The following is a 60,948-nucleotide window of genomic DNA, read 5'->3' as shown; positions in this document are numbered from 1 at the left end:
TTGTAATTGCATGTGATAAAATCAATCATTTCCTTCAGCCTGTGCACTTTGAATGTTGCTCTTGAGTTGAGAGATGCTGTGAGCTTGCTGCCATCTTTAAACATCACTTCATGATGCTGGTTTAGATGCTTTATAAGACTTTGTTACGTTTCTTAAACAGTGATGAAAATAATAAAGAGGAAATATGAGAGAAGTGATTTTCAGTGAACGTTGAAAAAAATACCACAATAACAAAAATTATGGCAACATTGCTGCACTTTGCTTTCTTAGCTTGCATATTGTACATTTTCACAGTTGTTTCTAATTGGCTCCATCTTCTCTCGCTGTCACAGCTGTTGCTCAACTTTCAGCACTCATTAAATTAAAAAAACAACAAACAAAACAACCAAGCTGCTGCTGGTAAGGTTGGCATTCTTGCAAGACTCAGTAACACAAAACAAATAAAAAAATGCACATCCCATGTTTATCCCATGTTATTCCAGGCTGAGTTTATGCATTTATGCTTATTTGTTTATAAAATATTATAAGCTGGTCTGAGGTCATTTGTTACTAAAGAAAAACAAACAAACACTGTGTCATTATTTAATCCACTAAAACTAAGACACAATGCAGAAGCAGTGTGTGAAAACTAAGTGCACCTTCACTGGTGTAGCATCTGCCTTAGAAATAATGAACTCAAATGAAACTGTTGAATCATCTCTATGTGCTAAAGGCTCATTTTAATGCAGCATTAATCACGTTGCTTTAACAGTGCTGCATTTTAATAATGTTTATCACGTTCTTTGTAGATTTTAATTATCACCATCGTCGCTGTGATAACATGTCTGGTTGGAGCAGGCGGCACTCAGGGATCATGTTGTGTGGAAGAAGAGTCATGTGATTATTTTTTTAAAGATTTTTTTATATGAGTGCACAGAGTGTGAAACAGAAAGATAGGATCGACAGAGAAAGCTGATCATGTCTGTTGTGACACCTGCAATCTCTGACTAGAGTTTTAGGTTTTGTCAGGCAGCTAACACAAAGAAAGCCTGGCTTCATTGTACAAATACAACTTACATATACAACACATGACATATTACACAGAGTCATTATTTATTCAACAAAAACTAAGCCAGATGCAGTTTTTGGATTTTATTTCAAAATGTTCTTATTCTGATTGTTTACTTAATATATTTAGACACATTTGGTTTATTTCTATAAAAATGATATTTTACACAAAACTTCAAACAGCTGCCTGCAAACATGGCTCTTTATTGTAAAGCCAGGTATGAACAACAACCTGCAGCTGCATGCTGTTGTGCTCATTGGTGTCACATTAGGTTCTGAACCACAAACAGAGAAGTTTCTTAGAACTGCTGGGCTAGTGATGTTGATGCAAATGATGGCTTAGGGTGGTGCTACGACAGTGTATAAAAACTGAAGCTCCCAGAGCCAAGTGTTATTTGTTCTTCCGTAACTGAGGTGAACTATAACCTGCTCAGGTAGAATTTAATAACAGCGTGTCTGAACTGCTCGTCTCCAGGCTTCACGTCTCATTCTGTAAGAACTTGTTGTTTGTTTATTAACTTTTTAGAAACAACAGACTTTTGTATACTTCCAAGAAAGAGGGAGAACTTACTCTTCTGCCACACTCACGTTCATCTTTATCTGTCATCAGTTCAGATAAAAGCATCACTGATTATTCTGAACACTGTTTTAAAGCTTCTGCGTCACTCTGATTTCTTCTTAAAGTTGGCAGACAGGATTGTGAAGAAGGACATAGTGGATCCCCCCTTTTAATGAGCATATTATCTGTGAACACTGAATACAAACAACCTAAATGCTCATTAAAGAAGCAGGTTGGCTCATAAAGTGCTCTGTACTTATTTTATGCAAGTGCTGTTTCTGGAAACAACCACCATCTGTAATCAACACAGGACTTATTGAACTGTCAGGTGTGCAGACAACATGGCACATTTTGGGAACACCTATAGTTGATGTCTTAATTATGAAAATAGCTACTATGTAGTTGATGCTTCCTGTTCTGCCGGAGCAGGTGCAGCCTTTGTGGAAGTGGGTTCCACTGGACCAGCGTCTGTGAACGATCCATTGTGGGTGATTTTTTTTTTTTTGACCTTACATCTGTGTGTAAGGACCAACCACAACCATCTAAAATCTTTGCATGTTATTTTATCTTCTGTGTAAGAATATACACAGCATACCCTGATGATCAGCTTCAAGGGTTCTCAGTGTAGGATGCATACAGTATGTCATGCTGAAATATAGAGCACTTACAATAGAACCCACTAGAAACCAATTATTTTAGCCTGGTTCCTTAAATCTATGGCATTTTTCCCATGCTGACTGATATGCTGCTCAGTGTCTTTTGCTGTCTGTCATGATCCTGGGCCATGTTGGCCCAGCATTCTTAGTTTTCATATGTTTTGTGTGTTGTTCTTTATTTATGCCATGGCTTCTGTTAAGATGTTCCTTATTTGATTACCTCCTGTGTGCCCCTCTGTTTATCTGTGAGCCCTCGTTTCCCCTCCTTGAGTTTTATTCCATGTTTTCCCAGCCCGTTATGTCCGTGCTCTCCCCGTGCTGTCTCTCCTCCTCTCTGAACCTCCGTGTACTTCCTGTTTTACTTTGACAGTCTCCCGTCAGTGTTGCGTTCACTCCTGCCGTGTCTTGTTATGATTATCAGTGTCACCTGTGTTCCCCGTGTGCTCCCACTTCCCTCGTTAACCCTCTGTGTATTTATGTCTGCGTCTCCCTCAGTTCTGTGTCGCGTTCTCCCTCATTCATGGCCGTGTGTTTCTCTGTGTATTACGTTATAGTTTCCTCGTTTAGGTTGTATGGTTTTTCTCTCCAGCAATAAAGCTGTGTTTTGAGTTCATTCCTGCCTCCGTGAGCTTGCGTTTGGGTCCTCATCCTGCCTGCACACAGCCGCAACCATGACAGTCTGCTTTTAAATCAGATGTCACTGTGAACATAAACACAAGCCACAGCAGCCCAGCTGTCTTAGCTGAGTACAAGGATACATTTACTCTCTTTGTGTAAAATATTGTGATGATTTTACATTATATTAGGCAGGCAGCTGCCCAAATTAAACCGTGACTATTAGCAGTTTGGTTATTTTGAACGCCTCGGCTGGAAAAAATTCAAAATGGTTTGTAAGGTTGGCCACAGCTTTGTATGTAAAGGGGAGTTAGAAGATTGCTTCATATTTTAAGATTGATTAAGATTAATTAATATTTTTAATTGTTTTATTTTACATCTCACCTTTTACACTGCATTGAGTTGCTGCCATGTGATTGGCTGAGTGTACATCGTTCTTTGTTTCAAAATGGACTTAATGCTTGGTTGAACAGTTGTGATGTTTATCTCCTTTAGATTTATTTTTTATTGTCATGATGAAAAATGGTTTGTTGGTTCATACCTATGAAGTTACAGTGTTTCTGAAAAGCCTAAAAAGATGAATTGTTACCATAGTAAACTTCAAAACAGACTTTATTATATGATATAGTTATAAAATTGGATAAAAACTGACTTCAGCATAATATAAAATAATGTGTTGTCACTATGTATGCATTGGTCAACTTTCAGATTTATGAAGTTCAGCTCCCCCAGCTGTGTCTCCCTTCTGTGGCCCATTCCCTCATTACTACCATGTGTATTTAAGCCCTGTGTTTTCCCACGCTTGGTGTCGGGTCGTACCCTCAGACCCTGCCTGTGTTTTCCTGCTTGGTTTCATGGTTTGGTTTCTGTTTTTGTTTCATGCGAGTAATAAAAGCTGATGTTTTAGTTACATTTCGTCTCGGAGTCCTGCATTTGGATCCACATTTCCACCTGCCCGCACTCAGAGCCCTGACATCAGCATAATATAAAATAATGTGTTTTCCCGATACCTGATTTTTAGCACTATGTATGCATTGGTCAACTTTCAGATCTATGAAGTTCAGCTCAGTTATCTATGTTTTCATTTTTAGTTTCCATTTGCATTTAGATGCACGGCCGATTCTCTGATGTGTGATCTGTTTCTACCTGTGCTGATGCTAGCAGGACTAAAGCTGATCAAGCAGCAGTAAATATGTGAAGCAAGGCTGAAGGATACACTCATAAAATGAACAGAATCATAAGAATATAACAGCACGAGCACTGCAAATGCAACTAAAACATGTTGACATCAAATGGTATGTTATTTGAAATCTATATGAAATAATGACACATCTATGTTTTCCAATTTTTTTTATTTATTAATTTAATTTTTTCCACAGTTGTGTAAATCAGTCTGTCTGTGGACTGCCAGCCATCCACAACACCAACAACTCAGACAGCACAAAGCCTTTTAAGTTGGCGAGGCGTGATAGCATATGCAGCGCAGGTACATCCATCTCACCTGCAGCAGCATCGCAGACCACGCCCCCCCTCCACACCACTCTTTCCTCATAGTTGCTCGCCATCGTTGCACTCAGAGGGCAGAAGGTCCCGATCGAAGTGCACAGGTAACTTCCCTTCACATTTCACGACAATGATCCTGTTAGTGAGAAGCCTGCCTTCATACTGGCAGCTGGGTTTCCTGGCTCCCTGATGCTTTAGCTTACATTTAATTATGCGAAACGTTGCGGTACTATACGTCATGCCGCTATTTTCATCGTACCTCCCATCACCTCTACAAATGGATTTGACCTTTGCTGGAATGCTGAGGATGAATGTGTTGGTTTCCTTACAACTGTTGTCAATTTTGTAGATATTCCTATTTGATATTTCTGTGTTACACAGCTTTTCAGTCATCTTAGCATCTACATGCTGTCTTCTAAACTTTTCATAAGGTGTTTCTTCAGGTCGGTGCTCGCTTGGTTGAAAATTGTTCACTTTGGAAAATCCGGAAGCAAAGAGCAGCACGAGCATCGTGCAGACAAACAGCGTCTTCATCGTCTCCTGGAGAAGAAAACACATGGACATTTTTCCACATTAAGAATTTGGCAGATACATCCTTTTGGATCCTGAAGCTCAGTAAGTCGTCTTTGTGAGCTGCAAACACACACGACAAGAGGACTGATAGACCTTTTTCTTTAAATGAAAGAAGTAGTTTTATTTATAGTTTTCTTTTTTATTTATTTCTAATCATATATATTACTTTGTTCTCTGTTTATTTTTTATTTTTCAACTGTTAGGACGATTTCTAAATATCCTGAACAAGCCTGATCTGGACAGCTCCTGGAAGCAGATTCAGGCGTGATGATGTCATTTTCAACTGGAAAAAGAAGCTTTGAAAAGCTGAAGTAGTTGTCTTTAAATGTTTACATATTTAACCTTGTTGTATTACTTTATATTTTATATTCATCGTATTAAGACATCAAGATATTTGTTTTTGCCTTAAAATTTTGTGTTTTAATTTATACTTTTTATTATTTTTTTTAATTTTGTCATTTTGCCTTTTTTACTTGATGTGATTTGGATAATTATATATTTATATCTACAGATATATTGAGAGAGTTTTTCTCTGGGTTTCACAAGCCCATTTTATAGATAAAAGTCCAGGTCATAATAGATCCGGTTCATTAAGAACAAAGTTTAAATCCTATTTAATATAAATGCCTTTCTGCACTCAGTTATTCTTTCCTGTCATATGTTTCAGTGTGCTCTGTAGTAACAATGACACACTGCAAAATAAAAATCAAACAGAACTCAAGACACTATGGATTTTCCTCCAATTCGTATCTGTTTGTGTAATTTATAGGATTTTTTATTTCAAGCTTTTCCAAATTAAGACACTCACCTTTTTTTTCCTTTACTAATGATGATGATTAACCTGCAGTGGTTCAGGTATAAGTTGGTTGTCTGGAACAGCAGGTGATGAAGATGTCGTGAAGGGTCTGTGGTTAATGTATATAGTGGGTTCATTACATAACTGGATAGGCAACATCTGACAGTCAGTTTAAATAAGATCTTGTTGTATTTGAACACAAATCAGCAAAAACAGGTCTCTCACCGTGCAAATAAACAGCTTACGTAAGTTTAGTGTGCTCACCGAATGCAGTGTTTAGTGTAGCAGCAGAATTATGACAGTTTATGGAGATGTTCAACGTGAGCCTGCTGCCCAGCTTTAAAAGGAAAATCATTTTAAATGATACATAATAAGTTCTTACCAAAAGAGGAATGCAGACGGAGATGAGCAGAGATCTCTTCTGCAGTTCAGATGCTGCTGTGAGTTCTAGTTCACTTCTGTCACAGAGGAACAAAGTGTGTTTGGATCTGGACACTTTGATTTTTATACTTCTGATCAGCACCACCTCAAATAATCCTTTGCATCCACACCTACATCACTGGCCCACCACTTCTAGGAAACTTTAACACTTCCCTGCTTGTGACTCAGAAAGATAATGCAAATATGATGACCACTGACCACAAGAACCTGCATGTAGATGCAGCCTGTTTTTCCACATCTGGCTTTAGAAAAAAAATGAATGCACAAACAAATAGATTTAAAATAAAAAGATGTGTTGGTATATTTTGACCTTTCAAATAAACTATTAACACTTCTTTTTTCCCCTTTTTAAGTATAATTTTTGGCAAATAAAGTGAGTGTTTTGACCATTTGCAGTTAAAATGTTGAACAATCTTTTTATTTTTGTTTTACTACCAGTTGGTTGTAATAATTTCATATGAGGATTTAAATGGATGTATAACAAAAGAAAGGATAAAAGTGTATATATAAAAGTATATTTAATGAAGCTGATCGAACAACAGTGCAATATGGCATGATGACAGTGTTTACAATTTTGGCAGGAGAACAAAAGATAAATATTATAAAATACAAGACATGAAAATCTCAGAGGTCAGGGGTCGGGGGCCCAGGAAGTCTGACCCGCAGATTCCAGGTCTGACTTCGAGTACATAAAATATCATCTTTCTTGTGGGGAAGGAGCCTGAGTTAGAGCAGGAAGTTACACCATATTGATATTGTTGGGGTAGCCTCAATGCCAGTGTTGGACTCTCCAGTTTCCTTGAAGGAGGTTTGACTTTGTGCCATCGTTGGCTGGACTCTGTGCTCATTGATATCCCAGTATCAGTGAGTTAAGACACCATGCATTTATTTTCTGTGTGGCACACAACAAGAAAACAAGCCAAGAGAGAACACATCAGCCTCCAATGACAGTTTATTAAAAGGTTTATTGGAGGTTATTTGTTGTGTTATTGAACCTGTGTGCTAATGAAAGAGTGTCCTTAATAAACGTACTCCATAAGGAAGTGTGTTCACAAGTGCACAGAACACATTAGGGCACAGGTCAATGATCGATTTTACAATTGTATTGTCAGATCGATGGACACTTTCGGATACTTGGATATTCAGGTGATTAGAGGAGCAGAGATGATCAGCTGATCAGGATTTGGTGGTGTGTTGGATCAGGTGGTGGAGAGATACAGGACAGGCCTGACATACACAAACGTATAGTGAAGGTGCAGAGGCTCAGATCTGTGACATCGTCCCAGCTCAGTGTCCATATTTAGATGTAACAGTGCTATAGACTTTACCTGACAACTTGTATGAGTAATGTTTTCATCTCAGGCATGTCAATTTCATTTGTGAATATATTTTTAATACTTGTACAACAGATTTTTTTGAGTGTTAAATAGAAATTATATGCTGAAACTGAAGTGATGGGTCGCACTCTTTAGTTCACCCCTGCTCTCGAAACAATGTAGGTGGTCCAGTTAACACATTTACATTTTTTCATTTGCTTTTGCTGTTTCACTTGCAAAATATTTCCAGTGTGACATTTGATCAGGTCTTGTAAACCTTGTCGTTAACCAAGCAGTCACTCCCAGGCTGCTGTGCTGATCACCGGATCTTAACTTAATTGTCACAGTGCACTCAGAACAAAACAGCCATGCAGAGATATGAGTCACAGTGACATTAAAACTGATGAAGACCGTCGTCGTTAGAACCAGCAAACTGAATGAACTAAAAAAGATCATCTAAATTCAACTGGTCTAAACTATCAGGATCTCAGTGTTAAGTCCATATTTTTGAAGTAGAAGCTAGAGCAGGGCGATATGGCCAAAAATAGTTATCACGATATATATTTGAAAATTTGCGATAACGATATAACCGACGATATAATTGATGCGAGACAAAATACAACTCCACAACATTACTAGTGCAAAAAGACAACCTTCCATTTATTTTCACTTAAACAAGAAGCTGGTTTTTATGTACATTAAAGTTTTATAAAAATGTAACAGTGCAAATGCAAATTCCTTGCTGAAAGTTTAACCAAAAGGCATTTCCAGTAGAAATGGGCTGACATATCCTGAGCATAACCATGTATAATATCCACTGAAGTTAAAAAGAGGTGCTTTGCAACATTAAACTGCAGTGTGCAGTACGCATTTTTCGGACCATAAGGTGCACGGGATTATAAGGCACATTAAGCGAAACAAAGCAGTCAGATAAATCAAACTTTATTCAAGCTTCCTCCACTTCTGTACCATTGATTCATTAATGTTGAATTCTCTGGCAGCTGCTCTATTCCCATGTTGTTGCAGTATATTATTAACTAACCTCGTATTGTGGATGGATTATCTCAGTTGTTCTCCTGACTGAAGTTTGGTCCATTTACAGCATCCTGCCATGCGATTGCATTTGTCTCTAACCATGAAGAACCTTTACGTTAACTTTTATAAGTGGAAAAGTGTTAGTGTTCGTCCTCCAGCTTCACTGTTTATGTTATGCTAACATAGCTGTGTCGCTAGCGATCACGTAGCACATCATTATATACCAGCTAGCCCAACTTCAGTAACCCTACAAACGTCACTGCTGTTTAGTTTCCTGTCTTCATTTATGTTGGAAGTGATAGCAGAGCTGTACGTTTGATTTTTTTCAGAAATCTCTCCGTCAGAACATGCTATATCATGCTTGGGTAACTAGCGAAACTAGCGAGCTAACTTCCGCTAGCTTCCTGCTAACTTCTAACTCCGTTAAATGTAATAACTTTTGTTTTCATGGATGCCTGGAAGTTAAACTTTATAGTTACACCTGGTAAAGCAGCAATGCTGATCGTTTTATTAAAGATGAAAGAATTTAGACAGTTTTTAACGCTCAGTGAGTTTAGGACCCAGATTACTCCCAGATTTAAGAGCATCTTAGTCCGACAAATACGACAATAACGACGGCCGCTTGCATGTTCTGCAAAAAAATGTGCTTTGTTGTGTATCTGACGGACAAACACCAAACCAGTTCCACATCACTGAAGTTGCACCATTTTTACAAACCAATTCTGGTTCATTTGTTTCACTCAACAATCGGCCATGTGCGTATGAAAACAAAGGCACTGCGCATGCGCGTTTTACTCCCATTCTATCGCGATATTTCATTTTCCTATCGTTGCCTAACATTATACCGGTATTACCGTGAACGGTATAATATGGCCCAGCCCTAGTAGAAGCTTTTACTGGTTTTACTTAAGAAAAAGAAATAATAAGGAATTGTTTTGGAATTTGTCCAGGTTAACAGATGAAATCATGTTCAGTGCTTTGTCCTGTCAGTAAACACAGATTCTTTATTTGCACTGAATGGGACAGCATATCATTTCACTGCTTTTGGCGTAATGACAATAAAAGATAGTTTCAAAGTCTGACCTGCAAAGCCCGTCCACCCAGTGTCCTCCTCAGTCATGCTGGTTGCATGATTGCTGTAGAAGTGCTAAACTACTGTGACCTGATTAATTGAACTGAGCTCACACTGCAATAACTAATCAGTGAGGTGGTAGTTTAAGTACTTCATTACCAAAATGTATAAATGAAGTACATCAGAAGATGTTGGGGAAGAAGGACTTCACCGGGTGGGCCTGGACCCCCGAGGCCTGTCCCTGTGCCGACCTCGTCTGAGTCTAATAGATTTATAAGATAGAGCTCATCAAAAGACTAAGATATGAATATAAACATGATATTTGTCAGTTTAATTTAATGTTAAGTTGAACTGGAGTTAACCAGAATCCTTTACTCTTCCAACTCCTCTACTTTGTCTAACAGTTAGCTTAGCTTAGCCTAGCCAAGTTTTCTTTGCAAAATTGCTAATTGCATGGTTTCAAATTGCAGTTTTGATTTTAAGTGGACTAATTGTTCAGACCTGCTCTGGGGCCTGTCTGAAGGATTAAATTGACATATATTTGTCTCAACACCTACGCAGGAGAACTTTTTTGTAAGTGTGAAATGGAAAATAGAAGAAGAAGTAGAGATGTGGGTGTTCCTATTTACATATTTTTATTTTCTGTTTCTTTAGCCAAACATGTTATTTGATCAGAGCACCTGCCTGTACACCTGCTGTTAACCAAGCAGTTATTTTCAAGCTGCTACACTGATCACAAAGTCATGACATATGAATGACAGGAAGTGTCCAGTGTCACGTAGCGATATTAATGACAACAATGATGGGTCAAAGCAACATATGATGAACATTTATTACGATATCCTGATAAATGTAATGCAGCGGGATAACTTCTACAGTTATTATGTTAGTGATGATGCCTCTTTGCTTTTATTCACAGCTTTGTGGCGTACGATGGAGTGTCAGGGCCACATTAAGATGATAACCTGCCACGGCTGCAGTACCCTCTACAACACGGCTTGTGTCGATGATTTAGTGAAGCAAACTGATCAGCTGTCTCATTGTGTCTTTTGTGTGTTTGGTTTTGTGTTTTCAATGAACTGAAAGCCCTCTTTAATGCACGAGGGTGTGACCGTCCACATTCTCTCATCTGTCCAGTGTCAGCCATTCATTTTGTGCAAATGGTCAAGTCTTCCAAGTGTGCGTGCTTTTCCTTCTGACCAGATGCAGCTTTTTGCACCATAACTTTATTGTCCTGATACTGATCATCACACTGTGTATGTGCACTAAAACAGCAATCATTTCACTGCTCAGGTTACAAAATGTCATAAGATGCTGCATGGCCGTACAAGATAGACTTTGGTTAGCAACAACTCTCTGAGGCCTCAACTGTGAAGCAGAACGCTGTCTTATCCGGCTAACTTCAAGAGCCAAGTTATCCTTTGAACCTAATCTGCTCCAAAGCAATTTATGTTCCAAATGTGAGATCACCAGGTACAAAATCACCACCTACTAACCAGTAAGACCAAAAAAAGAACAAAATAAATAAAATCCCCGATCCTGGAAGGTCCCTCAGACCGCTGTGTGCAGAGAGTAGGAGGGTGTAAAATTTTTCAGCAGAGTCTGACGTCTTTGTCTTTCCATGATTAGCAACGATAATGAACATAGATTCTCTACAACTTTACTGTTTTGGAAGTATTAATTTATGATCCTAAAGCAGGACACCTGCACTGTAATTAATGACCTCACATCACATGTTTAAATTATGCTTTTACATTTAACCTTTTAATCAGACCAACAACAAGCTCATACTCAATTTTAGCAGCAGTCATTGTGACACTGATGATAAAACTTGTGTAAAATTGCAAAACTGTAAAAAGAAATTTAAAAAAAAAAGCATTTTTGTAGCTCAATGTTGAAATTACAGTTAACTTCACTGGTTGGCTGTTTCACCTGTAACACTTCAAAATAACATGCTAAGGTTTAATAGGTTATAAGGAATATACTCTGAGCCCTGAGCAGTGTTGTGCTAATAAGAGACGTTTTGTGTGTGCAGTGAACCAGTAAGTTTTGTATTTCATAATTTATTGAGTTTCTATGATCCTTTCTGACCTGCGTTAATGAAGCAGTCATTAGAGCACCATGTCCGCTAGAATAGTTCTGTAGTTTGATGCTTGAGTCGTTGCAGACTTGTTGAAACTCCCTCACCCGTCAAAGCAGCGTCTTTGTTATTCGAGTCCAGCAGATGGCAGTGTTTCACTGTCTGACGGCTGTCTGAAGCTTCAGCTGGATTATCCGTTTGCTATGTTTGCCATGTTACAGTGGGGAGGAAAAACTCCCTTTTAACAGGAATATCTAGACATGAGTGATTACTGCAGTGGGGCACTATCTGTGCTATCTATAAGAAATGTTAGCAACAATAAAACTCTGAGGATCAGGGCTCCATTTCACTCCAGTGTTCAGTGGCATTTTAAAAGAGTGAATACTGACGCTGAATGTCTTTGTAAAGCAAAAGCACTTTGTTAGCCTTTACAGAGCAAAGCTATGGATCAATGTGCAGTGAAGAAAAATCGAGGTGGCCAGTCTGTCCTTTCCTAACCAATCACAGAGCTCCTTACATTGCACCATGTGGCTAATTTGCGTTTTACTGATATTGCTGGGCTGCTGTCAATCATTTTGTCTTTATATTACAACAGAGCATTGACCTTTAACCAGGGGTAACTGGAAATAAGGTGTTGTAGGTTGGCTTCCACAGTGTAAAGAGATGCTTCTCCCTCATGCTCTAACAGCTGGTAAATCAATTTAGAAGCAGAGTCGATAACGGCCTCCTGAGGCTCCCTAGGTGGGGTGACTGCCGCTGGATCCATGTCTGGCTGGTCCGTACTGTCACGGCGGGTGAGGAGAGCCGTGTGAAAATAATAAATGAGGATCCAATCGCAGGCAGTAGTGGAGAAGTGAAGGTGGTTTATTGAACACAAAAATAAATATGGACAAACAGCAAATGGAGCACGAACTAAACTAGACTGGAAACAACTAAACTACAGAGCACAAACCTGGACAAGAACGAGCAGAGGAGATGGACAGCAGGGAGAACACACGGGTGAGACATGGTGGATACACAGACGGACCAGCAACTACAATGACAGAGGACACAACTTAAATACACAGAGAAACACAGGGGAATTACACACAGGTGGTGGACACAGCTGGGAATAATCAACAAGACGAGACAGAGGTCAAACTGAACACACTCACATGAGACGCAGACCTTCACAATAAAACAGGAACAAGAAACCATCACACTAAGACGCAGACTCGACATAGAGAGAGAGACAGAAAATGACACATGGAACTAAACTAAACCTGCAAAAACATGACAACTCAAAATACTGGGTCAAACTGACCCAGAACCGTGACAGACTTTCTATAATGTTTTGCTTGAGCATGTCCTGCTTTTCTGTAATGTTATTTCTACAGTTTTAGCAGTTCTTCTCGAGGGAAAGAGAAAGATGTAAAAATCTTATACGTTATATATGTTAAATAATATGTGTAGTGCTCACATGTAATGCAGATGTTAGCTTTGATCTAACCAATAAATCCTGATTGGATGTTGTTAGCGTTAGCACTTGTGTTTGCTTCCCTGCTGTACAACAGCATTACCAAAATACAACTGAAGAAACAAACTCAGTTATGAAAAGTTTGTGTTCAGTTTGCACTCGGTGAAAATAATTACACCTTTGGGAATGACATGGAAATGCTCCCACACTAAAGATTGGGTTTTGTTTTGGGGATTTTCCATCTTAATTTATCTGTCTTATTTGGCTACATCTACGACACTGCTATGCTCTCTCTTGCCTATGTTTTCGTGGCTGCTGCTATCTGTATTTTAATATATATATATATGCAATGAAAATTCCCGTCTCGCCCCTCCCGGCAGTCTGTATAAGCTCGGGTAGTTTTTACACAGGATACGGGAGAATTATTGAGAAGAACCTAAGCAAACACGTGACAAGTTTTCAACAGGAATGAATGACAGTAAAAATGTTACCTCACAGATCGTTTTCATGCCATCAGTAATGAGCTGGTTTCAGCTGGACTGGACACACTCAAATGGCAAAGAAGGTTGTGTAGCCTTTGCAGAGAAGATGAAATGCATCCATGTAAATCAAAATGCATCTTTTAATTGAGGTAAAGGTTTGTCAGAGATATTATTCTCATAATGTACCTTTGTCCCAGCTGATTACCTTCATTAAACAGCAGGTTGCAAAAACCTCTTGTGTACCTCTTTTCAACCACTGGGAGGCGCTACAGCTTCATTCCTTTCACACTAAGGCAGCGGTAGGGAACTCCAGGCAACAATATTCACATAAAGTGTAAAATACAGAGTTAACTGTTTAATAGGTAAAGTTTAGGTCTTGCAGTCGAACAATGATCCCAAACACAGCAGCAAATCTACAGCAGAATAGCTGAAAAGCAAAGTCCAGACCTCAACCTGGGACATTCAGAGAGCTGTGCTTAAATAAATGCCCACAAAGCTCAAAGAACTGAAGCAACGTTGTAATGAAGAGTGGGCCAACATTCCTCCACAACAATATGACAGACTGATAAAGTCAAGCAGAAAACAATTAGCTCACATTTGTGCTGCTAGAAGTGTTTCTAGTTATTCACAGGACTGTAGTTTGAATTTAAAGAAATGTGAAAGTGCACTGAAATTAACATAAAGTTATTGCAATTTTAAAAAAAAATCAAGAAATCTAAGAGGAAGAAACAATGTAAACCACACAATTTTTTCCTTATATTCTCCACACGGCAATGCACATAACAGACATAAAATATTTGCATTTATCAATAGAAAATATACAATTTTTCCATAGTCATAGCCAGGCCCGATTACTGCCAAACCTGTGCTGAATCAATCACTTAAACAGGACCTGTCTGACAAAGTAGAGTAGACCAAAAGATCCTCAAAAACTACACATCATGGCGCAATCCAAGGAAATTCAGAAGCAAATAAGAAACAAAGTAATTGAGATCTCTCAGTCTGGAGATGCAACGTCAAGATGAACAGAATCCAGTTTCTGGGATCCTGAAGGAGAATGTCTGGCCATCTGTTCACGACCACAAGCTGAAGTGCACTTGATCCAAAGCACACCAACAAGTCCACCTCTAAGCAGCTTAAGTAAAACAAAATAAAGACTTTGGAATGGCTTAGCCAAAGTTCATACGTGAATCTGATTGAGGTGCTGTGACCTTGGAAAGGTGGTTCATACTCAAAAACCCTCCAGTGTGGCTGAATTACAACAATTTTGCAAAGATGAGTGGGCAGAAATTCTTCCACCACCTCGTAAAGGACTCATTGCCAGTTATCCCAAACGCTTTATTGCAGATGTTTCTACTCAGGGTGGCCCAACCAGTTATTAGGTTTAGGGGGCAATCACTTTTTCCACACAGGGCCATAATAATGGCCGCCTTAATAATAAATGCCTTGATTTAGGAACTACTTTTAATGTTTACTTGTGCTATTTTGCAAAAAATAAAATCTCTGCAAAAACATCAAAACTGCTGACCATCTGACCTCAATATGAAATTATTAATCTTTTGACCAAAAACATTTAGATTTGTAAAAATAAAGAAACCATAGAGGAACAAACAATGTTGTTTGCTACGTTCTAACATGGCAATCTAAATAACAGTAATGCAAACATATATATTTATCAATAAAAACAGATCGCCTTTTCACTGTTACAAAAGTCAAGTACATCAATGTTTGTTCAGCTTTCATAAATGTAAGTTTATAAGTACATAGTACATTTTTTGGTAAAGTCCAACTTCTTTTAATACATGCAACACATTTCAGAACATTTGGGACAGAGACAACAAAAGACTGGAAATACTTCGTAAAAATCTGGTGAAACACTTTAAAGCCAGTGGGATTAAATGGGAAACATAAAATGTAATACTAGACAGAGACCGATTGAATCATGAAGCAAAGAATTAATAACTAAATCACAAGTAGAAAATGTTATGCAGATATTATTGGATAGATTTTGGTGTAGAAAAAAATGACAAGAAATCAAAAATGAAAGTTATCTCGTCTTTTTCTTTAAAGAGTAGCCTACTGCAGAGCAGCAACACTGACAAAGACCATCATCACCAATACTGCAGCTAATACAATGATCCAGGAGGAAACTTGAAAAAGCAGGAAAAATGTGACACTGATCAAAATGAATACATCAATTATTGATCAAAGAGAAAATGCATACTACCACAATGCATTGTTATTGCATCTCAGTTTCTCACCATCACTGATAATCTGACGTCTGCTGGACCTCAGGAATCGTCTCCATCACCTCTCTGTGAGGAGCAGAGAGCACTCGTGCTGCACATCCCACCTGTGTGCTGTGTTTACGTGAACCTGAGAGCACAGCTGTAGTGGTGACAGTGAATGTAGCGTTGGTGTTGGACACACTGACAGTGTTGTACTGTGAGAAGCTGAGGTCTTGTTGTGAGACACTGAGTGTTACAGTGGGAGCAGGTCGACCAGTGGCTGAACAGGAAACAACCCACTCTTCAGCAGAGTTTGACTCTCTGACATCAACAACAGGTTCATGCAGCTCTGTGAAGGATCAGGAGATATAAAATAAGGAGTATATTGTTAAAGATAATTGTTAATTATTTGTTCATTATTCATAACTATATACTTAATTTTTTAAAAATTAAGTGTTTTTGGTCAAATGGAATTTCTTTTTGGGTCATTTTAGCCCCTTTTAGCCCTCTGCCAAAATGTTTTAACCTTTGTGTATCTAACAGTAAAACATCGTTCCTTTATCTTCTGTGTCTGGTGTGTTGGTCAGGATTAGCTAGCTTGGCAAAAAGTTCACATTAAACAATTAAAGTGTGTTACTGTGAGGTGTGTGTTCGTACTATGAGTCACAGCTCGAGTTTTCTTGCGGGTGAAGGTTTTTCACCTCGCTGTCATTCTTGCATAAAAGTGTTTGACCCCTTCAGAAAAAAAAACGAAATTTGGGATTATTTTTTGTTTTGTTCATTGTGTGTATTTGTTTCTACTTTTTACTTTTTCTTTTACTGTGTACAGCACTTTGGTCAACCTGTGTTGTTTTTAGACATGGTTATTGATTGATTGATTGATTGATTGATATGTCTTTGATTAAAATACAGCCTACTCCACATCCTCCAAGTTACAGAGAAGAGGAACCATCTGGGGTGAACTTGTGCACTTGGTATTGGCTGTCATGGTCCCTGTGCCTCTCCGGCTCGCTCATGTTGGCCACAGCTTTGTTTTGTTTTCTCTCCTGCTTCCCTGGGTGGAGCTCATTGTGGGCTCTCACCCTTGGCCCACTTATCTGCGGTGATTTCTACACCTGTTGCTGATCAGGTGGCGTCCCCCTTGCCTATTTAACGCTGCGGCACGGAGTATTCGGCACTGGAATGTTGAACCTCCCATGTTCGTGCTCTCAGCTCTCCTAAGACAAACTCTCTCAGTGTTGTGTGGCGTATTGATCTAATTGGACTCTTTGTGTTTAGATCTCCCCGGAACTGGTGGCGGACCCTGACCTGTGATCCCTGTGTGTGTCAACATAAGTGGAAATTGGAGCGAGAGTGGCTGTGGAGAAGCGAGTGTGCGTAAGAAGAGGAGTGGCGGAGTTTGGGCCGAGTGGAGAGCGAGTGTGGATTCCTTCCCCTGGAGCCCTGAAGCCCTGCCCCATTCACTGTATATACGCATCACTGTGGTTTCCCTTCTGTGTTAATAAATTGTCAACCCTTTGCTTGCCAGAACGCTGCCTGCGTCTGAATCCATCTGTTAGCCCTGACATTGGATACCTGGAAATCAGTGAAGGGACCATTAATGCTTAAACTTGTACACAGGTTTGAGAGCAACCACCCAAAAGCTTCTGCTAATAAACACTAGTCTGTGTTTGTGATGCAAATGTTTCTGGCTGTGTTCACAAACATTTAGTAAGGTGAGTGAGGAATATTAATACTTATTATTAGATCATTAGCAGACTGTAGAACTTGACTGCACGCCAAGGTGGCAGTTCAGCCATTTGATTCATGTTGCAGCAGCTCATGAGTGAATGAACATCGTGCAATAAAAGTACTTGTAGAAGTACATTTTTGCAAAAACGGACATTGTGGAGGAATGTAGGGAAGACACGAGGGAGCCCAATATTTTACTCAAACGTTAATCGCTGCATCACACAACTGAACATTCAAAGCGCCAAAACCTAACCCTCTCACTTCCCGTTACACTGGGTACGAGTGGAGCTACCTGGTGGTATGTACTTACATTTATTTAAATTTACTTGAGTAGGGTAGAGTCATGCTAATGACCTAATAATTTTATTCAGGTGTGTTGCAGCAGAGATACATTTCAAAGCTTCAGGACGCTGGCTCTCAAGGCCTGGAGTTTGACACCCCTGCTTTACACAAAGATGGGTTAAATCACAGTGCAAAGAATGAATGAATAAATGAAATATAAAAAATAAATAATTATTAAATAGTCTTACACATCAATGTCATTGGTTGACTTTTGAAGTATTTGAATCCTTATTGGGTTCCCTGAGTGACAGAAGGATTAAAACACTTTAAAATCAGTACTGAAAATATGTGCAGACATTACTAGATAGATTTAGGGTTAGAATCAATAAATCACTATCATGTTAATAAGATAAGACACATTACAAAACGACATACTAGAAAGTGAAAAGGTAACTTTTCTTCAAGCAGCATAGTGGAGCAACAGAAAAAGACAAACCCTAACACCAGCACTGCTGCAGCTATTACAGTGATTGAGGGAAAATCTGTAAAAAAACAGAAAAACGTGACGCTGACCAACAATAATACATCACTCATGAAGTACTGAAGTCATTGTTATTAGATCCCAGTCAAATTTACCCAAGTATCATCCGTCTCTAGTCTAGTCTGTGGTATACAGAAAGAGTTTCTCACCACCAACAGATGTTTTTTGGACCTCAGGAATCGTCTCCATCACCTCTCTGTGAGGAGCAGAGAGCACTCGTGCTGCACATCCCACCTGTGTGCTGTGTTTACGTGAACCTGAGAGCACAGCTGTAGTGGTGACAGTGAATGTAGCGTTGGTGTTGGACACACTGACAGTGTTGTACTGTGAGAAGTTGAGGTCTTGTTGTGAGAGTGTTACAGTGGGAGCAGGTCGACCAGTGGCTGAACAGGAAACAACCCACTCTTCAGCAGAGTTTGACTCTCTGACATCAACAGCAGGTTCATGCAGCTCTGTGAAGGATCAGGAGATATTGCAAGGAATATGTTTTTGAAAGGAAATCAGTTTCTAGCACATTTAAACACATTAATGCAAAAGTTCTTACCATAGACTTGGAAGCAGGTTCTACCAGTGAAGGAGCCTTCAGGATAAGTGTTAAACACACAGTGATAGCATCCTTCATCCTGCTCCGTCACATTCCTGATGACTATGGAGCAGTTCTGTAGTCCAGTGTATTTAAACTTGACTTTATTGTTAAAGCCATCATTCACTCTCTGACCATAGTACTTGCTGTAGGTGGCAACATTTGTCTCCACATCACGTGAGATTTTCTGCCATGTGACCTGAAGGACGTCTTTAGTGTCCAAGAGCTGACAGCTGAATTCAGCATCTTCTCCCACTGCTGCCAGCACAGTCTGCTGTGTTTGGACCACTGCTGTTAGAGCTGCATGGAGAATAACACGAGTTAGAGATGTGGAACTGAGAGGTATTGATGGGAAGGATTAAACAATAATTCGGGTCATGGAGTAGTCTGTGTTTTAGGCTCAAACAAATTGACATATGGGTACCACTTAAATGTGATGTAGACTATAAATATAAACCTGACACTCATTGTTTCATACTGTATGTTTCAGGGACATTTTCTTTCATCTATAAAAAAAAAGTAAGACAATTCAGTTAGCTACCAACTAAACAAAGAAAGTCAGATAGATGTACAGATCGAGTCTATATTGGTTCTGTTGGTCCATGACCAATTCTGGAGGTCTGTACTGCATTTGAACTTTTTCAACAATTTGGAGGTCCAACCATGATTTAAGCTGGACATCAATATGGCGTTCAACATTAGAACCTTGGACTTGATGTATATTTGTTGGACATCATGTAGATATCTATGACAAGTGCAGGGAATTTAAAGGTTTAATTGAGGTCATATTTTTTATTTACAAAATATCAATATTGGGGTTACAAAACAATCCCTTCAGTGGACCAAAAATGAATTATAAAACCCATCACTTCAACATAACCAATACCAGGACTGGTATTGACTGGTAACTCGTGCTACTGTAGAAATTCCCATTGATTTTCTACATTTTCCCAGAGGCCTCCCCTTCTGTGGATTACTAGTATGTTATTTATTAATTTGTGCCTCAATTATTTCAGATCAGTTATTTCACTGGGGAAGCCCTATATTGCCCACTTCCTAATTTCAGCACAGTTTGATCTTTCTCTTTAGCATGTATGTAACTTTGGTTTGTTGAGATTTTGGCATTACTTCTGTCATAAACATTCTCTCTCAGACATAACTGACTAAGATTTCTGTGGTTACCCAGAACATTTTAATAGACTTTTTGTAATCAATCAGGTCTTCAACCCCTTCTTTTTAAAATAGTGTATAAACCGTATGTATGTGTGAAAGACTGTTAATGTTTTGATAAATTGTTTATTTTAGAACAATTGGTGAGTGTGTTTAGCCACTTCACACTACTACACTTTGCTCTAAACTACATTCCTTCTCTGAACAGTATATATGTGAATGGACTGACGGATCTTTTAATTTCAAATGTTAAATAATTGTCAGTAAACTACTTATGACCTGAACTCCGTCTCTGTCTAATGGAAATGAGTGCCTTCTTGTTTTTAACTACATTGGGGTTGTGAAACGTCTTTTACATTGTAGGCCACATACAACCCAATTTTTGTTAATTTACCAACCATACATACATAACACACAAACATGTGGTTTATCTATTGCTTTCATCGTAATATGAATAGGCATGGGGCAACCTTTAACAAAACAGTCTAAAGCTGTTTTCACACAGCTCTCAAAACAGTCTCATTAATCTGAATGATGAACAACTCATGACACAGAAAGTTGATTTTATTCTTTTTTATTAGGCTGAGTGTTCAGTGGGAGAAACGTTTTGTCACTCATTCAAACAAAATCTAAACTCTTCAGTAATTGTATCTCCCTCTAATTCTGTCTAAAGACAATCTCTTTGTCACTTCAGAGAAAAGTTCTCACATTTTAGGATCAATTTTTAATTATTACGAGTGAAGGTTCTTGTTTTCTTTTTTTTTCTCTTGTCACAATAAATAACTTTAAAAAACAAAAACAACAATACGGAATAAAACTTACCTTTTGAAAAGGCCATAAAAAGAAAAAACAAACACAGAATCCCACAGTCTGACATGGTGCACGTCTCTGTGTCCCCACTGGCTATTGTACCACGTATTGAAACAACGTCGTACAATAGCCAAATTATTGAAAACTCAAATGTCCCCGAAGGAAGAATCTCCCTTCCTTGTGGGACATTCCAAGGCATGTTAGAATGATCAACTGTACCAAGTAAAGTACAAAAACTTCCCAGTGCAGTAGAGTTTCATCAGTGTTTTAATCAGCAAACTCAATCATTTTTTTCTGCATTTTGAAAATTCAGTAAAGCTGTAGGTGTCAACATTTGTCTCCACATCTTGTAAGATTTTCTGTCATGTGACCTGAAGGATGTATTTAGTCTCCGAGAGCTGACAGCTGAATTCAGCATCTTCTCCCACTGCAGCCAGCACAGTCTGCTGTGCTTGTATCACTGTTGTTAGAGCTGCACAAACAAAATAAGAGGCTTTCATAGTCCGTGTTTTATGTTTCATTTAAAAAAACAACAACAACTACATAACAGAATTCACTGAGGTACATACTGAACTTACAGGACAGAAACAAAGTACCAATCCTATTGCAGTAGTATATCTCCAGTAACAATACCAGCATTGGTATCAATACTATTGATAACTGCATCAATCTGCCCACATCTAACTCGCGCTATTGTAGAAATTCCCTGTGAACTTATACATTTTCTCAGAAGCCTTCCCTCCGCGCATTACTGGTATGGTATTTATTATTTTGTGCTCCAAGTTCAGTTATTTCACTGGGGAAGCCCCGTAATGCCCACTTCTTCATTTCAGTACTGTTTGATCTTTCCCTTTAACATGTATGTAACTTTGGCTTGTTGAGATTTTAGCATTACTTCTGTCACCAACATTTTAATGCTATCTTTACTCTGTTATAATCATCTTTCTATCTCAGGCATAACTGACTGAGATTTCTTTGGAAAAGTTCTCACATTTATGACCTTTTTAGGAGCTTCTTGTTTTGTTTTGTTTTCCTGTCACAATAAATAACTTAAAAAACCAAAAATGACAATATGGAATAAAACTTACCTTTTGAAGAGGCCATTAGAAAAACTAACAAATGTATAATCCCACAGTCTGACATGTTGCACCATTTGCCATGTCTGTCCCCTCACTGGCTATTATACAATGCATAGTGTTAGATTATAATATTATTTTATGCCATGTTAGACCCCTAATTAAAGATTGTGAATTATTAGGTAGTTTTAGTTTGCATTATTCTCCTGAATTAGAAGAAGCTGAAAACTATTGCATTAGTTAAACTGATTTGCATTACATTAGACTGCTGATTTATTGTGGATGAATGATATTGTTTTATGATGTTATAAGAAATACTGTTTGCAGAAAGTCATCGCCTTATTTGTCTGATTAGAAGAGAACAGAACATGCTGGAGTTTTCTGCCCCATCTCAGCAGGAGCAGATAAACAGGGAGCCAAGGTCGTAGCTTAGGCGCTGTGTGAGAGAAAAGCATGTGAATGTTTAGGCTTTTATGATTAGGTGGGGGCACCAGAGGCTATAAGAGTTTGATCAATGCTCCACCATTTTGAGATCTGAGGTTGTCTGCATACAGTGTCCATCTCCCACGCGTGTGATCATTAAAATCATCGTTTGACTCAACCCGGCCGGACCAGTGTTGTTATTGTGGTTTTTTCTCTTGTCTCCATCCCCAATTTTGAACTCGTAACACTCTGTAACTGTTAGCTAGGCAATTTCACATTTGTGTCTTTTTGTGGAATCAGTGTGTTTGAACAACACAAATTCTGCCTTTTCTCATTTTGAAAGACTGAACATGATATAAACAAAATAAATCTGATCTGTTCCTCTATAAATCTGGACAAATCTCAGATTCTGAAGTTCTCAGCGCTTACATTTTGTCCTCTCTACACTTCTGCTGACAACTGACATGTGATGTGTTTGTACAGCTTCCTCTGTCGGTTTTTAACAAACTAACAAATTATCCAACAGAAGAGTATACCTTTGAGACAATGGTGTAGGTCTACTTTCCAAACTGAGAGGATGGATGAGATGATGGTGCAGGTTTCCAGTCTTAATTCAGTCTTGTTGCCACATTGTGGTCACCTGTCACCTTACTTTTGCTGTGGGAATTATGAAATGATACCTAGACTTTAGCTTGCCTGTAGTGGCATTAAATGATCCTTTAGAAAATAGTTATAAATGTATTAGTTCCCAACATTGTACATTGCTGAATCATTATTTTTACTGAAAGTCTGTTCAGTTTCCAAACTAAAAATAAAATTGAGTGTGACTCGCCGGCACATTACAGTGAGACTCTCCAGTTTGATCAGCAGAGAAAAAAGATATCTCAAACAAAATATGACGGAATTTCAAAAACCTTAGTGGATCCCAAAGAGCTTACTAAAATTTAATGTTTGCTTTGATTCCTGCTTTGCTCACTCTTGGCATTCTCTCCATGAGCTTCATGAGGTCATCACCTGAAATGGTTTCCAACAGTCTTGAAGGAGTTCCCAGAGATGCTGAGCACTTGTTGGTCCTTTGCCTTCACTCTGCGCTCCATCTCATCCCAAGCCATCTCCACTGGGTTTTGGTCAGGTGACTGTGGAGGCCAGACCATCTGGTCAGCACTCCATCACGCTCCTTCTTGGTCAAACAGCCCTCACACAGCCTGGAGGTGTGTTTGGTGTCATTGTCCTGCACCAGGAGGAGCAACCACTGCACCAGCGTAGAGTTTGGTAATCAGTCCAGATGTCCAGAAACTTCATCCTGATGCCTAATTGCAGTCAGGGTGATGCTGGCAGCCCATAGATGTCTGTGCCTCCCTCCACTGATATGGTTCTTGGGTCATTACTGGCCCACTATCAAACTGGCCACGCAAAACGATGTTACAACTTCTCTGGACCCTTTCATATCTGTCATATGTGTTCAGGGTGAAAAACACAGTCTGCCAGTGGCGGCCTGATAGTTCTGGTATTCTATGGCAAATGTCAATCATGCATGGTTCCAGTCAGTGAGTACAGGGCATGCTAGAGGACATCAGGCCCTCAGGCCACCCTTATAAAATCTGTTTCTGATTGTTTTGTCAGATACAAGTACAGGTTACTGGTCTCTTCTCATACCAGTAGTGACATTGGTATGAGGAGGAAAAATATCAGTGTCCTCCACCTGTAAAACCATCCCATAATGACTGTAAAGAGTCTGTATGATCGGGTCATGAAACAATCACAAATTAATATTTTTTAGAATAATTTCCAGAGTCATAACACACAGCCAGCAAAACATGGGAAGTAAATTCCAGGAAAAAAATGAAACCTTGCATAAAATGCCAGTTAAAGTCCAAAAGTCTGTGGCCTGACCCCAGCCACGGTGTGGGCTGTGGACTATGTGGAGGTTGAAGTGTGGACCCAGAAGCAGACGCGTGGAAACAAAAGTTTAACCAAAAGCAAACCGTCTATTCAAGGCTGGTGAGCAAAACAAAACAAAAGGCAGGAGCAAACTAAAGGAAAACTAACCAAGACTAAAGTGGGGAAACTAAACACTGGGAACATGGAAAACATAACTGTCATGATGGGGTACACCGGTGTTATGATGAAGTGGACCCAAGTGCAGACAGGGAAGGAGGCAGAACTAAGTTTTGAAAAAAAAGGCAAGCTGTTTATTTAGGCTATAAACGTGAATACAAAATGAAAGCATCATGAGCAGTGAACTAAATCATGAACTAAACTGAAACCAAACTAGGAAAACTAACTGACTGTGACAAAATTGTGATAACTTTGAATCAACTGTGATAAGACCTGAAGGGAGGCAACGCAGACGACCTGACACTGAATAAAGAAAGACAGAGGACTTAAATACAGACAGGAGGTGATCAGGGGAAGTGGAAACACACGGGGGAACAGCTGACTGAAATGAACATAATGATGCCATGGCTAAAGTGAAACTAAACAATGTAGGGACAATGAACAAAAGGAAAGTCACACAATATATACACAGAGGGATGATAAGGGAAGTGGAAACCATGAGGACACAGCAGGGACAAATTAGATGTGATGAGACAGGAGAAAGCAAAACTGAACACACTGAACACAGGACACGAGACTGTCCAAATAAAACAGGATACAAACTAAGAGACACGGCTCGACACACAGGGACCGACATGGGAACACTGAATGAATCACAAGGAGGGGAAACATCAACAAAACACAATGATGTGACTATGGCGACTATGGAGGAAGACCAAATACAGACGGGAAATTATTTTTGATAAAAGTAATATTAATTAGACTAATGGACAGGCAGTGATAAACAGCAAACAAACTGCTTAGCTTTACAGTCTTTGTTTTATCATCTGCAACTCCTGCAGTGTAAAACAGTCTTGGTATGTCAAACATAAAAACATTTTAGATACCGCTTCATCAGGTTACATATATATACCGTATTTCTTCATTGGAGAATCTATAATGTATTAAACTAAAAGTGTATACCTGGTTTAAAGAGTATTAACTAAATAAGAACGTGACAACTTTCAGTCATTAAAGTAGCAGAGACAGAGTCTGACTAAAGGGACATCACAGTGAGACCTGTTTGATCTGCAGACACAGTCTCTCTCTACTAAGAGTGTGTTTGACTTTAACTTTCACTCAAAATGATTCAGCTCCTCTAAACCCTCCAACAAACATTTACAAATGCTTAGAAACATTTTGTGTTTCTAATTACTAATGTTCCCCAGCCCCAGCATTCCCACAAATCTGTCTGTTTCCTTTTTTTAAGTTTCACTGTCTGTCTTCTAAACTTCGCTGATGCAGCTGGTCGTCTTTGTGAATCTGCGTGTGAAGGTAATCGAATCAGTATGTATTTTTTTCTCATAATATCAGCTGTGTGCAGCTTCGCTCCAGCACAAACCATAGCATTGTTCATGATGACAGATATGAACGAGGTTGACTTGTAACACCGCAGTTATGTGAGCCGTCGTTTGTAAGCCTCTTAAACTTTCTTGCACTTTTACACAAAGTTTTATGGTAGTGCTTCTTCTTCTTTGGGGATTTTTGTTCAACAGACTGAAAAAAGCTGTAATATATTTTTGAAATATATTTAAATCGGTATTTAAAGGACTATAGCATATTCTAATTAGATTTATGATACTGTGTTAAGACAGTAAAATTGTGCATGTGTGTGTTTGTGTGTCTGTCTGAATTTTGCTGGGACTGCACTGATTGATGATCGTTGATGATCCACCTGACTAGTATAAATTACAGTTTTATATAACAGAACAAATTTGATATCTGTAAAAATATTTTTTAAATTCTTGCTTACTAGCTGACACTAAATTTTTAACTGATTTCTCTTCTGGGACACCCACACTGTGTGCAGTTTCATCTCAGCCCACTGTGTGATTGCACATTAAAGGACATTTCTCCCCAAATTCAATAAGCTCAGTGGATTATTATAACAGCGTATCAACAATTCATTTAAGAAATCCTTCTTAGTTATTGTCATGAAAATCTCAGTGGATTCTTGACTTTGCTTGTCTGCTCTACAGCCTGGATAGTTTCATTTCAAACTGCTGCCGTGTTTCTGCCAAATTAAAAAAAAGTTCTACTCAAATTCAACAAGGTTCAGTTAATAAACAATGATTAACAAAAGATTTTGTTCATATTTCATTATATAATTCTGATCCATCAAAAATATTCCTTCTTAGAATAATCCTTTCTCTTATTGAAGATCGATTTATTTTTCTCATTTTGGTCATTCCTATTAACTCAGTCATTTCCTTAATCAATCCCACACCAAAACCTTGGGAACACAGAGCAAGGAAAGCACAAAGTACACAAGAAGACGGGGACAATAAATACACACTGGATAATGAGACGAGACGCAACAGGTGGGAGACATGATGCAGGAGAAAACTACAATAGTCACAGGAAGCAACAGTTAAAACAATAAAACAGGAAAACATGGAGAACAAGGCTTAAATTACATAGAGGAGAACAGACTGGACAGGGGAACATGAGATAGATAAATGCAGACGAGACTGAAACACTGATGGGAACAAATCATTAACCAAATGGGGGAAGTAAAACTCAAAGCTAAGTTCACAAGACATGAGACGATAAAAAAAGAGGAAATGATACACAGAGACATACGCAGACATGTAGAAAACAGAAAGGAAAATATAAGTGAATGGGAAACATGACAGATGGGGAAATCAGACAATGACAGACAAACAGAGAGACAAGACAGACAAAGGGACATAACTGAAGTACAGAAAGGGATCACAAAAGCAGATATTTAGTGTTACAAAACCAAGAAGACAAACTACAATATGAAAACAGGGTACATGGGATATAGTAAATCCTAAAGCAAACTATTAACCATCCTTATATACAAAGAGCCAAACTAAAACACAAAAGACTCTCAAGAACTCGCACATTCACACCTTGGGGAAGCCAAGGTTCGAGCCACCAACCTTCCAATCAGCAGCTGATCTGCTCTACCACCTGAGCCACAGCCACCCACCCATCACAAGTGGGTGAGGCTGGTTCTGATAGGTGCTTTTCTACTCTGAGCATTCAAAGTGCTTCATACAAATGACTCATTCAAGGACTTTTCCTGTGCAGAAGAGTTTTCTATCTTGGGGTTAGTATCTCGTATCAAACAACCAACCTTCCAGTTACTTCGTGACCTGCTCTAACACCTGAGCTACAGACAGAAGAGGAGTTTGTTAAGAATTTTATGACAACTGTCAAAGTTTTTTTTCTATTGTTTATTAAATTAATCTTATTAAATTTGAGTAGAACATTCCTTTTATTTCTCTGAAACCTTGCAGCTTTTGGTGGTTAAACTGCAAATATATAGAGAAGGTAACCCAGAGGAAGAATGCACAGAGACTTTAAGGTCAGCTATCAAGGATCATTTTTATGCATTTTGATGCAATGTTATGATATTTGATGATGAAATTGATTAGAAATGACTAATTTCATTTCTACAGAATTAAGCAGTGTGGGTGTCCAAGAAGATGAATTCAGAATTTCATGTCAACTATCATATATGATTTAATACAGAACCTTCATACACCTACCTGAAACCATTTAAATGACATTATTGAGTTCCTTCAAAGTTTCTCCATTTGAACAGAGTTGTTCTTTAATTTCTCGTGTCTCAAGCAGCAGTTTGAGGTGAAACTATGGATGCATGAAAGAGCAGCTGAGCCAAATGAGAACTGAATTTCAACTATAAAAGATGATTTTCAGAAATATTTTACATTTGTTGAAGTTATTTTAGATTTGAATGAATCATGAATGAAGAAGCATTACCAGAAAAATTAAGAAGAAAAGACAACTTGAGTGAAAAACAAATGACACTGTGGCTTTATTTCTGTTAACTTCCTGAAAATCATGTGTGTTGTTATGTGTGTGATCAGCAAAAAGGGATAAGAAGCAGCACTACCGTAAAACTTAGCGTTGAAGCTCAAGTTTGGCAGATAACGGGTGGCAGGCATGGCTCACACTTGACCACGGTGTTGGAGAAACTCTGAGCTCCGGGTCTTTATAATCACTCTGCGGAGCTCACAGAGACTGCAGGGAGGACAGGAGGACAGAGCAGACTTTGTGAATTATTTTTTATCTTAGATGTAATATAAATTCAACACAGGCCTCTGAGGAAAAGGATCGTGCTACAAACTTTTGTGTCTCTTCCAACAGAAAGCAGATTTATATTCCAGTTGGAGCGTATCTCTTACCAAGGTCTGCACTACGTATCAGGATTTGATCTTATTCAGGTAATATCAGGGTTCTTATAGGGGTTTGTTCACAATAGTAACTCATGCAGCCATTTTTCAGTCTCACTGACCAAACTTTTTACAACATGCTGCATTTTTAATAGTAAACTTCTGTTCAGTGCTTTTCCTGTCACACACTCATACATGTGTTTTGTCTGCAGCAGCAGCTGTGTTGTTGTTGTTAGATTGTATTATCTGTTTAATCTCTTCAACATGGTTTTAGCTTTCTTTGTAAAGTCAGCAGTTCTGTGACTTTTCTCTGACACCTCTTCTGCTCGACACTCAGCTGACACTCAGTTTCATTTCCACATTCATGAAGTTGTTGTCCAAGCGAATCATAGGCTCCATGATTGGTCAGCAGACTGTGTCCAGGCAGACAGGTTGGATAAGAATAACAGATTTATGTTTGATTACGCCCGTTTCCAATTCAGTTCCAGTCATTCCTGGCCCCAGGAGGTTGATGGGGGTCAGTGGGTTGTAAGCACAATGTAGATGAGTGGAGGCTTAATGTACTTAAACTTCCAGTCACAGTGAATCAGTGTGTGTCAGTGAATGCATCATGTGTGCTTCATGGCTCCATCTAGTGGACTGATAGTAGAAGTAGAGCAGCTGATGGCAGCTTCCTGTGCCTCACACTGCTGTCTGACTGCATTCAGCTGATATTTGGACAGCACACATGATGGAAAGGAGGATTTTGGTTTATGTGCACATGAATGATTTGTGTTTCCTCTGCAGGTGAAGGTAGAAAGTGTGTGTGAGCTGATGTGAATTGAGCAGCATGGATCAGTGTGAGGACAGAGAGGAGGGAGTCCCTCCCTCTAAAAGCACTCTGTGTGGGGAACATGAGAGCCAGACCAAAGCTCAGAGGTGAGATGACCATCTCTAACTGTCCATGACTCTTCTCCATGTCACAGCTCAGCACTCACATCACTGCTCCATCATTATTCACACTCATACCTCTGTGTGTGTTGTTTTAAAGCCCAGAGCTGTGGGGCGTACCAGGCTCAGCTGGACATAACCCTGAAACTAATCCAGAACCTGGACCTGAACCCAGCTGTGTTTCCTTGAAGAGCAACATGTCGAAGGAAATTGGTGTAGACTTTAACAAAAGACTGTTATGTGACAAAGAGTAAGTACATTATTTTTATGAGATTGTTCATCATGTCTTTAATTGAATATTTCCAGTTTTTCCTTCCTGTCTCTTGAAGCTGTTACATTTATTGTTTTTCTTTTAGGATCAATAAGAGGCCAGAATCTCCTGGACCTGAACCCAGCTGTGTTTCCTTAAAGAGCAACATGTCGAAGGGTTTTGATATAAACTTTAAAGGATGTTCTTCTGCTGCTGAGAGGTAATGTGTGTCTAGATGTTGTTCCTGACTCTGTATTTTTGAATAAATCCTCATGTTTAATATCAGCTCAGCTCTTTTTCACACACATTTCTATGTTGGTATGTGAAGCGGTGTGTGTTGGAGTGTTTCCACAAACACAGCAGTCAGAGTGGAAAGAGTGGATGTTGTAGGAGGTGTTTGTGTAGTGAAGAGGCTGAGTGTCTGTAGGACTCCAGCTGCTCCAGCAGGTGTCTCCTTTGTGCTTTGCTTCAAACACAGTGTAGGGAGGAGCTTCCACTCAGGTGTTTCAGGTGTTGCTGGATGGAGGAGGACAAATAGTTTTTCCCTTCAGTGACACTTCAGCAGCTCAATGTTCTGGGAGATGCTTGTCTTTATGGGCGATCGTGGCTCAAGAGTTGGGAGTTCTCCTTGTAATCGGAAGGTTGCCGGTTCGAGCCCCGGCTTGGACAGTCTCGGTCGTTTTGTCCTTGGGCAAGACACTTCACCCGTTGCCTACTGGTGGTGGTCAGAGGGCCCGGTGGCGCCAGTGTCCGGCAGCCTCACCTCTGTCAGTGCGCCCCAGGGTGGCTGTGGCTACAATGTAGCTTGCCATCACCAGTGTGTGAATGTGTGTGTGAATGGGTGGATGACTGGATATGTAAAGCGCTTTGGGGTCCTTAGGGACTAGTAAAGCGCTATATAAATACAGGCCATTTACCATTTACCATTTATGAAGGTTTATGGATTCTTGTTCTTACTTTGGTTAAACTGAGCAATACATTTTCCATCTAACATTTAAAGTAAATTTCCAGGTGAATAAAAGATCTGCAGCTGCAGCCTCTGTGATGTTTCACAGTCTGAAAGTCACAAATTCAACCAGAGTTCAAACAAAGGCTTAATATACGTGTGTGTTTGATATAATGCCAACAAGTACAAATAGGTGTTCTTACAGGTCTTAATCACAGAGGTCTGATAAGTCTGGTGACTTTCACACTCAGCAGTTTTGCTGCCTTTTATTTTATATTGGCCTTTTTAAAGCCCTTCAAAGTCTCCCACATTCATACAGAGCTTTTAACACCAAACTCCTTTACAGTCCTTCTCCTCTCACACACGATCACACGACTGATTTGTCTGCAGCAGCTGTGTTACTGCTAGTATTTTATTATGTGTGTAATCTCCTCATATTGTTCCTGTGGTTTAGTTTGACTTTCTTCTGCAAACTCAGCTGCTCTGTTGCTGATACACGTCTCCATGAATATGATTGATCAGATGCTGCCAACACCATGTGTTTCATGTGAGCGCTCAGCTGAAACCCTGGGTTGACTTATCGAGCTAATAACAAGCTTCACGTGACTGTGAATGCTAAAGTGAATCCAGATAAAGGAAAGAGACCCTGCTAATGTTGGACTCACTTCTTAGTGTAGATCCCAGGTGTTTTAGTAGATCTCGGGTTTATAATAGCAGCACCATTAACGAGACTGGGACAGCTCTGTCTTAACGTGGCGACTGTGTTTATTGCCAAGCCGCAACAACAAATACACACGGCACAACCACCAGAGGGTGCTGCATGAACCATTCAATTAGTCCTTACCATAACATCCCCCCTTCTGAGTACATTATAAACTATAATGTTTTCTGTATTAATCCACTTTTATGTCAATACTGAAATCACTGCAACTTAACTTGTAGCTGGATACTCCAAGGCTGTTACATTAACTCAAATCTGTAACAAACATTTATTGCCTTTATTTATAACTATTACTTTATTTAACTGTGTGAACTTATTCTAACTATGAAGGTGGGGTAGACAACCGAGTCCTTCAACTGAGTGAGGGGATTATTCTGCCCCGGGCTGGTCACTCAGGTGCTCAAGAGTACCTTCTACCTAAATCAAAGTCCTTAAGGTACCTCGGTGGGTTCCTGTCTCTTGTAGGATATCTTCTTTCAGTAGTCTGGTTACTTGGTGGTATAAGACACTGCTGAACCTGGTTTGAAACAGGGCTGCTGCTGTTATCTGGCAGGACAGGGATTTGTTGTTCAGTTGGTTCAGTCTTGGTCCCTTTTAGTGTGATGAGATGGCTCCTGTTTCAACGTAGAAGCCCCCTCGGGGTCTCAACAAGGAAAGACCGTGGCGTATCTGCTCTGCCTGATATAGTCCCATTTGTTTTCATGTCTGTGATCCAAACTTGATCTCCTGGGTGTAGTCCAGTGAAGTCTTGTGCTCTGTGTCTGTTGTTGAACCATTTCCACTGTTTTTCTCTCTCCTTCCCTTCTCTCTCTCTCAGTTTAGTGATGTTTGTCCAGCCTGGGTTGAGGCAGGATGGAAGTATGGGAACTGTGGTACGAAGTTTCCTCCCCATCAGAAGCTCTGCAGGGCTATGTCCATTGGCAAGTGGTGTGGCGCGATATGCCATGAGAGCGAGACATGGGTCTCCTTCTTTCTGTAGAAGGCTCTTTACTGTTCTCACTGCTCTTTCAGCCTCACCATTGCTCTGAGGGAATCTCGGACTGGAAGCGGTGTGGGCAAAGCCCCACTCTGAAGCAAACTTTTGGAAGTGTTCTGAGGAGAATTGTGGACCATTATCTGACCTTAACTCTGTTGGAATGCCGTGGCGTGCGAATATGGACTTTAAGTGGTCAATCACTGCTGCTGATGTGGTAGAGGACAGCTTAGCTATTTCTATGTATCGTGAGAAATAGTCCACTGCAACCAAATACTGGCTGTTACTCCACTCAAAAAGATCAGCACCAACTAACTCGCACGGCCGTGTAGGAAACTCTGTTGGCATGAGTGTTTCTCTGGGTTGCTGTCTCACCTTTGCACACGGCTCACATTCTGCTACCAGCTGTTGTAGTTGAGAGCTCAGGCCTGGCCACCATACCGACTGCTTGGCTCGTTCCCTGGACTTTACAATGCCCTGGTGACCTGTGTGCAGTCGTGTCAAAACATCTTTTTGTAATATCTTTGGAATAACTATACGCACACCTTTTAGGAGAAGTTGATTTTCAACAGTCAGGTCCCCTGCATGCTGGTGGTATGGGAAACATGGACCTGGTATTTTGAGTTTGTCCGGCCAGCCATTCTTGCAGTAGAGTTTGATTTGTTTTAGTGTTTCATCTTTGTCTTGCTGCTCTCTTATTTGTTGTTCAGGAAGACCTGAAATCACCTGATGTGCATGCAGGTTCATTTCGTCTCTTAATGTCTCGTTACAAAAAGGTTTTTCTGGTGCTCTGGACAGCACGTCTGCAGTTGCGATGTGTTTGCCTGGGACATGTGAGATGGTAAAAGAGTACCGCATTAATCTAATTCTCAGTCTTTGTACTCGTGGTGGCAGTTCGTCTAAGTTCTTGGAGCCCAAAAGTGGTACTAAAGGCTTGTGATCCGTCTCAACATGGAACTCAATGCCTATAAGTGTCACGATCTGCGGAGGCAGACCGTGCGGTGGTGTGTGTGGTGGACCCAGGTGCGAACACACGAGAGTAGACTGGAGTAAACTTAACTGAAACCGAGCCTTTATTGTGGCTGGTGACAAGTAGTGCAGACAAGGCAGAAACGCAGTGACAAACTAAACTATGACTAAACTGGGAAAGTAAAACTAGGAAAAACTATGAAGACACAGGAAACCATAACTATGAATACTAAGACTGGCTGTGACAACATGGAGGGTGGGAACACAAACGACGCGACACAGACTGCATGAAACACAGAGACTAAATACACATGAGGGATGATCAGGGGAAGTGGCCACACATGGGAGCACAGCTGACACACATGAACCTAACGACAGGACAGGAGAAGTGAAACTGAATACGCTGACAATGAATACAGACTTTCAAAGTAAAATGGGAAACATGGAGATTAGACATGACATGAACTAAACATAACCACGCAGACATGACACATGAACCAGGGAGACTTAGTACAGGGGGAGATGACATAAACAACTAAGGAACAAAACTAAACTGCAATCTAGAAATTAACTAGGTGAACTAAGCTAGGTGCAAATGAATACAAAAGATACATGAAACTCAAATACTGGGTCGCTTGACCCAGGACCATGACACCACCCCCCCTCCAAGGGCTGGCCCCAGACAGCCCCAAACCAAAAAACGGACCACCGAGCCCGGGCGGGCGGCGGGGGACCAGGACGGAGGGCCCAGAACAGGAAACAAAACAGCCGACAGGAAACACTGGAGCACATGACAAAAGTCCAAACAAAGTTCAGGGGGTCGGCCTGGAGGGCGGCAACACAACAGGCCACGCCAGCTCATATCAGGAGGCCGGCCGTGCAGAAGGCAGCAGCGGTGCAGTTCAGGAGGCCGACCCGGAGCTCGCAGGCACAAGAGTTCATAGGTCAAACGGTCGGGGGGCCGACCAGGTGGGTGGCACAGGTGATAGAGCTGGTCCGGAGGCCAGCCATGCGGAAGGCAACGGCGGCGATGACGTAGAGACAGGTCAGGGGGCCGACCATGCGGAAGGCAACGGCGGCGACTCAGGTGAAGGCGGTCTGGGGGCCGACCACGACGGCAATGACATCCGGCTAGAGGCCCAGAAACTGGCCGACGATGCCGAGGTGCTGGATGTACTTTGGACGGGGGTGTAACAATCGCTGGACCAGGCGTGGCAGAAGCAGAGGCCGCGGCTGGACCAGGCGACGCAGAAGTAGATGGTGGCTGGACGGGCTCCTCGGGCCCTCCAGCTGACGTGGCATGAGGCGGCTGGACGGGCTCCTCGGGCCCTCCAGCTGACGTGGCATGAGGCGGCTGGACGGGCTCCTCGGGCCCTCCAGCTGACGTGGCATGAGGCTGGACGGGCCCCTCGGACCCTCCAGCTGACGTGACGTGAAGTGGTGTGGCTGCTGCAGGGTGCCGGATAGGCACACCCGGGCATCCAGCAGCAGACGCAGGATGAACAGTTATGGAGGCCCCTGGCTGGACAGGGAGCTGAGCTGCGAACTGGACAGGGAGCTGAGCTGCGAACTGGACAGGGAGCTGAGCTGCTAACTGGACAGGGAGCTGAGCTGCTAACTGGACAGGGAGCTGAGCAAACACAGGCTGTTGAAGCATAATCCCACAGAGGGAGAGAGCAGGTGAAAAACAGTCTATAGGGCTTACTATCTTAGCACAGGAGTCCATGAAGTGAGCAGTGTTAATGACCACCAGTCCTGAGCCAGCAATCTTTAGGTTCCCAGAGTCTGTATCAGTTTTAAGTGGCTTAAAGGCTAATGGCCCAGTCTCTGTGGTCACAGGAGGGGTCAACATAAGCTAGTTGGACTTAATCAATGGTAGTGTAAGGCTCAGAGGGGCTGGTTTAACCATATGGAAAACATGAATTGCCACTCCACCCACAAAAACAAGGCTTAGACCATCAGGGTGTGGCTCCTGGACAAACATTAAATACTCAGGTATGGACCTAACTAATGGCACAGTAGTAGCATGACTGTGATATGTTGGACAGATGCGTTTGCTGGAACCCGCACCCGTAGTGATCTGTGGCTTCGGAGTGATAGCTATATTGAGTTGAGAGACAGACACAGGTAAAACGGAACCTGAACCATTAACTGTGGCAGGTGACACCTTAGGCTGTGAGTGAGTGGTAACACCATTGTTCAAGAGCAAAATCTTATCTAGTGATGAGTTCACGGAAACAGGAGAAAACGGTGTCACATTAACCCTGATGTCAGCCTCTATCTCCTGATTGGAGGTAATCGTGTTGGAGCAAAACAGTTCAAAATCGCCCTCTGTGTTACCTTCAGGAAGACAGAATTCATGTTGTGGCATTACACAGTCCAGGTCACCGTGATCTGCAGTTATGTTTGCATCTTGACGACTTAACATGGGTTCATGATCAGCGTTCACAGTTTTCAGTTCATTAAACACAAGTGTAGCTGGGCAAACAGGAGCACTAGTTATGTCACACTTTAATTCATGGTCCGCCACCTCTGCATTATCCTTGCTTACTGCGGCTGCAGAGGGCCCCAGAGGTGGGAAAACACATTTCTTGAGGTCCGGCTCCAACACCGGCAGATTTGTTGGCCCATTGAAGAAGGGTGTGGCTTGGGAGCCGGTCAGTTCAGGTACAGCTGAACCTTTAGTTAGAACTAGAGATGGCACGATACCACTTTTTTATGTCCGATACCGATACCGATATCATAAATTTGGATATCTGCCGATACCGATATGAATCCGATAGTGTTTTTTAATCAACAAAACTGTTTTTTAAATATCTTGCTGCATTTTGTATAAGTTCATACTCAAGTTTAAAACAACAACTACACTAAAGCTATTCTGTTATACCTGTATGCAAAAAAAAATATTTCATAGTTCAGCAATACTGATCAATCTAATAAACTTAATCCTACACCATCCTCCCTATTCTGGTATTTTAAAGAGTACTTAGCATAAATATTAAGCAACCTAACTAATAGTGTTCCAACTCCCAGCAACAACAAAAATAAATAAATAAAAAATAGGGAACCACCCCTCACGCTCCACCTCATGATGCTTAATCGACGTAATCAACCTTAATTTGATGCAGTGTGGAAAAAAAAATGCACAGAAATCAATTATTTTTCAAGAAATATTAAATAGATTCAACATCTTTCTTCAACAAAATTGCAGACTGCACAGATGGTACCTTCCCAAAGGAAAAAGTACTATAGCTTACTAGGGTATATATATTAGACTTAATAGTCACTATATACAGTAATTGACTTCTATTCATTTTACATCAAATTAAAACTTTGGGTGTCAGATAATTATTTATTAAAAGCTAGAGAATAAGAAAGAAAAGTATGTCTTTGTGCCCCCTTTTCTCTGTTAATGCCCTATCGGCCCCCCTGGCTAAACTTTGCTAGATCCGCCCCTGCACAGTTACCAGCGTCAGCTACGTAGAAAAAGATCCTGGAGTAGAAAGTAATATTAAATAAATTCTAACAACAGCTTATCAAGCTTAAACGTGCTGCTGTTGTTCAGCCGCTGGTTTCCTCTTTCTGGTGCAAAGTGGGCCAAAAGCAAACTAGAGACACGGACTCGCGACAGAAAAGCCGATCAGCTGATCGTTAAGCAGTTTCATGATTGAAGTAGCAGCAAGAGAGAGAGAGAGGCAGTCGCTCCATATATTAGTTGTTAAGCTTAACGCAGGAATGCTTTACAAACATTCAGAGATGGACTTACACACTTGCTTTACTTCTCTCGGGGATAACTTTGTCGGAGATGAAATGCCGGGTTGCTAGCGAAGCTCCAAATGCTATCCAGACCACCACAGGTCCTGCATGCCACAGCCGCTCTATCACGTGATGCCTACTGCTCCAACGTGCTAACGTTCTGAGGTGAGTTACGGCGTGTTGCAAGTTTTGTGAGGTGCTTTCGTGATATTTAATGGATCGGATTACATTTTTTATTTTTCTCCGATATCCGATCCAGTAATTTAGGTCAGTATCGGACCGATACCGATACGTAATATCGGATCGGTCCATCTCTAGTTAGAACATGGTGTCCAGACATGACCTTCACCAGTGACTGAGTTATGCTTTCATTACATTCATTAAGTGACTGGTGGAGGAGCAGGGGCGACTCAGGAGGGAAGACATTTGCCATAGGCAGCTCAGACTTGGTCGAAACTGCAGACACGGAAAGAGACACAAAAGGAAACACCTCCCTCCCACTATTAACACGAAAAGCAGTGGGAGTCTTTTTCAGTCTATGTGTAGACTCTGTGGTCCCTGCAGGATTGAGTGAATTAGTCGTGATTGACTGAGAAGAACTGTCTCTAGACTGTGGCTTGGTTAATAGTTCATTACTAGCCATATCTCCGGCTAAGTCTGTATTCACTTCACACGCCTTCCACTCAGAGGTAACTTGGGGTGACAGAACAGTTTCACTCACCTCCGAGTGTTGGGCGGTGTGACGGCAACACGAACGCCGCTTTTTCTTGGCTGTGGACCCCGTTGAAGTGGACGGTGGGGCCTCCTGCAGCGTCGCAGAGGCTGAGGAGGCGAGTGTTGGCGGAGTGGTAGGCGGGAGCTCCTGGCAACTCCGGGGGCCCCCAAGGGCCAGGCGTGTCCCGCGGAAAATCTCTTCGTAGTTAGGAGCGAGCCACGGCTCCCATCGGAGCTCTTCCTCTAGTTGCGCGCATGCGGCGCGCTGCCGCTCCTCAAGGTCGAAATCCATGACCCCCACAGCATCCTCGTGTTGCTCAGTGGAGGGCAAGACAGGCCGTAGCGATGCGCGACGGCAGCGCGAACGCCGCTTCCTCTTTGAAGAGGCCGTGGACAAAACTTGACTTTCCATGGCAACCGGCTCCTCGTCCTCCGACCACATCCGTGCCAGATAGAAAGCAGGAGACGAGTAGTCCAATCGAGGCGGCGAGGGTGGGCGGCCGGTCCGAGGCGGGGCGGGGCGGCTGGCGAGAGCTCCTCCTCGGAGATGAGCCAGGGCTTCCAACGGAGCTCGTCTTCCTGATACGCCCATAACACCTGCTGCCGCTCCTCCTCACCGAAGTGAATAGCCTCTGGCATCTCCGTGCGCCGCGTAGTGCAGTCAGGCGGTGGCGAAGATGCGGAAGCCGATGAAGCGTGAGCCAACGGTGTGTTGGCGGTGAGCCTCACTGTTCCGACTCTGACTGCTTCTGGCTCGTGAGGCAGCGGGGTAACAATGCAACAGCATGGCTCTGGTGACGATTCACGCACACCGGGCCACTGCTGCTGCGGGCGGAGTCGGAGAGTGGAGACGAGAAAGTCGCTGATGAGGGGGTGCAGCGTCTCCCATAACCAGGGGAACACGCACACCCCTACTTGGCGGGCTAACTCTTCCCATTCCTCCTCTCTGGAACAGTGCAGCCATTTGTCGCATAGCGACTCCACTGTCCGGACGATCTCCGTCTTTTGTGTCGCTGGGTCCGGCATGGTCGCGTCGTACTGTCACGATCTGCGGAGGCAGACCGTGCGGTGGTGTGTGTGGTGGACCCAGGTGCGAACACACGAGAGTAGACTGGAGTAAACTTAACTGAAACCGAGCCTTTATTGTGGCTGGTGACAAGGAGTGCAGACAAGGCAGAAACGCAGTGACAAACTAAACTATGACTAAACTGGGAAAGTAAAACTAGGAAAAACTATGAAGACACAGGAAACCATAACTATGAATACTAAGACTGGCTGTGACAACATGGAGGGTGGGAACACAGACGACGCGACACAGACTACATGAAACACAGAGACTAAATACACATGAGGGATGATCAGGGGAAGTGGCCACACATGGGAGCACAGCTGACACACATGAACCTAACGACAGGACAGGAGAAGTGAAACTGAATACGCTGACAATGAATACAGACTTTCAAAGTAAAACGGGAAACATGGAGATTAGACATGACAAGAACTAAACATAACCACGCAGACATGACACATGAACCAGGGAGACTTAGTACAGGGGGAGATGACATAAACAACTAAGGAACAAAACTAAACTGCAATCTAGAAATTAACTAGGTGAACTAAGCTAGGTGCAAATGAATTCAAAGATACATGAAACTCAAATACTGGGTCGCTTGACCCAGGACCATGACAATAAGAAAATCAGAGAATCGCTCGCATGCCCAGGTTATGGCAAACACTTCCTTCTCTATTTGAGCATACCTTTGTTCTGTGGGGGTTAATGCTCTTGAAGCGAAAGCCACTGGCTTGGTTGTGTCATCCTCTTGTTTCTGAAGTAGCACCGCTCCTAGTCCATAGGAGGATGCATCAGCTGATACTGTTGTTTGTGCTTTGGGGTTGTAGAGTGCCAAGTTTGGTGGTTTACTCAGTTCTGCCTTAATGTTGTCAAACGCTGTTTGTTGAGCCTCACTCCAACACCACATGTTTTTGGTACTGAGTAGTTCTCTCAATGGCTGTGTTTTCTCTGCTAAGTGGGGAAGGTACTTGCCTAGATGATTAACCATTCCTAGGAATCGTCTCACTCCACCCACATCATGTTGCTGACCGCTTTCACTTTTTCTGGATCTGCTTTGACTCCTGTAGTGTCAATGATCTGTCCGAGGAACTTGATTGAGGTCTTTGCAAACTCACATTTCTCACTTTTCAATGTCATCCCTGCTTTTTTGAGCCGTTCAAGGACTGTGACCAGTCTCTTGTCGTGCTGGGTCTGTGTGTCAGCATAAACCAGAATGTCATCCATTTGGCAGACAACTCCGTCCAGCCCCTCCAAAAGCTGAGACATTCGTTTTTGAAAATGCTCAGGGGCTGAGGATATGCCAAACCAGAGTCTATTGAAACAGTACCTTCCGAATGGTGTGATGAAGGTTGTGAGAAGAGCTGACTGCTTGGACAAAGGTATTTGCCAAAATCCTGAGTTAGCATCGAGTTTTGAGAACAACTTTGTGCCCTCTAGCTGTCCTAGGGTGTGCTCAACTGATGGCAACATGTGTCTTTCTCTTTTCACAGAATTGTTCAGTTTGGTCAAGTCCATGCACACACATGCACTTCATCTCTGTTTGGTTTAGGTACTGGAACCATTCCTGCACACCAGTCAGTAGGCTGCTCTACTCTGGAGATTACCCCTAACTCTTCCATACGAGCAAGCTCTCTTTTGACTTTGGGCAACAGGGGAAGCAGGACCCTTCTTGGGGTTGACAGGGCAAATGGTTTAGCGTCTGCTTTAAGCTCAATTTTGTATTCCCCCTCCATTCGGCCTAACCCACTGAATAGTTTTGGAAACTGCTGCTTTACTGCCTCTACCGAAGTGAGTGACACTGCTTCTACTCTGGCCACTAACCCAAGTGCTACACTTGCTTAGCGGCTAAGTAACCCTTGCGTCAGGTCTGCTACTACATACACAGGCTGTACTGTAGTTTTGCTCGGAGTGCTCAGGTTATCAGTAAATGTCCCTCTGACTGCTAGTGGAGACATTCCCGCCCCATACAGTTTCAGATCTGTGGGTTGCAGCTGTGGTTTTTGTGCTAGAGCATTGTACTCTTTTTCAGGCAAGACGGTTACGTCCGCTCCTGTGTCAATTTTGAGCCAGCAGTCTACATTGTTAACTTTTATTTTAGTCAACCACGCATCCTCAGTTCTCTCTGAGGCTACTGTTCCCAAAAATGCTACCTCCCTTTCTTCACTGTCACCACCTGCTGCACGTATTTCCCCCACTGCCCCAGACCTGCACACTCTTGCATAGTGACCTTTCTTTTTACACTGATTGCACAGTACCTCTTTGGCTGGGCACAGGTTCTTGCTGTGAAGGGGTGTCTTTCCACATCGGTTGCATTGGCTTTTCAAATTCCTCTCTGTGGTTTGTGGCACAGTCTTTCTTGGTTTAAAGTGTTTTATTTTTGCTTTAATGATGTCCACGTTACAAAGATTTTCCTGCTTGAAGTTGTTTTTAAGAAGATCCTGCTGCTTCTTAACAAGCTCACTTTGGTGAATCCGTATCACTGTTTTTTCTAACGTGAGCTCTGCGTCCATTTGCAGTTGCTCCGAGAGCCTCTTGTCTCTTATTCCGACAACGAGTCTGTCTCTTATCATTTCACTGTGCAGCGCCCCGTAGCCACAATGCTCAGCCAAGGCATATAGGGATGTAATAAACCCGTCTGCAGTCTCTCCTGCTTCTTGCTGCCTTTGGTTGAACTTTGCACGTTCAAAGATAACATTTCTTCTGACTACAAAGTGTGCCTCAAGTTTGTCTTTGAGAGTGTGGTACTCACTCGCCTCCTCTTTGGTCAGGTTCAACGAAGTGATCACGTCTTCAGCTTCATCGCCCATTGTATATATCAGAGTGTTAACCTGGTTTTCGTCCGATTGTAGCTCGAGTCCAGATGCTATCCTAAACCTCTCAAAGCGTCGGATCCATTTCGGCCACTCTTCTGACTTTGAAAAGTCGAACTTCGACGGCGGTGATACTTGGAAGGCTGCCGGCGTGGCTGCCATGCTTGTAGTCGCGAGATGCTAGTTAGTGTTTGCTAATTTGTTAGCTTAGCTCTTACTGTGGCTGTTAATGCAAACTTGCAGGGCGAGTTCTCTCCGGTGAGAAAGCTTCCGTTTTCGTGACGTTCTTCTTCCCTCCAGAGCACTTCTGACACCATGTTTTGGTAGATCTCGGGTTTATAATAGCAGCAACATTAACGAGACTGGGACAGCTCTGTCTTAACGTGGCGACTCTGTTTATTGCCAAGCTGCAACAACAAATACAACATCTGGACGTAGCGGTTTGTGGGAGAAACGTTTCGTCATCATCCAGGTGACTCCTTCAGTCTCAGCTGACTGCAGGTTTCCAATCTTATGAACAGGACATTTGCATAATGACTGAAACCAGCCCACTGAAGGAACAATGGGCTGGGAGGTCAGTCCATTGATCTTAATTATGCATTTCTCATGACCATTGATCAAAGCCCATTGAATGATGGCCATGAGTCCCATTCACAGAGAGTTGGGGAATGGCTGCAATCACAGCATGTAAGATGGTGACAGATGTATCCTTAGGCCCCCTCCTCACTTCAGAGATGGTCTTTCCCTTTTCACGTAAATGGCCTCCTTGACTCCGCCCTCAAACCAGCGTTCCTCCCTGTCCTGGATGTGTACATCCTCATCATTGAAAGAGTGTCCACTGGCCTGTAGGTGTGAATAGACTGCAGAGTCCTGGCCTGACGAGGTGGCTCTTCTGTGTTGTAGCCAGAGGTTGTTTGGTTTCCCCGATGTATAAATCCTGCCAATCCTCCTGCACTTAACAGCGTACACTATGTTACTCTGTTTGTGTCGGGGGACCCGATCCTTGGGGTGGACCAGTTTTTGGCGCAGCGTGTTTTGGGGTTTAAAAGCCACAGAGACCCGGTGTTTAGAAAAAAGTGTCTCAACTGCTCCGATACTCCTGACACTTATTGGATCACTACAGGTTTTCACTTAGTCAGCGGTTGTCCTTCTTTCCTGGATCGGCTGGAGCTTTCTTTAGGTGCCTTTCCAGGTTTGACAAAGGTCCAGCTGGGATAACCACATTTACGCTATGTCCAGATGAACAGAATAAACTTTTGGATGATTGAGAATGCATGAAGACGTTCCTCCTAAAGTGTTATTCAGTGTTGTGACAGTCAGCTGCTTCAGCTGCTGCTGGGATGGGCTGTGGCAAAGAGAACAGAGAAAATCAAAATCAGAGTTTTTCTCTGAATTAAAAGCAAGGAAACAACAATATATTCTACATGGTGAAACTGATGGTTTATGGTGTTTGGGTCTGTTTTTCTGTATTTATGCAGATAAAGTGTAAACTCAGATGAATTATACCATCAAATTTTAAAGGAAAATATCAGGATGAGTGTCTGTGAGCTGAGAAGGACGTGAAGCGAGCAGTTTATCCCAGAGCTGAAGCTGCTCTGTGTGCAGAGATGAGCTCAGATTCCTGCTGTGATTGATCAACAGTCACAGAAATGTAGACTTGTAGTTATTACTGCAGTATGGTCACAGCAGATACTGATAAACATGTATTATGAGGATGGATGATCAAGTTTCTCACTCTCTCCTTTAAATCTCAGTTTTTTTCTTCTTCACAGTTTATCTGTTAATTTATTAATGAATAATACTGAAAGAGATTCTGTTATATTTCCCCTTGAACATCACCTTATTAGGGCGGCATTAGGAAATAGCCCCCCTCCAAAGAATGAATAAATGATGATTTATTTATTTATTTATTTATTTATTTATTTTATTTAGGACCGTGCATGTTAATGAACATAAATGTAAAAAAAAAAAATTACATGAATGTAAACATACCAGATTATAGCCAAGGGCTAATTTCCATCTGTTGTCCTTAAGCATAAAAAATAGACATAATAATTCATAAAAAATCATCATTCATTCATAATAAAAACTCCATCACCAAACTTACACATACACACCTTTCTGTTCCCAAATAAAACATTAAAACTATACAACTCATACATGATCACACACTTGATTTGTCCATAACCAGTTTTTAACCTTTGCCTTAAACAAATTGAGTGTAGAGCATTCTCTAATGGGTTGAGGAAGACTGTTCCACAGAGAACAGTCTTTAATTACTGATTACTTCCCCAAAAAAGTAATCCCATTACTTTACTGATTACTTATTTTCAAAAGTAATTAATTACTTAGTTACTTAGTTACTTTTTAAAAAGACGATTTACAACCTGAATAGGTGATAAAGCAATAGATCTTTAAGCCCAATTCTACTTTTTCTACATAATCCATCATACAAAATGTAATCAAATGGAAAGGTACCTTTTTAAAACTTGTTTTATTAGTTTTAATCTTTTAGCTTTATGCATCAAGCAAAAATGTAATTATATGCAACATTCTCTGACTGGAAGTAATTTGTTTAATATTTAAACCTATTTTCTGCACATTCCAGCACATAATATATATATATATATATATATATATATATATATATATATATATATCTATATATATATATATATATATATATATATATATATTTTTTTTTTTTTTTTTTTATTTTATATTTTTTTTTTTTGTGTTTACACTCACTCTTTCAGATGCAAGTAAAACACAGCAGAAAATAAATAAAGTCAAAGACTAGCGGTCCTTTTGCTCTATTTTCACCTGTAAAGCAGGAGTAGGTTAGGCGGAGGTTTATCCTGGTGCAGGTGTGCCGCAGCGGTCAGTGGAAGAATCCGTGGATTTCTCTGTGAGCTTCCCATTACGTCGTAGCGCACTCCCGGTGCTTGCTTGGAAGTTTAGGGAGGGGGGGTTTTGCTGTAAAAAGAAGTTTTCTTCCCATGCACAACTGACACTAATGTTTTTGTCACTTTTTATGGAATTAAACTCAATGTAAGGTCAGTACTTCCACGCTTTAAACGCTGCACCCTCATACTCTCTCCCGCACTTGATATATTATCCATTGTTGCTCTGCACACAGCGGTTGTCACGAACATCGCACTCGCTTACGTCACTGTCATGAGACATTCTTGCAAAAAAATCACGGTTTTACTAACGCAGTAACGCAGCGTTCCTACGTGAAAGTAACGGTAATCTAATTACCGTTTTTGCAATAGTAATCCCTCACTTTACTCGTTACTTGAAAAAAGTAATTGGATTACAGTAACGCGTTACTGCCCATCTCTTCATGACAGTGGTGGTGGGAAGTCGGTTTTTTGTCAAGTAGTTTTAAACTTCTTTTATAAATGTTTTCAATAGTTTTAAGTGTTGTTGGACAAGCAAGTGACCAGGACGTCAAACAATAGTCCATATGAGAGATGATCATTGAGTAAAAATACGTTTTTGCAACATTCATATTTAAATTATTACGTATATGATTAAAATTTCGATTATTAAATTTAAGTACCTGGGACACTTTATTTATGTGACTCTTGAAGGATAATGTTGGGTCTAGAATGACCCCAAGATATTTAAATTCTGGAGCTAATTCAAGCTCTACTCCATCCAGGAATATGTTTGACTGCTTCAAGTTTAAGGGGCGTTTTGAAAAATACATACAGACAGTTTTTGAGGTGTTCAACATTAGGCATGAGTCCTCCAGCCAGCTATGCATTAATGCTAAAGCAGCTGTTAGATCTTTTGCCACCTGCTGGACACTATTTGCTTGGGTATATATAACTGCATCATCCGCATACATTTGAGTAAATATATTTGGACAGACTTCAGGTAAGTTATTGATAAAAAGAGACAACAATAAGGGCCCAAAAACAAATCCTTGAGGAACCCCTGTATCTAAATATGGAGATTTAACCCCATCCAACACCACACACTGTTTCCTGTGTGAGAGATATGAGGCAAACCACTGAAGAGCCTGACTGGAGATATTAAACTGAGTCAATCTGGACAACAATATTTTATGGTTTACAGAGTCGAAAGCCTTCTTTCGATAATAATAAAATGATTAAAAAGCTGTTACGAGTTCAAAATTGGGGATGGAGACAAGAGAAAAAACCACAATAACAACACTGGTGCGGCCGGGTTAAGTCAAACGATGATTTTAATGAACACACGCGTGGGAGATGGACACCGTACGCAGATAGCCTCAGATCTCAAAATGGTGGAGCATTGATCAAACTTTTATAGCCTCTGGTGCCCCCACCTTATCATAAAAGCCTAAACATTCACATGCTTTTCTCTCACACAGCGCCTAAGCTATGACCTTGGCTCCCCGTTTATCTGCTCCTGCTGAGATGGGGCAGAAAACTCCAGTATATTCTGTTCTCTTCTAATCAGACAAATAAGGCAATGACTTTCTGCGAACAGTATTTCTTATAACTCAGCAGTATAATGCATCATAAAACAATATCATTCATCCACAATAAATCAGCAGTCTAATGTAATGCAAATCAGTTTAACTAATGCAATAGTTATCAGCTTCTTCTAATTCAGGAGAATAATGCAAACTAAAACTACATAATAATTCACAATCTTTAATTAGGGGTATAACATGGCATAAAATAATATTATAATCTAACACTGACTGGAGATATTAAACTGAGTCAATCTGGACAACAATATTTTATTGTTTACAGAGTCGAAAGCCTTCTTTCGATAATAATAAAATGATTAAAAAGCAGAGCTCAGAGTGGTAGAATGGTCAAACATGGATCCACGGGTGGTTCAACTGCATTTGGTGACGTGACTAAAGCAAATCTTTCAAATAATCCCACCATCAACGGCATGTTGTCTCCTTTACTACGGTTACTTTACTTGGTCACCGTGTGAATTTCTTTGAAATGAACCAAATTCTTTTATTTGTTGGTTGTTGCATATTTAACCTCTACAGTCAGGAAAGGAGGAGATGAGGCCTCAACAATGTTGGGTTGTAGCTGCGGTTCATGTTAGAGTGAGTGTCCATGGAATAAATGTAAGTCAGTGAACTGGAAACAAGACTGTGTTAAAACTTTTGTTTCCTTTTTATAATGAGTCCAATCAAAGGTGTACAGAAGTATCTCCACTTTGACTTTTCTGTGTCACCATCAGAGCTTCTGCACAGTGTGGAGAAAGATCCAGAAGCAGAGCTGGACTGCAGACAGCCAGTCAGAGCAGCTGTGTACAAAGTAAGACTGAACATCTGTCTGCTGATGGACTCATTTCTGAAAACTGGACTTCTTGTGTTGTTCAGACATTGAAGAGTTTTCTTTCTCTTTAGTATCATTGTTTTTCTTTCTTTCAGCAGATGTTGGTCTGCAGGAGGTTTTAGATGAACATAAGATCAGTCTGAGGAGGAGATGTGAACATGCGACTGAAGGAAGTGTTAAAACAGGAAGTAGAACCCTTCTCAACAGGATCTACACTGAGCTTTACATCACAGAGGGACAGAGTGAAGAGGTTAATACCCAACATGAGGTGAGGCAGCTGGAGACAGCTTCCAAGATGGACGCCCTCCATGACGCTCCAATCAGGTGCCAGGACATCTTTAAAGCCTTACCTGACCAACAGAGACCCATCAGAGTGGTTCTGACCAACGGCGTGGCTGGTGTTGGAAAAACCTTCTCAGTGCAGAAGTTCACTCTGGACTGGGCAGAGGGCTTGGAGAACCAACATGTCAGTGTGGTGGTTCTGCTTTCATTCAGGGAGCTGAACCTGATCAGAGATGAGCAGTACAGTCTTCTGGAGCTGCTCCATGTTTTCCATCCAACATTACAGAAGGTCACAGCAGAGAAGCTGGCTGTCTCTCAGCTTTTGTTCATCTTTGACGGCCTGGATGAAAGCAGACTTTCATTGGATTTCACCAACAGGAAGCTGCTGTCTGATGTCACACAGAAGTCATCAGTCAGCCAGCTGCTGACAAACCTCATCCAGGCGAATCTGCTTCCCTCGGCTCTCGTCTGGATAACTTCCCGACCTGCAGCAGCCAATCAGATCCCTCCTACATGTGTTGACAGGCTAACAGAAGTACGAGGCTTCACTGATGCCCAGAAGGAGGAGTACTTCAGGAGGAGATTCAGTCATGAAGAGCTGTCCAGCAGAATCATCTCCCACATGAAGACATGCAGGAGCCTCCACATCATGTGTAGTATCCCAGTCTTCTGCTGGATCACTGCTACAGTTCTGGAGCACATGTTGACTACAGAAAGGAGAGGAGAGCTGCCCAAGACCCTGACTGACATGTACTCACACTTCCTGCTGGTTCAGACAAAGAGGAAGAAGAACAAGTACCATGAGGGACATGAGACGAGTCCACAGGAGCTGACGAAGGCTGACAGGAAAGTTCTTCTGAAGCTGGGGAGGCTGGCGTTTGAACATCTGGAGAAAGGAAACATCATGTTCTACCAACAAGACCTGAAGCAGTGTGGTCTGGATGTGATAGAGGCCTCGGTGTACTCAGGAGTTTGTACAGAGATCTTCAAAAGAGAGTGTGTGATCTTCCAGAAACCAGTCTACTGCTTTGTTCATCTGAGCATTCAGGAGTTCCTGGCTGCTGTCTACATGTTCCACTGTCACACCAACAGGAAGACAAAGGTGCTGAAGATGTTTCTAAAATCAAAATCTTTGACCAAGATGATTTCCAGTGTTTTTGATAACAAAGATCTCCAGTTACTTGATGTATTTCTGAGGAGAGTCATGTATAAATCCCTCCAGAGTAAAAATGGCCACCTGGACCTGTTTGTTCGCTTCCTTCATGGCCTCTGTCTGGAGTCCAACCAGACACTCTTAGTAGGTCTGATGGGTCAGACAGAGAACAGTCCAGGAACCATCCAGAGAGTCATCAACAACCTGAAGTGGATGAACAGTTATGGAATCTCTCCTGACAGCAGCATCAACATCTTCCACTGTCTGATGGAGATGAACGACCTCTCAGTACATCAGGAGATCCAAGAGTTCCTGAAGTCAGAGAACAGATCAGAGAAGGAACTCTCTGAGATCCAGTGCTCAGCTCTGGCCTTCATGCTGCAGATGTCAGACGAGGTTCTGGATGAGTTGGACCTGCAGAAGTACAACACATCAGAGCAGGGACGACAGAGACTGATTCCAGCTGTGAGGAACTGCAGAAAAGCTCGGTGAGTCCAGATGTGATCATTAACATCATTGATCAGTGTAGGTTAGTAGTTTAATTTAGAAAATAAAATCAGATTGTAACCACAAAGTGTTTGTGTCCGTACGCTGCAACCTTCCACACCATTCCTTTATTGTACAGACTCAGCAGCAGCTCCATGGATCCCAAATCCAAGAGTGGAGAACAGATTTGAAGTGTGTCACATCCATGCAGTCACAGCTGTTTCCACCATGTTTCCACTGATATTAATCCTGTTCAGTGACACGTTTCATATCAGTGAATATGTTCTTTAGGACGTCCACTGACATGTTTAAGTGTCCTGCTGGAAATCACTCAAATCATCCATGAAATCCATGAAAAATCCTTTTAGTATTTTTAAGTTCACCCTCTGTCCTCTCTCTCTCTCCATCCTCCTCACTGCTTCTTTCACTGATAATCACACAAACATCGTATTCAGCTACAAAATAACACAATAATATCATCTGATCATCATTATTATAAGAGCAGGATCCATATTTGATATCAGAGTAACACACTGCTTGGTTATGTGCAGTCATCATCAGTGACTGTGGGTCAAACAGAAGCTCTCTGATTGGTTGCTGACCTTGGTCACCTGTCCACTCTCACCTGTTTGTGTTTGCTCTCTCTTTGCTGTCTCCATCCTCTCTCTCCTTTCTCTCCCTCTCTGTCTTTGTACGTCACTCAGGTCCAATGGAAACAGTGACATTTACAAACCAATCAAAGACAAACTGATCCATGTCAGGTTATAACAATATTCAAAGTGAATACAGGCTGCTGCTGGACACAGACGGGTAACATCATTTTGACTTGCTGTCACCTGGATCTAGACTCATAAACACTGAAGCCCTGAACAGGAATACAAATCATTTTCTGCCAACTAGCGACACACCAGCAGATAATGGCTCAGAAAGCTAAAATGAGCCAATCATTTCTGTGTTTAGTTCCCCTGAAATCAGATCTGATATCAGCAGCTCTGAGTTCATTCATCATTATTGTCCAGTGATGAGATTTCTGCTCCGTTTGGTAACAGTCAGCAGGTTTTTCCTGCGTGTGGACGTGAACAGTCGTACCTGACAGCAGGTAGCAAACAGAGATTATCTTTCCAGCTGGAACTCTTCACTGAGCTGAACTCATTCAAAATGTTCTGGAGTCAAAACAGGAAACAGTCCAAATGTGTGTCTTCACTCTGACTCTGGATCAGATCTCAGTGACAGACTGTGGACGTTATGGAAGCCTAAATGTGACACCATCTTCCTCCTTCATCTGCAGATTAAAGCCAAACAAAGATTCTCATTAAAAGTCTGCAGGTCTGAGAGAGACTCAATCGTTGTGTCATGTCAAACACAGTAAGAGGAGCTGAAGCACAGATGTGAAGAGCAGATTCATCAGATTATGACCTCACTCTGTTTTGTCTTCATATACATTCAGTCTGTGTTTATAATGCAGATTTTCTGCTTTTATAATAACACATTTTATATTTTCTATCATCACAGACTGACTGAGTGTGGACTCTCAGAGTCTCACTGTGAAGTTGTGGCCTCAGCTCTGAAGTCCAACCCCTCCCATCTGACAGAGCTGGACATGAGTAAACACTACAACCTGCAGGATTCAGGTGTGAAGCTTCTGTGTGCTGGACTGGAGAGTCCAAACTGTCGACTGGAGACTCTGAGGTGAGTTCACTGACTGCGGCTGTTGTAGTTTTTCTATATTTCAGGTATTTGATGTTTGAAACTTTCTTTAGTTCCTAAATGTTCAGGATGTGTCTGAAGACAAATGTGAAGAAGTTTGAGTGCTTTAAGAAATGTTGTGTCGTTCCAAACGACTGAACAACAGTTTTTCCTTTTGGCTCCAAACAGAAGTGACAGACTTGAGCAGGGTTCATTTAAAGGCTGACAGAAGTGGAGTGGTGACGGGGAGATGTTTGACAGGACAGTGTTTCAGCCTCCACAGGTTCATGTTGTGCTCCATCAGTCAGTGAAGATGAAGTCAGTGGTGATGAGGCTGTAGAGTGTGTGAGGGATGTGAATGAGGATGATGAAGATCTGATGATAGCAGATAAAAACAGGCTGCAGAGACTTTGAGCCATACAGGGCACACAGTGTGTGTACAGAACAGCTGAAATCATTATGGAGGCCTCACTGGGATATGGGAGCATCACAGTACAGCTTCAGTGAAGCATTAAAGTCTCTGATATGAGATGAGAAATGAAGCAGCCAGAGCTTTTTCATGAGTGGAAATCCACTGTGACTGTGAGCTGCTGCTACAGCCTCCAGATTAGCCAGCAGCTCATCCTGCTCAACATTGTCTCACCAACTTTAATGGAAGTGTGATGTTTTCAGCTGGAGTGATGGTCAGGGTGGCCTCCCTCTCCTCTTCTTCTCCTCTTCCTCTTTCATTTGTAAAGCCACTTCTGCTGCTTTCATTCATTTGGAAGTCCTGTAGCTGAGTTTGGGAGAGACTAACAGCCTCGGCAGCAGAGGGGAGAAAGGCTGTAACACCACCACTTTACTCTGTTCTACCTGTCACATCATTTTATCAGGAAACAAATATGCTCATGTTTTTACTATGTTTGTCTTGAAGATGTAAGAAGATCACATGGTGCTTTTTATTATTGTGTTGGGTTGTTTCCTGTCTCTTGGATGGAGCCCAGCTGTGCGTGGCCCCTGGGCCTGTGGTCAGAGTGTGTGCTGGATAATCCGGCCCAGGATGAGGCCAAACTGACATGGGATGAAATGTCTGTCACATAATTGAGCTTAGTGTAGTTTCATTTCTTTACAATTTAAAAACAACCAAAACTTGTTTCTGTCTTTTCTATGTTATACTGTAGACTTTCTTTGATACTGTGTCCAAAAGGAGCAGCTTTTACTTTGAAGGGGAGGCGTCTCTGTTTCCTCTTCAGGTTGGATGATGGAAGCAAATTAGTGTGTGATGTTCTTTCAGTGTTGCACTTTGTAGACGCTCCCTGAGCACTGGTCTCACAGCCAGCTGCACATAGAGACCAGTGTTGTTAGTCCAGGGGCCCGTTCTTCGTACGTCGCTTACTACATCCAAGATCAAATGACACATCCAAGACCAAATCATCGCGCTAACCGTGAGCTCGCTAATCTGGTTCTCCGAACACACCTGCTGTTGACGATTAGTACAGCTGGATGAAGTAATGTGAGATCACTGAGTGTCGTAAAAGGGGCTACGCATCGATAGTAGAAACATTGATCGGCAACCCTCTGATTGGTTGGCGAAAATGTCGAAGGAGCGCGCTCGGTATTTTTCGGCAGCAGAGCAAGAACTCTTGAGTGAGGGATTTCAGGAGTTTCAGAGTTTAATCAGAACGCAAGGGAACACTGCAAAGGCTGCAAAAGCAAGGAGAGAGGGCTGGCAGAAAGTTGCTGACAAATTAAACTCGTAAGTAATCTAATAATAACAATAATAATGGAGTGGATTGATATAGCGCTTTTCAAGGCACCCAAAGCGCTTTACAATGCCACTATTCATTCACTCTCACATTCACACACTGGTGGAGGCAGCTACAGTTGTAGCCACAGCTGCCCTGGGGCAGACTGACAGAAGCCAGGCTGCCATATCGCACCATCGGCCCCTCTGGCCAACACCAGTAGGCGGTAGGGTAGATGTATTATGAAAGAAACTCCGTCATAAAAGGCGTGGGCTTAGCCTTGTCTTTACCCTATAAGATTCAAAATTGTTCTTAAGTAACACTCAGCAATATATTCTCAAGTAACACTGAGCAATATACCGTCAGCGGGTTAATTACGACGTCGGGAGCAGTTAGGAGAACAAAATGATACAGAGACTGTTCAGGTTGCTTTCCCAAAATCAACTCAAAGTTTATTCTTTGTGCAGCAGTTTTTTATAGGCAGACAACAAGTTTCAGTTCAGACCCTGCCCACTGGGTGAGGTGGTGTCCTTCTGACAGTTGGAATCCTTTGTTCAGCAAGGGCAATAAAGATGTACTCACAAGACCTATAAATCTTATACAGAGGTCTCCTACATTCTGAGTTCTGACACAAAAACCAGATGGTCTTCACATAAACATCTTCTGCAAGGGAGTGATAGGTAAAAGAGTGATTTGTTGGTGTTTTCCCTCCAACCTTAGCATCTACTTTCACACCATAAATCTTGATTTGACAAGGCAAGAGAAAATAACGGTTAACATAAAGAGCCTTGTTAAGTCACAGAATCTTCAGTCTAATATCATCATACAACAGTTTAAAAAAAAGGTTCGTGTGTCAGCAGGTTCTCAGTTCAAACCGGTACAGACCAAATAAGGAAACGTCCTCCTGCCCTCTGAGCAAAGAAGTATCCTTTGTGTAGTTTATCAGTTCAGCTACAATTTATGATCATCCCAGCAAAAAATACACTCCTAGACATAGAATACAGAGTTCTTTCATTAGTGAATTCTGAAACGAACCACCTGGCCTTTAACAAGCTCTTTTCTAAGAGATAAAGAAGGGAGGATGGGAATAAGGAGGTGATCTCTGTGGTATTTTCGACCTTGAAGTACCAGCCTGTGATTCTTACACATTAATTCTTGGGACACAGAGAAAGAGAAAGACAACTAGTAAATGGGCCTTATTGAGTAACAGTTTTCCTGTATAATATCACTACAAAACAATATCCTGTAAATGCTAACCGTAGTGCTAAAATTCACAACATATTATATTACACTATATTATCCAATATTATATTACATTATATTATATTATGTTACATTATATCCTCTTTCACATTAGAGCCACAACAGGACCCACTAGAACATGGGAACAAGTAAAAGTGAAATATAAGAATATTCTACAGAATGGTAATATTTATCACTTATATTGCTTTTAGTCTCTTGGAAAGAGACCCTGAAATAATCTGTTTGTTTGTTCATAACAGCAACCAAGAAAAGGGCAGAGCAAAAAAAAGACAGGTGGTGGTCCTGCACCCCCTCGTCAACAAGTTGGTTAAGTAAATAATACCCTCACGGGAATATCGATATCTGTCAATGAGCACACTGTCGCGCTGAGCTAAAGGATCCTGTCTATCCCGCAATATACGCTGGATTCTGAAAACTCTCCTTATCAATCTTGCACCTTCCGCAATGGGTGGCTCGCGTATACGGACAGGACATAGCTGCGACAGACTTCCCAAATCCACCTTCGCTTTTATAGCCGTGGTCTCTCATCTTGATTACACGAAGTAATTTACAATTACTACTCTGAAATATGAATTACATCTGGAATAATCACATACATGTAATAGGATGTTAATAGTACATTTCCTTTTTTTTAGGAAATGACCTGTATGTATCTGTGTGACTTCAATGAAAGGGTCAAGTGCTGCATTATCTTTAGTTACATTGATAATATTTATTTATGGTGAAACAGTGGTGGAATATCGCTGTTGCTTTCATATAAATGAAGCGGACATACCTGCGTGGCCGCGATCTAATCCTGTTTACATAAAGTAAACCTGCTCCCGAGCAGGTTTACGCTTACGGCTCTGTTGCTATGACAGCAAGTCCCGGATGAGCTTCGGGGAACCGAACGATCCAAGATCACGCGAAATCGTCAACAATCTAATCCAGCTAACTTACCTAGCGAGGTACGAAGAACGGGCCCTAGGTCAGAAGATGACTTGTTGGAATGAAAATGAGCTTGTAGTTTGTCTGCTTTAATAATGTGACTGGAAAAAGGTGTTGGACTTCAAATATGTCCATTTCTTTCACACTTCACCTTTAAAAGTGAAGCCTTGTGGTTCCTGGAAGGAAAAACACGACTTTTTCAAGTCTTTGTCCTGTTTTTATGATAAATGTACGACTTTAATGTGAAACATTCAGAGTTTTTTCTCTTGTTGTGTTTGTTTGAAGCTGCTTCCTGTTGGCTTCAGCTGTTTGGAGTTTCCATTTTCTAAACTTCTACATTCTGAACCTTCTTCAGCTCTGAACAGATGATGTGTTAGATTTGTATTGTTGATTGTCATTTATGCTTAGAAATATTTACTTATATATGCTTAGAGTTTTGTAATTAGTTGTAGATTGGTAGAGGTTTTGATCCTTGATAGTCTGCAAACTTTGTGTGTATTAGACAGCACTTTGGGAGCATGAGAGGTCATACCGTGTCTTATTATTTTATGGTAGGATTAACGTAGTTGCGTCTGTTCTAGTCTAAGTGCTCTTTGTTTAGATGAACTGCAGGACTTCCTCACCGTGTTATCTAGGATGAACCATCTAGGGTGAGGGGGAGGCTACCCTCTTCCTGACCAAGGATGTTTGACCCTTTGATCAGCAGTCCCCCCCCCCACACACACACACACACACACACACACACACACACACACACACACACACACAGGCAAGGTACTCTTTGTTTGTATGTAGACGTCGTATGTTAATGAACCTATGCATATTCATGTAACCTCAATAAAAGGATAGTGTATGGGAGGACGGACGAGAGCTACTGGGGTCAAGCGAAGGAACGGCGTTTGTCCGGTTCTCTCCCGTGCACGAGTACCATGAAGAAGTTTGCCTACTTGTGTCTTGCTTAGCAGTGTAATTATATTGTCTTCAACGTTCCAGCGGATGGGTTCAAGCTACAAACCTAACATGATGAAACACTGAATGATTTCAAGCTCACACTTTGTCTAATAAACTTACATCTTTCATTCTTTATACAGATTGATGGGCTGTGGTTTGTCAGAGATCAGCTGTGATTATCTGGCAGCAGCGCTGAAGTCCAACCCCTCCCATCTGAGAGAGCTGGAGCTGAGTAACAACAATAAGCTGCAGGATTCAGGAGTGAAGCATCTGTGTGGTTTCCTGGAGAGTCCAGGATGTGGACTTGAAACTCTGAGGTCAGTCAGCATGTTTTAGTTGTGCTGAGATGAATATGATGTGAAAGTTGTGCTGACACTAAACTGCAGACATCAGGCTGATATTATACTGATCCACACTGAGGATCTTCATGGTAAAGTCTGTTTTCTTCTTCTCTGGTTTAGTCCATTGACTGCAGCAGAACAATGTTCACATTTCAAACAGTGAGACTCAACGTATGGCCCACGGCCCACACGCGGCCTGCCCACCTTTCCTGATTCAGAGAGAGGGGACCCTGATTAACTGTGTAGTGTTCTTCCTCACAGTTCTAAGTATCAGACACAACAATGAATAATCCACAGTTGACTGTCTTTAGCAGGTCAAAGGTCACGGCACACAGCAGACAGTGGGAAATATTGTAATTCTGATCATTTATCAGCACATATCCATATGTATAAAAACAAAGCTGACACTGTGAGACTTGATCAGAGGTGTGATCATCACAGCAGAGGCCTTTGTGTCAAAGTCACTGAGGATCAAACAGAAACACATGAAGCAGATTTTCCTGTTCTGGCTTTTTATAGCAGATAACCTTCAAAATATTCTGCAGTCCATCAAAAACTGAAGCAAACCATGAATCAACATGTGAACATGAGCTGATGCTGCTGAAGTGAAGCAAAGTTACAGAGGTTTGATTACAGACACAGCTGAGAGTTTGTAATCTGTCATCATTTTAAAAGGTTTACATTTCTTCAGTATTGAACAGCAGAAATGAGGCTTTGTTTTCGGAGGCCGACAGCAGTGAACACAACAGCAGACTGGTGCGTAATAAGCAGTGAATAATGCAGGAAACAGATTTTTGAAGGTAAACTGTTCTTGAAGTACACTGAGAGAGAGAGAGCTGTGCAGGAAGTAAACGTCAAAGTCAGAGAGAATTCATGACGATGTTCATCAAACGTAAAGCGTAGTTTGGATCTTCTTCTGCTGCTGGTTCAGTCAGTTTTGGTTGGAGACAGATGAAACCTGCAGCTTCAGGATCTGTGAGCTTTCCACTTTCAGCCCCGACGGCGTGTCCGTGTACGTGCCATCGAGTGAACGATCCACGCTCTGTGTTTCCATCTTTGTGTGTTTAGCTGCTCTCATTTACTGTTTTATCTGTTTGGTTGTTGTTGAAATACTTTTGGGAGCTTTAACCTGAGATTCTGGCAAAATACATTTATATTAAAAATCGATTCAGGATTGAATGAATCAACATCGCTTTATTCAAATTAAAACCATTTAAATAGGAAAATCCATTTTTTTTACACCCGCCTCTAATGCTGGGTAATGTCAGCTGGTCCATGTGCAGCTGGCTGTGAGGCTCAGGGAGCGTCTACAAAGTGCAACACTGAAAGAACATCATCCATAAATATTGAGTAATAACTGGACTCTCATACAGCGAGACTCAAATGCCTTTAAACATCAGCTTATCCTGCTGATCCAAGTCCAACACTGAGTTTGTAAAAACACGTTTGTCAATCATTTTGTTTGGTTTCTGATTCCATAACTTGCTGCTAATACACAACATTTCATCATATTTCCTCATAACCCTCTTTTGTCTGACCATTTGATCCCATTTGAATTTGCAATAAAGGATCCACAGAGTTTGGTGACAATAATGACAGTAGATGTTTGTGTGAAAGTGCTGGAAGCAAATGAGTGTGTGATGTTCTTTCAGTGTTGCACTTTGTAGACGGTCCCTGAGCACTGGTCTCACAGCCAGCTGCACATAGAGACCAGTGTTGTTAGTCCAGGTCAGAAGATGACTTGTTGGAATGAAAATGAGCTTGTAGTTTGTCTGCTTTTATAATGTGACTGGAAAAAGGTGTTGGACTTCAAATATGTCCATTTCTTTCACACTTCACCTCTAAAAGTGAAGCCTTGTGGTTCCTGGAAGGAAAAACACGACTTTTTCAAGTCTTTGTCCTGTTTTTATGATAAATGTACGACTTTAATGTGAAACATTCAGAGTTTTTTCTCTTGTCGTGTTTGTTTGAAGCTGCTTCCTGTTGGCTTCAGCTGTTTGGAGTTTCCATTTTCTAAACTTCTATATTCTGAACCTTCTTCAGCTCTGAACAGATGATGAAACACTGAATGATTTCAAGCTCACACTTTGTCTAATCAACTTACATCTTTCATTCTTTATACAGATTGAGGGGCTGTGGTTTGTCAGAGATCAGCTGTGATTATCTGGCAGCAGCACTGAAGTCCAACCCCTCCCATCTGAGACAGCTGGACCTGAGCTACAACAACAAGCTGCAGGATACAGGAGTGAAGCATCTGTGTGGTTTCCTGGAGAGTCCAGGATGTGGACTTGAAACTCTGAGGTCAGTCAGCATGTTTTAGTTGTGCTGAGATGAATATGATGTGAAAGTTGTGCTGACACTAAACTGCAGACATCAGGCTGATATTATACTGATCCACACTGAGGATCTTCATGGTAAAGTCTGTTTTCTTCTTCTCTGGTTTAGTCCATTGACTGCAGCAGAACAATGTTCACATTTCAAACCTTCAAAGAAGAAGAAAAATCCTCCACTGGATAATTCACTGTGAAACTCTCAAACTCTTCATTCCACCTTAAAGTCTGTCTGACACTGAAATCCAAAGCAAAATGTGCGTTTGCTTTACAGACAGCAGTCCAACACAAACATACACACATCATTGTTACGAGTTCAAAATTGGGGATGGACACAAGAGGAAAAACCACAATAACAACACTGGTCCGACCGGGTTGAGTCAAACAATGATTTTAATGAACACACGCGTGGGAGATGGACACTGTATGCAGACAGCATCAGATCTCAAAATGGTGGAGCATTGATCAAACTCTTATAGCCTCTGGTGCCCCCACCTTATCATAAAAGCCTAAACATTCACATGCTTTCTCTCACACGGCGCCTAAGCTACGAGCTTGGCTCCCTGTTTATCTGCTCCTGCTGAGATGGGGCAGAAAACTCCAGCATGTTCTCTTCTAATCAGACAAATAAGGCGATGACTTTCTGCAAACAGTATTTCTTATAACTCAGCAGTTTAATGCATCATACACAATATCACTCATTCACAATAAATCAGCAGTTTAATGTAATGCAAACCAGTTTAACAAATGCAATAGTTATCAGCTTCTTCTAATTCAGGAGAATAATGCAAACTAAAACTACATAATAATTCACAATCTTTACTTAGGGGCATAACATGACATAAAATAATATTATAATCTCACACTCCCCCTGATGAGCTCGTTAGAATAATGAGCTCACCTACACCCTGTAATCCAATGTGGCTGGGTTCATTTCTTCTCACTCCTGAGGCCCTCTGTCCCCCTGATGGGCAAACCATATGTGAGAGGACCTCTGTGTTTGCGCAAGTCAGGTGCAAGAAAAACTATTATGACAACAGTAGCAGGTACAGATGACACTCCCCAGTTCTCCCACAGCTTTATTTGGTGCTACCTTATACCCTTCAGACGTACTCAGACTAGAACCCCTGTCCAAGGAGCTTTTAGCCTTTATTTTATTGCTGCAGCCACCAGTGTCTTCCAGTTAGGTGATCCTCTGCTCTTCTTTCTTCAACCTAAGGGGTTAGACAACCCTTCAGTCGTGGCACAGTTCAGGGGATTATTCTGCCCCGATTTCAAACAACGATCTGTGTATCCTCGGGTCTGGTGTGTCCTGTGTATCCTCCAGAAAAGGGAACAGGAACATGTCACCCTCTTGCCCAAGAGCCTCTCGAACCTCGTTGGTCTGGTGTTCCCGGATTTCCGCCAACCCCTTCATGGTTATTGCTGTGTTTATGGGATCCATCCTTTGAGGTGACTAATCGGAGCCCAAACGCCATGACCCTTGGACCCAGTTGGTGTCTCAGCAGTCACTGTGTCTGTCTCCGCTGCGAAGGATCGCCGTATATCTGTGACCTCGTCTGGTGTCTGTTCCTTTCTCTGTAAGAGACAGAAAACCAAAACACCTCTCTGCCTAGCTCTAATAATCTAATGTTGTTATCTACTGACCTTCTAGTGATTCAGAATTGGTTTAAAACATTCAGAATGTCCCAGGGATTTATTCTAATCATATCCTATGTGTGTAAGCGTGTTTGCATTTAGCCCTCTGCACTCAAAGTCAATACCTGCAATATATCAGTCCGAACCATCACGCCGAACGAAGCTTATGACCTTCAAAAGACCAAGTGCCAACTCATCATAAGCACAATTGCAAGGTGTGTCTGAAAATTATTAATTTGTCTAATTAATTCAGTTCATTTCAATGATTAATGCTTAAACATGGAAATAATGATTTATGCTTCTCACTGATTCTCTACAAAAGTCCGGAAACTTCTCGGGCTGCTATTAGCTTAAGCTTTACCATTCCTAAGTTATTAAAAACATAAAATGAAGTCATAGAAATGTTCATCTAACCCCTGTTTGATGTTAAAACCCAACTTCCCCCCTTTTTTGACACATTCCAATGTGCCAAATCAACGGAGCTAGAACATTAAAAGAAAAGGTTAGGCAGCTACAAGGTTTCCCAGATTGTTAAGGTGATCTGCGTGTAATGTTCTGACTCAGGTATTTAATATTTTAATGAATGTCGTTTAATTAACTGCCACTACTTAAAACTTAACTCAAAGATATAATCGAATAAAAGATCACAAAAAATAGCATGATATCAGTGTTATGTAAGCGCGTGCGGCCTTCTTTGCTCTAAGTCACTCCAGTCCATAGATCAGCCAAACATCGCGCTGACTGTAGCTTTTAACCTTTATTAACCTGAGCACAACTCTATAATGAGCAACAAACTGCAACATGTATAAAAATGATCATGGTTACACCTGCAAAGAAAGATTATATGATTATCCTAACACCTGTAAATAGAAGATCAACCTGAGGTTATAACAATCACTGGAACACAAATGTTAGTATACTGTCAAAAGCTTCAATAAATGATTAATGCAATGCTTGTTATATGATTCTGATGCAATAATAATGCCGA

At 41.4% G+C, this 60,948-nt stretch overlaps 2 protein-coding genes across 2 annotated transcripts; one reads left to right on the top strand and one right to left on the bottom strand.

Moving 5' to 3' along the window:
* Nucleotides 1–15,740: 15,740 nt before the first annotated feature.
* Nucleotides 15,741–22,119, bottom strand: LOC147336598 (OX-2 membrane glycoprotein-like). Its single transcript, XM_086287683.1, has 3 exons — nt 22,065–22,119; nt 18,958–19,296; nt 15,741–16,208 (listed from the first exon to the last, which is right to left on the bottom strand). Exons 1-3 carry the CDS (start codon nt 22,117–22,119, stop codon nt 15,895–15,897), a joined length of 708 nt encoding a protein of 235 aa, XP_086143809.1. The 3' UTR covers nt 15,741–15,894.
* A 6,399-nt stretch (nt 22,120–28,518) lies between these two features.
* Nucleotides 28,519–49,106, top strand: LOC147336597 (protein NLRC3-like). Its single transcript, XM_086285461.1, has 6 exons — nt 28,519–28,789; nt 29,525–29,656; nt 29,769–29,918; nt 30,025–30,138; nt 47,082–47,158; nt 47,275–49,106. Exons 2-6 carry the CDS (start codon nt 29,568–29,570, stop codon nt 49,104–49,106), a joined length of 2,262 nt encoding a protein of 753 aa, XP_086141587.1. The 5' UTR covers nt 28,519–28,789; nt 29,525–29,567.
* The last annotated feature ends 11,842 nt before the right edge of the window (nt 49,107–60,948 follow it).

Source organism: Aulonocara sp. 'chitande type north' Nkhata Bay, linkage group LG3, assembly GCF_057382095.1.
Source record: "Aulonocara sp. 'chitande type north' Nkhata Bay isolate Kocher_YH1m ecotype deep benthic linkage group LG3, A_spYH_male_GT1.1, whole genome shotgun sequence".
Taxonomy (NCBI): Eukaryota; Metazoa; Chordata; class Actinopteri; order Cichliformes; family Cichlidae; genus Aulonocara; species Aulonocara sp. 'chitande type north' Nkhata Bay.
This window is presented reverse-complemented; position numbering and strand designations above follow the sequence as displayed.

What these genes read in the sequence shown, in the direction of transcription:
- LOC147336598 (XM_086287683.1), bottom strand. Translation starts at nt 22,119, where the DNA reads ATGTCAGACTGTGGGATTATACATTTGTTAGTTTTTCTAATGGCCTCT. An exon ending in TCTAATGGCCTCTTCAAAAG is followed by an intron (nt 19,297 to 22,064) that starts GTAAGTTTTATT and finishes TTCTCCATGCAG; the next exon opens with CTCTAACAGCAGTGGTCCAA. An exon ending in AACCTGCTTCCAAGTCTATG is followed by an intron (nt 16,209 to 18,957) that starts GTAAGAACTTTT and finishes GATCCTTCACAG; the next exon opens with AGCTGCATGAACCTGTTGTT.
- LOC147336597 (XM_086285461.1), top strand. Translation starts at nt 29,568, where the DNA reads ATGGATCAGTGTGAGGACAGAGAGGAGGGAGTCCCTCCCTCTAAAAGC. An exon ending in TGTTCTTCTGCTGCTGAGAG is followed by an intron (nt 30,139 to 47,081) that starts GTAATGTGTGTC and finishes TGTCACCATCAG; the next exon opens with AGCTTCTGCACAGTGTGGAG. An exon ending in TCAGAGCAGCTGTGTACAAA is followed by an intron (nt 47,159 to 47,274) that starts GTAAGACTGAAC and finishes TCTTTCTTTCAG; the next exon opens with CAGATGTTGGTCTGCAGGAG.